General features: G+C 40.9%; 3 protein-coding genes and 2 long non-coding RNA genes across 6 annotated transcripts in view; 3 read left to right on the plus strand and 2 right to left on the minus strand.

Moving 5' to 3' along the window:
* Positions 1 to 541: 541 nt before the first annotated feature.
* On the minus strand, positions 542 to 13,070 carry LOC118389234 (protein phosphatase 1 regulatory subunit 12C-like). Its single transcript, XM_052527665.1, has 20 exons — positions 12,677 to 13,070; positions 11,957 to 12,131; positions 11,716 to 11,846; positions 11,311 to 11,429; positions 10,880 to 11,039; positions 10,528 to 10,672; positions 10,083 to 10,157; positions 9,684 to 9,763; positions 8,523 to 8,632; positions 8,352 to 8,416; positions 8,035 to 8,171; positions 4,834 to 4,921; positions 4,589 to 4,706; positions 3,970 to 4,079; positions 3,415 to 3,479; positions 3,288 to 3,327; positions 2,958 to 3,062; positions 2,451 to 2,501; positions 2,212 to 2,262; positions 542 to 1,784 (listed from the first exon to the last, which is right to left on the minus strand). Exons 1-20 carry the CDS (start codon positions 12,898 to 12,900, stop codon positions 1,698 to 1,700), a joined length of 2,136 nt encoding a protein of 711 aa, XP_052383625.1. The 5' UTR covers positions 12,901 to 13,070; the 3' UTR covers positions 542 to 1,697.
* On the minus strand, positions 8,639 to 9,547 carry LOC127932299 (uncharacterized). Its single transcript, XR_008144722.1, has 3 exons — positions 9,449 to 9,547; positions 9,355 to 9,401; positions 8,639 to 9,307 (listed from the first exon to the last, which is right to left on the minus strand). It is a non-coding gene; the product is annotated as an uncharacterized LOC127932299 (long non-coding RNA).
* A 425-nt stretch (positions 13,071 to 13,495) lies between the features above and the next one.
* Positions 13,496 to 29,614, plus strand: LOC118389235 (nicotinate-nucleotide pyrophosphorylase [carboxylating]-like). 2 transcript variants are annotated; one of them, XM_035779093.1, is made up of 5 exons: positions 13,496 to 13,652; positions 27,852 to 28,143; positions 28,409 to 28,719; positions 28,978 to 29,109; positions 29,352 to 29,614. In XM_035779093.1, the coding sequence occupies exons 2-5, from the start codon at positions 27,891 to 27,893 to the stop codon at positions 29,565 to 29,567; spliced, it is 912 nt and encodes a 303-aa protein (XP_035634986.1). In that variant the 5' UTR covers positions 13,496 to 13,652; positions 27,852 to 27,890; the 3' UTR covers positions 29,568 to 29,614. The 2 variants fall into 2 exon arrangements, with proteins under 2 accessions (XP_035634986.1, XP_035634985.1); XM_035779092.1 differs by lacking the exon at positions 13,496 to 13,652 and adding an exon at positions 19,652 to 19,730.
* A 9,971-nt stretch (positions 29,615 to 39,585) lies between these two features.
* LOC118389236 (uncharacterized) lies at positions 39,586 to 43,720 on the plus strand. The gene is made up of 6 exons (XR_008144721.1): positions 39,586 to 39,742; positions 41,383 to 41,823; positions 42,048 to 42,101; positions 42,353 to 42,418; positions 42,551 to 42,613; positions 42,922 to 43,720. It is a non-coding gene; the product is annotated as an uncharacterized LOC118389236 (long non-coding RNA).
* A 13,519-nt stretch (positions 43,721 to 57,239) lies between these two features.
* LOC118389237 (integrin alpha-L-like) overlaps positions 57,240 to 71,877 on the plus strand; it is a 24,875-nt gene continuing 10,237 nt past the window's right edge. Inside the window, exons 1-15 of the mRNA XM_035779095.2 lie at positions 57,240 to 57,395; positions 59,667 to 59,781; positions 63,906 to 64,003; positions 64,240 to 64,307; positions 64,685 to 64,799; positions 65,017 to 65,147; positions 66,092 to 66,234; positions 66,336 to 66,489; positions 69,668 to 69,803; positions 70,147 to 70,223; positions 70,466 to 70,589; positions 70,733 to 70,875; positions 71,105 to 71,245; positions 71,439 to 71,636; positions 71,757 to 71,877. The exon at positions 71,757 to 71,877 is cut by the window's right edge and continues 10 nt beyond it. Of these exons, the coding sequence (XP_035634988.2) occupies positions 57,320 to 57,395; positions 59,667 to 59,781; positions 63,906 to 64,003; positions 64,240 to 64,307; positions 64,685 to 64,799; positions 65,017 to 65,147; positions 66,092 to 66,234; positions 66,336 to 66,489; positions 69,668 to 69,803; positions 70,147 to 70,223; positions 70,466 to 70,589; positions 70,733 to 70,875; positions 71,105 to 71,245; positions 71,439 to 71,636; positions 71,757 to 71,877 (1,840 nt within the window). The 5' untranslated portion in view covers positions 57,240 to 57,319. The remainder of the gene's footprint in view (positions 57,396 to 59,666; positions 59,782 to 63,905; positions 64,004 to 64,239; positions 64,308 to 64,684; positions 64,800 to 65,016; positions 65,148 to 66,091; positions 66,235 to 66,335; positions 66,490 to 69,667; positions 69,804 to 70,146; positions 70,224 to 70,465; positions 70,590 to 70,732; positions 70,876 to 71,104; positions 71,246 to 71,438; positions 71,637 to 71,756) is intronic.

The following is a 71,877-nucleotide window of genomic DNA, read 5'->3' on the forward strand; positions in this document are numbered from 1 at the left end:
CTAGTGAATATTTTGTCTGTTGTAAAATGGTACACTTGTGTTGCAGAAAAAGAGGAAACTCAGAACTCTGCTGTGGAGTCATTACTGATTGTGATGTAATTATTCATGCATCTTGGTCTTGACTTTGTATTTTTACCTAAGATTCCTCTTGAAAAGCCCAGTGCAGTCAAAAACATGATTTTCCTGTGTTATATCTCCACACTGAGGTTGGAATAATACAGTGAAATTGCAAATATGATAATGCCCTTTTAGTGTAAGAGCTGTTTGAAAAGACCGCCTAAAATTGCAACCTGTTTTGGTGGGATGGAGTTTTGGTCTGCCTGGTGGCATCACCAGGTGGTTCAATTAGTTAATATACCAACAAGAAAGAGTTCTAAACATTTAGTTTTCAGTTGCCCTCTCCACACTCCCAGACAGTCCTAGCAAAATTATTGCTTGATTATTGCTCTTTGCTAAGATGTTTCTTTACCATTTTAATTGAAAACAATCACAGTAAGGTACTTAAATTGTTACCCAAAAATAATTTGATATTGAGATAAAAACAGCTGCATTGGACCTTTAATGAAAAGCACAATATAAATAGAATGAGCATCAACTTCCACATGCAGTGCTTCCCTAATGTCTCCATTAGGTAAGGTGTTGATCATGAGTTTGATTCTCTTTGCCACACAGGAACTGTGGCGGGAGATGGCGAGCTTAATTTACCATACTGTATTTTATTTGACGTTGTGTAAATATTAATTACAAATATATATAGAAAGGCACATTGTCAAAATACAATTTGCCATGCATTTAAAATGGAGTAAACATTCAAAAGAATTGACCCATCTTGCCTGTCTACTAACTAATAGGTCTCCGTCACAGTATGAGCACCCAGCATCTCCGTCCTTTCCTAAATCAAAGAGACCATTACTACTACATCACTGGAAGAGGAGAGGGCCCCTGTACATAAATATACACATAAATATACATTCAAAAAAAAAAAACTTAACATGCACATACAGTTTGGTCCAACTTTAACAGTAGTCAGCTCAAGTACAGTATTGACCCAGCCTCGCCCTGAGAGAGACCAATCACTTCACCTTTCCCCAAACAACATGCCAAACAAGCTGGGGGGGGGTGTTTTTGGCACATTTTTGTGGAATATGCATGTCAAAACCTAATAACCTTCTCCGCCTCCTCAGAACTGAAGCACCTTCCGTTTGCATCGCTCTCCCAGTCCTGTTTAGGTGTCTAGTGGTATGTACTCTGAAGTAAGATCATGTCGTTATCGTAAGCGCTCACTTTGCATGGTTATTAAAATATCTTAAAAACACATGTATCCTTAAACATGGTAATTCAGAAGCAAAGCACAAAATATTTAGGTCAGGAAAAAAAAAAAAAAAATGTTTAAAGAATTTGAACAGGAACACCGTACAGTACCCTGTGAATCCATAGGAGGTGCAGTTCAGCTTGTTATACAGTAGATCGAGTCATGAGTGAAGACAAACCAAAGGCGCATGATAACCCTGCAAAAACTATTCTTTCCAGTTATAAATCCAAAAATGTCATTGAACAAATGCATCGTTGGTCTTCTATCAGAGCAGAACACAGTCTTTCTTGATGCTGGGTTTTGTTCCCGGTATGTGCCTTGTGAGTTGGGCAAGAGACAGGAACTTTGAACACTTTTCTCCGTCTAGAGGTTTGGGAGATGAGGATCATTTGGAAAGTTTGCTGATGACACGGATGAGAGCGGCATTCTCATCCTTTAGCCTCTGGTTGTCTGCTCGGAGATCCACCAGCACCTGGAAATACACGATAACCAGGGAGGACAGACAACATCAGGGACAAATAGATGTTTTTTTAATCATCGTGATCAGTTGATGGAAATCAATTGGTTATTGTATGTTAGAGATAATGCAATGTAGAGCAGTACAGAATAAAACCATATTCTCAGAACACCGTTTTTGGGTTGTTTTACATAGTGTTTGGGGTAGATTGTCATTAATGTTTGTGTAATTTGGAGTTGGTTTGAGTACTTTTGTGGTTAATGTTTTCAGTAGTTTAGTTATTTTCTTTTTTTTTTTTTGGGGGGTCAGTATGTTGGGTTGTTTTGGGTAGTCAGTAGGATCCCAAAGCACATAATCAATGCTAACAATTATGCAGGTTAATTCAAGTCTGAACAGACAAGTTGAATAGGCTAGCCCCGGTGACTGAACAATTCCCTTATACCTTCAGCTCATCCTCCAGTTCCACTGCTTTTCTCTGGAGTGCTCTTTTCTCCTACGAGTAAAACAGACACTGATTTTTTAACTCACTCCCACATAGGTATGCAGCCTTTACAGCTAATGACATTAGGTTATTCCATTTGACCTCAATTGATCCAATAAATAAATAATTTCCTGAATTGGGAAGCTAACAGTGAAATGGACCCTAAAACATGAACACAGACAGTTTAAGAGGGGACTCACAAATCTCTCCAGTTCCAGCAGGGCCGGCCTCTCGGTGTTGCTCTCTTGACTCTGCAATGGAGACACAGAGACAGTTACAACAGGGCCAGTGATTGACATGCACAGCTCAACACAGAAGCCGAGCAGGATAAATTCCAACACATTCTGTGTGCTATCTGGAATCCATCTTTGTGTTCCTAACAATACTGTGTACTGTTTGTCTTACACAACGTAACTTCTCTCCACATTGTCAGAGGCGGACACAGAACACTGTCAGGTCCCGCCACATGACCAGCGACAGCACTTCTAGGATCTGCCTCCCTGACAGTATCCCAATACTCTTAGTCTCCCTCCTTTCCACTGCTATGTGGATCTAATATATTGAAATGGAATACCTGATCATCATATCCAGACTTATCTGTAGTTCCCTATCTGTAGTTATGAGCGAGAGAAGACAAGGAAAAGAGTCATGGCACATGGCTTTGTTATACCATGGTCATCGAAATCCAGACCGGATCATATCCTCACCTGTCGGAGTCTCTCCAGCTCCACTTTGCTCTGGCTGAGCAGCAGCGCCGTCTCCTGCAGCTTGTCTCTGAGCAGGCTGTTCTCCTGCAGCACCGACATGTACAGCTAGGGGGCGACACACATACAGGGATTCGGTCATAGCCTCTGCAGTTCTAAATACATTCCGTTTAAGCGGTTTAAACTCCTATTTCCCAGCTAGTCAGCTGAATCCATTCATTCATTCCCAACAGAGCATGTTATTCTCTCACTTATTAAAACCTTATAGCTTCCATCTTTCAAGTGCCTGAAGAATGTGTGTATTTAAAAATCACTGGGAGTTGTCAACAATACCATTTTGTACTCTGGTGAAGAATCTCCCAACTGAGGCTCACTGCAAAGATAGAGTACATGATTTATGCAATACAAAAGAGGTTTAGTAATTCAGTATACTGTAGTATAGAAATTAAAAAACAGTTACCAGGGTGAACTATGATGATGGTTTTCATCCTGTTGGGCTTCATCCATTGCATCCAAATGTTCATTCTTGTAAGAAAAATAGATACAGTGTATGATAAACATTGTAAAAAAGACCACGTTGACAATGGCACGTTTGACATTGACCACTAAGATTTGACCAGGCATTGTAATACAAGACCACTTTTGTGACAAACCATCAGATTCCAACATTTTGGGAGGGAGGGGGAGTCCTATATTTCAGGTCTACACTATAAAGCAGTCAGAATACAGAAATGTAGCAATTACACAACTGAAAAAGGGGGGGGGGGTATGGAGTTCCTGTTCTGAGTACAAGGTTACAACATACTGTTGCATTTCCTCTTTGTCTTTGTAGGACATAACATTTACGTTGTACTTGTGGCATGTTGGAAGTGGACAAGAAAGAGTGATATTGGTTGATAGTCAAATTAAAGTTCAATCAGTTTATACAAAGAGGAAATGGTCAAACGATTAGAACAGACATCAATAGCTCCAGCACGAATACTATGAATATGTATGAAGGGGTTCCTCTGCTTACCCCTAGTTGAACCACCCCGGTGGAGCGTCTCTCTCTCCTTCCCTTCCGTCGGTCTCTCACTCCTAACCGCGTCTCTCCCTCGGACCCGACCTCCTTCACTGGGTCGGTGTCTACAATACAATTGGAACAGAACGACATTGTTAGATCAAAAGGCATTCAACAGCACGGCTCTAAACTGACTTTTTCCACCGGTGGTACTGTACAATGTAGGCTACATGTGATGGCACAGTTTGATAAACAAATGCCTTGCAATTGTTACAAATCATCAAGATATCATTCAGCCAGGTATTTAATTGGCAAGTTTTTTTGGGAAAGCCTTTAGGAATGTTCATTCAAACAGCCCATGACTGAATTTTGCTTTGCAAAGATTAAACCAAGACTTCGGGACAAACTTTATGAATACCTGGTCTGCATACCCATTGTTGCATACCTTTATAATACATTTTTAAAAAGCTAAAAATTGTGAACCAAAAAGTAACGTGAAAAAAAAAATGCCAACTTGATGTTTTCCTGACACGAAAATACTTTTAAAACTAGGATTCATAATCCTGTCTTCCTGAATGGCATTACTATTAATACATGAAAACAGCACATTTTTACCCACCACAGTCCCACTCACCTCTCTCAGCAGGTGTTATGGTGACTATAGGGCTGACATGCAGGATGTTGCTAGGTGGTGGATCAGCTGGTTTGGCTACGCTCTTCTCTGCCTCCTTCAAGTCAGTGAGCGTCACACCCTGTCACAGGAAACAAGCAAAGAAATCATGTTTATTATTTATGCTGAAAGGTGGTCCGTTAAGGTGACAAGATCCATTTTAAGTCCTCTGTAAGAGACGTAAAGAGATGGTTTATTGTGATGAGTACCTGTGTGGAGCGGCGAGACTGGCGCATGAGGCGTGATCGTGCCTTCCTCTGAGACTCAGACTCCTCGTCTCTTACAGGGGCCTGGAACCTGAGGAGCAAACATCCACACAGCTCCATTAGAACCCTTAGATTCACAATGCTCCCAAAAATAACCCATCCACACAGCTCCATTAGAACCCTTAGATTCACAATGCTCTAAAAGAACACATCCATGCAGCTATATTAGAACTCTTAGATTCAGAGCCGTAACCAGGGTTGGGGCTTTTAGTGAGGATTTTTTCTCTCGCATTTATATACAATTAAATAAACTTTAAAATGCTATTTGGAGAACAGCAAAAACGACCCCAGCCATTATCACCTTGGCTGCTCTAGGTTCATTCACCTCAGTCAATCTACAAACACAAAGCCTATTGGCTATACACAATTGTAATGTTATACCCCTGAAAGGGGGAATTACCAGAAATTATCCACACTAACGAGTAGCATCAGAAAATGTTCAGTCAGTTGTAATGATGAATTGCATAAGATAATCAACTCTATACATAGATATCAATTTTCTCAAATGATGTTGTGTTCACATTTATTTTCCAAGGCATTACTAATCAAGGTCTGCACAAACAGAAATCAATGGAGCACACAGATGATCGTTTTATCATATTCACATGAATTATTAGCATATTAACTTACGATTCTGTATTAACATCAGTGATGTAGTGGTAAAAAAGGTGGCAAATGGGTAAACTATAAACTCCAGTGGGCGATTAAGACTAATAAGACAGTTGGGTCAACACATCCACACAGCTGCACTAGAAGATGTATATTCAGAACGCTCCAACACATCCACACAACTCCGCTAGAAGATGTATATTCAGAACGCTCCAACACATCCACACAGCTCCACTAGAAGATGTATATTCAGAACGCTCCAACACATCCACACAACTCCGCTAGAAGATGTATATTCAGAACGCTCCAACACATCCACACAGCTGCACTAGAAGATGTATATTCAGAATGCTCCAACACATCCACACAACTCCGCTAGAAGATGTATATTCAGAACGCTCCAACACATCCACACAGCTCCACTAGAAGATGTATATTCAGAACGCTCCAACACATCCACACAACTCCGCTAGAAGATGTATATTCAGAACGCTCCAACACATCCACACAGCTCCGCTAGAAGATGTATATTCAGAACGCTCCAACACATCCACACAACTCCGCTAGAAGATGTATATTCAGAACGCTCCAACACATCCACACAGCTCCGCTAGAAGATGTATATTCAGAACGCTCCAACACATCCACACAACTCCGCTAGAAGATGTATATTCAGAACGCTCCAACACATCCACACAGCTGCACTAGAAGATGTATATTCAGAACGCTCCAACACATCCACACAACTCCACTAGAAGATGTATATTCAGAACGCTCCAACACATCCACACAGCTCCACTAGAAGATGTATATTCAGAACGCTCCAACACATCCACACAGCTCCACTAGAAGATGTATATTCAGAACGCTCCAACACATCCACACAGCTCCACTAGAAGATGTATATTCAGAACGCTCCAACACATCCACACAGCTCCACTAGAAGATGTATATTCAGAACGCTCCAACACATCCACACAGCTGCACTAGAAGATGTATATTCAGAATGCTCCAACACATCCACACAGCTCCACTAGAAGATGTATATTCAGAACGCTCCAACACATCCACACAGCTCCACTAGAAGATGTATATTCAGAACGCTCCAACACATCCACACAGCTGCACTAGAAGATGTATATTCAGAATGCTCCAACACATCCACACAGCTCCACTAGAAGATGTATATTCAGAATGCTCCAACACATCCACACAGCTGCACTAGAAGATGTATATTCAGAACGCTCCCACACATCCACACAGCTGCACTAGAAGATGTATATTCAGAACGCTCCCACACATCCACACAGCTGCACTAGAAGATGTATATTCAGAACGCTCCAACACATCCACACAGCTCCACTAGAAGATGTATATTCAGAATGCTCCAACACATCCACACAGCTCCACTAGAAGATGTATATTCAGAATGCTCCAACACATCCACACAGCTCCACTAGAAGATGTATATTCAGAATGCTCCAACACATCCACACAGCTGCACTAGAAGATGTATATTCAGAACGCTCCAACACATCCACACAGCTCCACTAGAAGATGTATATTCAGAACGCTCCAACACATCCACACAGCTCCACTAGAAGATGTATATTCAGAACGCTCCAACACATCCACACAGCTCCACTAGAAGATGTATATTCAGAATGCTCCAACACATCCACACAGCTCCACTAGAAGATGTATATTCAGAACGCTCCAACACATCCACACAGCTCCACTAGAAGATGTATATTCAGAACGCTCCAACACATCCACACAGCTGCACTAGAAGATGTATATTCAGAATGCTCCAACACATCCACACAGCTCCACTAGAAGATGTATATTCAGAATGCTCCAACACATCCACACAGCTGCACTAGAAGATGTATATTCAGAACGCTCCCACACATCCACACAGCTGCACTAGAAGATGTATATTCAGAACGCTCCCACACATCCACACAGCTGCACTAGAAGATGTATATTCAGAACGCTCCAACACATCCACACAGCTCCACTAGAAGATGTATATTCAGAATGCTCCAACACATCCACACAGCTCCACTAGAAGATGTATATTCAGAATGCTCCAACACATCCACACAGCTCCACTAGAAGATGTATATTCAGAATGCTCCAACACATCCACACAGCTCCACTAGAAGATGTATATTCAGAACGCTCCCACACATCCACACAGCTCCACTAGAAGATGTATATTCAGAACACTCCAACACATCCACACAGCTCCACTAGAAGATGTATATTCAGAATGCTCCATAAGAACACCTCCATAAAAGCACATCCCCTTAATTTACAGCAGAAGACACTCACTCCTCTACTAAAACACATTGATAGTGCTTGAACAACTGCCTGTGTGTTGAGTCTTTCTTTCATTAGCTCTCATCATCACTTCCTTCTTATGTGCCACACCCTGCCTCCTGCTACACCAACTATTCACGTATCTTTCCGGTAGTTGTGCCAGGCCACTATGCTTTAATGTGTGTTTACTGTGTGTCATGTCGCTCTTACTTCCGTCTGTCTGGGTTGGTGTTGTTGGGACTATCAGCCAGGGGGTCTTTCCTCTGGGGGGTGGGCTGGACCCGGGCTGTACGACTGGCTCTGTCCTGGTCCCGCTCCTCCACATCCTTCTCCTCTGCTGAAGGATGCTGAACCACAGGCAAGACAGGACCACGTTGATACAGAGAAATAATAACATTTCTCTTGACAGTAATCGAGTCACTGTTGCTAGGCTGATGATTCACATTTTTGTGTGTAAAGCACAACAGGCCCAGGTAGACTACACAACATCTACAGTATAGCTTAAGATGCATTGAGACATGTCTTACCTTTTCAGCGGGGCTGACGGTGGAGGTGGCACTCTCTGTGTCTGGACTGGATAGAGTGGAGCCTTCTAAGAAAGATAGACAGGAGGTGTACTCTGGTCAGTGGGTAATCCTGAATGGGTATTCAAAATGTCTGTGTGTGTGTGTGAGAGAGAGATCAGCCATATGTTATACCAGGGATGCTCTCTTTCTCCTCGCTGAGCTCCAGGCCTTCAGACCTCCTCTCTTTAGACTGGTCCTGCACGTTCATCTTCTCCCTACTGCTCATCCTGCACACGGAGGTCCTGAAACACACGGAGATGATTACTATCAGCATTTCACAGAAATAGGCTGCATTCATAAAGTGTGCTCTCGTTCACTCCCCTCCGTGCATTGAAAAGCTTTGGATTGGTGCATACATGGGAGGAGATAATGATCGGAATGTAGCCATGAAAGTCATTGCAGGAACGCATCCAGTTCTGACACTGTCCAACACAATCCTCCCTTCTATTATTTAGGCTGCCCTGGGGCGGCAGGGTAGCCTAGTGGTTAAAGCATTGGACTAGTAACCGGAAGGTTGCAAGTTCAAATCCCTGAGATGACAAGGTACAAATCTGTCGTTCTGCCCCTGAACAGGCAGTTAACCCACTGTTCCTAGGCCGTCATTGAAAATAAGAATTTGTTCTTAACTGACTTGCCTAGTTAAAAGGTAAAAAAAAAAAGACGGCTTTTTCATAGTCAGCCATCTTTGTAAAATAACAGTCAAGTGAAGAACTATCCAATTGTATCTCATCTACATTTCTAAGGAAGACAAAACCATCTTTCTGCATGAGGCCAAACCCACCACATTTACTCCAACTACAACCTAACTGCAAATTTATTCCAACTACAACCTAACTGCAAAATAACTACTACAGATCAGAAGAGGAAAACCTCTGTTGTTTGTTATCAGATGCAGTAATAATAAGGCATATACTGACCTCCGTCGTTTGTTATCAGATACAGTAATAATAAGGCATATACTGACCTCCGTCGTTTGTTATCAGATGCAGTAATAATAAGGCATATACTGACCTCCGTCGTTTGTTATCAGATACAGTAATAATAAGGCATATACTGACCTCCGTCGTTTGTTATCAGATGCAGTAATAATAAGGCATATACTGACCTCCGTCGTTTGTTATCAGATACAGTAATAATAAGGCATATACTGACCTCCGTCGTTTGTTATCAGATGCAGTAATAATAAGGCATATACTGACCTCCGTCGTTTGTTATCAGATGCAGTAATAATAAGGCATATACTGACCTCCGTCGTTTGTTATCAGATGCAGTAATAATAAGGCATATACTGACCTCCGTCGTTTGTTATCAGCTTTCGCAGCAGTAGAGCCTGCAGGGTTCTGTCTGTCCATTATGGACTGCTCATTACGCCACTGTGAAGGGACACTCGGTCATCAGTGACACAAATATGACCACTGTCATTAGATAACGCACATAATAATAATAATATTGCAAGGCAAATATAGTAGCAAGAGTCATGACAGCATCCCTCATCAGTAAGAGAAACATAGGAAGACTGCCTTTTGCAGAACAGCCTAATATTACATGGCAAATATGGCAACTAGTCAAATTATACTATTCTGAAAAGATGTGAAATCTACAATTAATATTTCTCAAATCAGGCAGTTTTGTATTGGCCATCTAGATAAATATTTTGCACACATGAACAGTGACAAAAAAGGGAAGTCTCACGTTGGCTTGTTTCTGTGACAGCTCCTCCAGCAGTGACACAACACTCTCATCAGCGACATCAAACGGAGTCTGACCCTGCAGGGTTGACGTTACAAAAATGAAAATAGAGCACAAAGACATTATGTGGTATCACACTTCCTAACACATGGCGAAGCTATATTAACCTAGCATTTCATAAAGTAGTTACAAATACTACAGAGACCTGGTATACAAGCAGTCGACAATATTTCCCAGTACATTGAGTGTCTTGAGGAGGATGGGCTCACTGTAATTAGCTGGAATAGAATAAATGGAACAGTAATCAAACACATCAAACATATTGAAATCACGTTGGTCTCCGTTCCATTAATTCCATTCATTACAATGAGCTCGTCCTCCTATAGCTCCTCCCACCAGCCTCCACTGGTATACATGTGTATGGCTCTAGTCGGTCTGTCGGTCTCACCCCATTGCTGCAGGCCTCCATGTCGCAGAGCTGTTCAGCCAGTATCCTGCAGGCATCTCCCTGCCCCCAGTGTGACGCTGCGTGGAGAGGCGTCCAGCCATCACAGTCCATCTCTGACACGTCCAGACCACACTGGCATAGCAGTCTGAACCATAACAACACAGAGTTGCTTAGCACAGAGAGCAAAGCAGAAAGCCTATGCAATTTAGTTAATTCATTTTGTCTCTTCGTTTTTTAACAATGCCCTGCTTTTCCATAAACTCAAGAGTTATTGAGCTTGTCAGTGGCTGTGAGGGAGACACAAAAAAAATAGGGGTTTTGAGAGAATTGGGACACGGTCATGGACACTCACTTGATCGCCTCCAGGTAGCCCTTGGCTGCAGCCACATGCAGGGGAGTGGCCCCAGTTTTGGGATGCCGTAGTTCTGAGGGAAGCCCCTCTGTCAGCCAGGCTCTGGCATCTTTCATGATCTGCTCCTCCTCCACCCGCTTAGCTGCCTCTACGTCCACACCTGAGACGGGAATTAAATGTATAATCAACAACTGAACAGGTAGTCGTGAAGCTTTTTCCTCTCTCAACTCAATTGAAAAAGGGGGAGCCTTATTCTTGTTTAGCTCGATATAAAAAGTGATAGCATCACAAGCCAAAGATTGGCTAAGAGTGTGCCCTGGCTTCGCTTCCTTCTCTGTACCTAAGTAAGTCTTTATAAATCAGACACCACAACACTTATCACCCTGAATCTCTCCTTTGTTTCCTCCCTGTGTTGGTAGTACAGTACTCACCTTGTCTCACCGTGTATTGGTGCAGGAGCGACTCAGTGGCCTCGTCTTCAGCTATATCTAGGGGGACGTCGCCATCGCAGTTCACAGCAGTGAGAGACGCACCCTGCTGCAAAAGGAAACTGAGATATAGAAAGAGAGTTTGAAACCATCCACAAGAGAGAAACAGGCCACATAACCAAGAGTAAACAAAATGCAGTTGGCCAGAATTACAGGCCCTGCTGTACCAGACAACAATACAGCATTGTTGAATGGAGAAACATTGGCACAGGGAGGCTAAGGCTACCAAATCGGGTTAACTCAATTGCAACGACTGCCCAACATTATAACAGAGGAATGTAGAAAGCTTTCATATGTAGCCCCTATTCTATTGCCTGATGTTGAAGTGATATACTATACTGTACATACTCAGTAATCTCCAGATTCCCACAGGTGGCTGCCACATGCAGCGGAGTCCAGCCCTCACTGTCCACCTGGTTTATGTTGGCACCCTGAGCCAGGAGAAAGACCATCACCTCCATGCTCCCATCTATACAAGCCTACAGTGAATGAGGATAGAGGATGATGATATTCATAGCTCCAGTATGACTATAGGTTGTAGAGTCAATACACAGACACTCGATTCTACTCATTTACCACAAGTCCTTACCTGGTGAAGAGCTGTGATTCCGTCAGCATTGGCACAATTCACAACCTCTCCCTGATAGTCTCCATTTTTGCCTTCCGTCTCTCTTGCATCTTTCAGCATCTCCTGGGCCTCATCTGTGTCACCACTGGCACAAGCAGCCAGGAACTCTGCAGCAGTATCAAACCGCACTCGCCTCCTACAGTCGAGGACATCATTTAGTGACAATACTCAGGATATTACAAAGTTAATATTTTACCAGCACTCCATGGCAGCTACTCAAACCTCATTATTTGCATACATGAAAGGCAGATCATATTCCCCTCCTCCAAATAGTCCATGTTAAAGCCAGAGGTTGTCAACAAGTGGCGGTCTGTAGTTAACTAGATATGTAGTTAGCTAACTTAACTATGTTGCTGGCTGACTAGTTAATAACTGCGTGCTAGCTTTCCAAAATGACTAGCCAGCCAATGTAGGTGTGTTAGCTACATAGTATCCCGTCGAATACTGTAGACAACTGTTCTAAATCGACTAGTAGACAAGCACACACGAATGTGCCATTGTTGTGATTACAGACATAGCTAGTTAGCGAGATAAACATTCAAGTATCAGTAAAGCTAGCTAGCAAGTGCCTAGCCCACGCACAGCATTCCTGAATAGCATCCGGTATAGTACTAGCTAGCTAGCTAGCGAGAACCTAGCTAGTTGGCTATGTAGTAATGCATCAATTTGACAATACAGTACCTTCGTTTGAGTAGAATACTATGAGCTTCCCCGGTGGTCGATCCGCTTCCCTCCACATCCTGAGAATGGTCCTTTGAAACGGCGTTGTTCACGGCCTCCGAGCCGCCTACATCCTCGACATCGCCCCGCCACCTTCGCCTGGGCACAGCCGGTTCTCTTTCGGTGCTTGAACCGGACCAGCGCTTCAATTGTTCCTGCCGTTTATCCTTTGCTGTGTCCCCCATTATTATCCGACAAGGACTTTATTCAATAAAATATATATTCGATAGAAAAGACACACCCTCCATGTGTATAGTTTCACTTCCTTATTCAAAACACTGGGTGTGAAGCCAAAGATGGTGCATAAATGAAGATGTCCCACTCAGGCCGTTAACCATTGAAAAAAATGTGTCACAGTTCCGGTCTGCTTAAGGAGTGGCTCTCCGGTAGATGGGTTAGCTGGCAAGGAAAACGATGCGCACGCTTCAATGGAGGCAGAAGTCTGTGTGTTGTTGTGATTCTGGATGGCCAGATAGCAACAATGACAAGAATCTGCCATGTTGGGGCATCGTAGGTGGCTCATTTCAGCTAGTTTAATCTTGTTATTGATACCATGTATTGTGTTGGGGTGTTTAGACTGATGCAATGTCAATGCTAATGTGACAAAAATGTACGAGCTAATTAACGAACAATGTAACTATGTATTTGAGAGACAAGTGCTCATTGTGCAAATGTATTTATGTTTTCAATAAACATTGGAGACAAAATATAGTTTACATGTTGTCCACAATCAAAGCCAACCATGTCTGTTTTGCCCAATAGTCAGCCACAGTGGGCGGGTCATAACACCTATAAAACCTAGCGGTAAAACATAGAAATAATTCCATACATTTTTCACGTTGGGAATTTTACAAACACTTTAAATTAAGTGTGTGTTTGGTGTAGGCTTGCCTTGCTGTGACGGTTTTGACAAACGTTTAATTCTCTCTCAGACAAGGTGAGTTTAATCAATATATTTGCCTCAATTTACTCTCACATTCGAAACGCTAATTACCAACATAGAAGACCTCAGCAAGCGCAATCAGAGACATGTATCCAATCCAAGATGATTCCATGTGCTGTATTTAAATTAATTTAATAAAGTGTAGACATTCTTCTGTCCCCTTTCTCTGTCTTAGTTAACCACTGACTACACTTTAGCTAGCTAGTTAGCAAAGCAGTAGATTAGAACATATGTTTGTATTACTTTGCCTAGATAATTGTTCAGCTAGCAGAGCAGTAGATCATACAATCATTTTGTATTACTTATCCTAGATAATTGTCTGTACAGTATGTCGACTGTGGTGTCTATTTCAGACCTTTATGGCATTTTTAAAGGATAAGCATAAGAGAATTAAAAAGGGAGAAGACCACTATAAGCCTGGCCATGTGGAGAAGTACAGCCAGAGTGACGGGCAATTTACCGGTTTGGTCAGGGCCATGAGGGATAAAGTTTATCCTGTGTCAGTGAGTTAAAAAAATACCATGTTTTATACTGCTGTCAACATTCTACAGGGAAGAGCTACTTTATCAATTACACAGTGCATTCGGAAAGTATTCAGACCTCTAGACTTTTTCCACATTTTGTAACATTACAGCCTTATTCTAAAATTAATTGAATCTATGTTTTTCCTCATCAATCTACGCACTACCCCATAATGACAAAGTGAAAACAGGTTTAGACATTTTGGGACATTTATAAAACAGAAACTTTATTTACATAAGTATTCAGACCCTTTGCTAAGAGACTAGAAATGTATCGCCGGTGCATCCTGTTCCATTGATCATCTTTGACATGTTTCTTCAACTTCATTGGAGTCCACCTGTGGTAAATTGATTGGACATGATTTGGAAAGGTACACGCCTGTCTATAAGGTCCCACAGTTGCCAGTGCATGTCCTAGAGCTGGCTGCCCCGGCCAAGCTGAGCAATCTGGGGAGAAGGGCCTTGGTCAAGGAGGTGAGCAAGAACCCAATGGTCACTCTGACAGAGCTCCAGAGTTCCTCTGTGGTGATGGGAGAACCTTCCAGAAGGACAACCATCTCTGCAACACTCCACCAATCAGGCCTTTATGGTAGTGGCCAGACGGAAGTCACTCCTCAGTAAAAGGCACATGACAGCCCGCTTGGAGTTTGCCAAAAGGCGCCTAAAGACTGATCACAAGAAACAAGATTCTCTAGTCGGATGAAACCAAGATTGGACTCTTTAGCCTGAATGCCAAGTCTGAAGGAAACCTGGCAGCATCCCTAGGGTGAAGCATGGTGGTGACGGGATCATGCTGTGGGGATGGTTTTCAGCAGCAGGGACTGGGAGACTAGTCAGGATCGAGCGAACGATGAACAGAGTAAAGTACAGAGAGATTCTTGATGAAAACCTGCTCCAAAGCGCTCAGGTTCACCTTCCAACAAAACAACGACCCTGCCAAGATGGCGCAGGAGTGGCTTCCGGACAAGTCTCTGAATGTCCTTGAGTGGCCTAGCCAGAGCCTGGCCTTGAACCCTATCAAACAGCTCTGGAGAGACCTGAAAAAAGCTGTGCAGCGACGCTCCCCATTCAACCTGGCAGAGCTTGAGAGGATCTGCAGAGAAGAATGGGAGAAACTCTCAAAATACAGGTGTGCCAAGATTGTAGCATCAAACTCAAGAACACTTGAGACTGTAATCGCAGCCAAAGGTGCTTCAACAAAGTACTAAAGGGTCTGAATGTGATAGTTTTTCTTTTAATATACATTTGCAGAAAATGTGTTTTTGCTTTGTCATTATGAGGTATAGCTTGATGAGGAAGAAACAATGTAATAAATGTTATAATAAGGCTATAATGTAACAAAATGTGGGGGGAAATCACAGGCTCTGAATACGTTCTGAATGCACTGTATCACTCATCAGATTACCCCGGATGAAAGACTTAGATGAGTGAGTGATTACTCTGTCCTAGAATGTTGTCATGAGACTGAATCTAAAAATCTATTGACATCCAGAATTGAATTGTTTAGACATCCAGTGTAGTGTGTATTGTAGTTTCATAACCAATCTTGAAAGGCTTTATTTATTCGGAGTGGTACATGCATTCACAGTCTTGGTTTATAGGATCCTTCCCACTATTTGATTAGTGTGTCAAGTGTTATCAATTAAATGGTTAATGAAAAACTGCACTTGTCGTCATGTGAAAATTACAGTTAAATATTCTACAGCTGTAATGTCATCAATCAAATCAAACTTTACTCATGAAAATCCATAATGGATAAAATGAATGGTGAAAAAACAGTTGGATCCATTTCCCTGTGTGACCACTAGGTTTTATGGGTATTATGACAACTCCACTGTGCCCCACAGTGGATGTGTCATTATACCCATAAAACCATTGTGGATTTTAGAAACTCTTCAAAAAAGGTCTGTTTCGTGTAGACTTACACTTGCGTGATGTTTTAAACAATTCAAATCTCTCTTGGACAATGTGACTTGTCAAAAATGAAATGCTAATCTGTAATCATACAGAACTACAAATGTCTGTCTCAAGCTTCACATCTCACCAGGGCCATGATGATCTGGAGGAGACTGTATAATTGAGGCAAAGTTAAGAATCTCTGGATTAACTGCTAAATTTAGTAATTCATAAATTGGTTCAAGTTGTTTAAATGGACAATTCTGTGAACTGTCTTGGGCAAGTTTTTAATTAAAAATGCCTGTTATTTAGCTAGGTAGCTCATGGTTGGTCAGTTAGTTAGCAACATTAGATTGCTATTCGCCATTTAGCCAGGCTATTTGCCTAGCCATTTAAATGCATGAGAAATTCATTAAAACAAGTTTCTTTCTTTGGCTTTTATAAACAAACAGTCTAGCATGGTAGCTAACTTGGAAGCTATGGCTAGGTATTCTTGATAATCAAAAACTATTTTATTTGTCACATACACGTGTTTAGCAGATGTTAATGCGAGTGTAGCAAAATGCTTGTGCTTCTAGTTCGACGGTGCAGTAATATCTAACAATTCCGCAACTACCTAATACACACAAATCTACAGGGGAGAATATGTATATGGATGAGTGATGGCCAAGTGGCATAGGCAAGGTGCAATAGATGGTAAAAAATATAGTATATACATGTGATGAGTAATGTAAAATATGTAAACATTATTAAAATTGCATTATTTAGAGTGGATTGTATGAAGTGACTAGTGATCCATTTATTAAAGGGGCCAGTGATTGGGTCTCAATGTAGGCAGCGGCCTCTGAGTTAGTGATTGCTGTTTAGCAGTCTGATGGCCTTGAGATAGAAGCTGTTCTTCAGTCTCTCTGTCCCAGCTTTGATGCACCTGTACTGACCTTGCCTTCTGGATGGTAGCGGTGTGAACAGGCAGTTAATGTCCTTAATTATCTTTTTGGCCTTCCTGTGACATCGGGTGCTGTAGGTGTCATGGAGGGCAGGTAGTTTGCCCCCGGTGATGCGTTGTGCAGACTGCACCACCCTCTGGAGAACCTTGCGGTTGAGGGCGGTGCAGTTGGCGTACCAGGCTGTGATGCAGCCCGACAGAATGCTCTCAATTGTGAATCTGTAAACGTTTGTCAGGGTTTTGGGTGACAAGCCTTATTTCTTCACCCTCCTGAGGTTGAAGAGGCACTGTTGCGCCTTCACCACACTATCTGTGTGGGTGGACCATTTCAGTTGGTTTGTGATGCGTTTAAAAAACATATATATTACCTTTATTTAACCAGGCAAGTCAGTTAAGAACAGATTCTTATTTTCAATGACGGCCTAGGAACAGTGGGTTAACTGCCTGTTCAGGGGCAGAACGACAATTTGTACCTTGTCAGCTCGGGGGTTTGAACTTGCAACCTTCAGGTTACTAGTCCAACGCTCTAACCACTAGGCTACCCTGCTGCTCCCTGTGTACGCTGAGGAACTTAAAACTTTCCATCTTCTCCACTGCTGTCCCTTCGATGTGGATAGGGGTCTGTTTCCTGAAGTCTACGATCATCTCCTTTGTTTTGTTGATGTTGTGTGACGTTGTTTTCCTGACACCACACACAGAGTGCCCTCACCTCCTCCCTGCTGTCTCGTTGTTGTTGGTAATCAAGCACACTACTGTTGTTGTCTGCAAACTTTATGGTTGAGTTGGGGGCGTGAATGGCCACACAGTCGTGGGTGAACAGGGAGTACAGGAGGGGGCTGAGCACCCACCCCTGTGGGGCCCCAGTGTTGAGGGTCAGCGAAGTGGAGATGTTGTTTCCTACCTTCACCACCTGGGCGTGGCCCGTCAAAGTCCAGGACCCAAGCTGGAGACCCAGTGCCTCCAGCTTGATGATGAGCTTGGAGGGTACTATGGTGTTGAAAGCTGAGCTGTAGTCAATGAACAGCATTCTTACATAGGTATTCCTTTTGTCCAGATGGGAAAGGGCAGTGTGCAGGAGATTGCGTCGTCTGTGGACCTGTTGGGATGGTATGCAAACTGAAGTGGGTCTAGGGTGGCCGGTAAGGTGGAGGTGATATGATCCTTGACTCGTAATGTTTGTGTCGGTGGGTAGCTTACTTCAATGACTACTTGACTTGTAGCTACCCTAGCTAGCTGAATTATTTTAGTCTGGCTTTGAGGTTTCAGAGATGGACTGATTCATCCTCTCGCTAAGTGTGTTTACTGCGGGAAAACAGTGTTTGCTGTTACCCTCTGGACTGCAGATCATTCGTATGGGCAATGTTATGTAACTTTATTTATGACTGAATGGTGTAAAAATGATTGCAACCATTTCTGTGTTTTGACCGCTGGGTTTTATGGGTATTATGACTCAAACTATTGTAGCCCAATGCATTATAGTGCGTTCAAGACAACTGGGAACTCTGAAAAATACAGGATGAAATCATGACGTCAGTGATCTTCAGGTCAAAGTTCAAGCTGAAGAAAGAGGCCAGAGATCTTGAGTTGGAATTCGGAGTTGGATTTCTGTTCAAAATGATTTTTCCCAGTCGGAGCTAGTTTATTTTTTCTCAACTTCCCAGCTGTCTTGAACACACTGAAGTTGTAAGTCTGAGATCCCAGTTATTATGGGTATTGTATGGAACTGAGAGTCATGATCAAGGGCTGATGCTATGTATTGGACAAATGAGAGGCTTTGAAAGCACCGGTCAGCAATAATGGCACTCCTCAGAAGAAGCAGTTTTGAATTAAATGGTTCAAGGACAGAATTACATTTATGTAGCTCAGATAATATAATTGAAAAGTGCATTAAGGTGTCTGTAATAGAATAAACTTGGCAAAACAAATGTAGGCATTAATGAATTTCTATTGGTTCCCAAATATTTTTTACAATGGTGGGGGAGTGCCAAGATGGTCTGGTCTGCTCAGCAAGTTAATTGACTATACAGCATATGAAACAGGAAAAAAATGGAGCGAGTGAGATGTTTTGCTTCCTCTTCCATCTCTCGTGAACCTACGGGATGTTTGAAAGCATCCCGTCTGCGCAGTGCTGCACAAGAGGTGTCTGACATCATCATAAACTATCTCTGTTTATATTGTGCAGTGTTATAAGTTGTAGGTTTAAGGCAGCCCTGCATCCCTTTCACTTCTTGTCAGAACGGCATATTGCACTACACTGGTGAATATGTCCGAAACCAAACCACCACTTTGCATTTAGGAAAGTGACATCTGCTGTGCTTTAGAATAACTTATAGTTCCAGAAGTAAGATTGCAACTTTTTAAGGCTTTGGGACCAATAAGTTGGACTTCCAACATAATTTTTTTATATATATATATATATATCAGTAAATTAACATTACGTTTTGTATTATTTTTGTTTGACTTTGACATCCCAAACTTGAAATGTCAGAACTGTTGTGTTGCGCAGATTGTCTGGTTCAAAAAACAAGAAGAATAATAGTTATTTCAAAGCTGTAACTCGATGTGACTGATTTTCACATTCTTCGCTTAGCTTGTAAACATTACATCATGAGCAAAGGAGCAAATTCCACTTTTCTGGTGTTGTCGGCTTTGAATGTCAAACAATCGATGAATCAAATCAATAAAGAAAAGGGGAACATTGTTACTTTGGTGAGTAAACATTCCCCTGTAGCCCATTGTGTATCCATACTAATAATTTCATTTGGATATTTGATTTATTGTATTTGTATTGTTGACTAGTGTTTAAGTACACAAATTGTAGAAATTACTACAACATTTGTTGCGGTAGGTCCTGAGATGCGTAAGAACTTGCACATAAGGGGGTATTTTGGATCGGAGTTACAATAACTCAAAGGTTTGCGAACCACTGTTATACACAACCATTGCTGTGGCCCAAATGGTATTACAATGGATAATCTCTGCAGACCAAATGACTTTTTACTGTACAATACTTTTTATCAAAATCATTTTTGCAAGTCTCTAAAATAGTCTTCAGTTGATAAGCACATCATAGCTGCCATTTGAGGGTGCAATAGGATGCAAACAGCTGTGGTTCAGAATAACCTAGCTCTTGATCATGGGGCGGGGATTTAAGATCCAAGATGCTCGGTCTGAACCTTAACATGCATCGCTTTTGGTACTGTTTTGGAATTATAAGGACCTTATCTTTCATATCAGTGAAATATATATATTTTAAAGGTTAAATTGATACACACCTTGATAGGGTTAATGTTCCCACATGGCCATATCTCAATGATACAGCGCTTGTTTACGAAAACAGACCGAAGACTAGGAACACCCAGTTGTGGAAAAAGTACTCCATTCTTTTACTTGAGTAAAAGTAAAGATACCTTTTTTAATAGAAAATTACTCAAAAGTGAAAGTCACCCAGTAAAATACTACTTCAGTGAAAGTATTTGGTTTTTAAGTATCAAAAGTATAAATGATTGAAAATTCCTTATTAAGCAAACCAGACAGCACCATTTTTTTAAATGGATAGCCAGGGGCACACTCCAACACTCATAATTTACAAACAAAGCATTTGTGTTTAGTGACTCCGTCAGATCAGAGGCAGTCGATGACCAGGGATGTTCTCTTTAAGTGTGGGAATTGGACAGTTTTCCTGTCCTGCTAAGCATTCAAAATGTACTTTTGGGTGTCTGGGGAAAATGTAAGTACATTTTCTAAAAGTTGTCAAAAATATAAATAGTAAAGTACAGATACTTAAACTACTGAAGTAGTACTTTAAAGTATTTTTACTTAAGTACTTTACACAACTGCGAACACCTGTGTAAGCTTAACTCGGGAAGTGTAATTTCGTTGGATGGAGGCACCCTTGGCTGTATTGAACTGTGTAAAATAGGCTGTATTGAACTGTGTAAAATAGCTAAGAGTAACCTAACCTTTAACCTACACGTATTAGTCTACTCTTGGAAACTGACATTTCCGACTTACCCCAACTGGGGGTTGTTATACAGGACTTGGACCAGGAAGTAGGCGGGACAAAACAGCCAGTATGTGCAACCAGTTAGCAAGTCGGACATTTTGGCGTTCCTAGTTCCCACTAGCTTTGTTCTTATTGCCCCTGATGATCCATTATGCAAATGCGTAACACTTCATATTTTGACACTTGCAGGGCTCTACAGTACAACCATTTTACTCGCATATGCAACAAAATGTGTGCGAACTGAAAGGTCATGAGCACATACCCGCCTACTTCCTGGTCTAAGTCCAGTACTGTTTTTGAATGGGCTTTCAGCTTATATAATCAAATATAATCAAATTGATGAAAATTGGGTCATTTTTAAGAAATGTTAAATAATGTGTTCATGGGTTAATTTACCTTTAACCAATTCCTTTTATGAATGTTTTAAAATATGAAGGGGAGAAAACGCTCAGGTAGAAGTAAATAAATGTACATATCTTAAAGGATGTTTAAATTAATTTGATAATCAAAGATTTTTTAACTAAACCAAGATAGACCACAACCTGTCTTTTCAAATGGGAACAATTAAGTATTTTTGGGCAGTAAAGCAATGACGTGTGTCGAGCAAGCACGAGCTAGTGAGTACCTATTGATGCATTCTACCATATTTGCATATTTCCGTTAGGGAACGCCTATTCTGAAGAGCGTTGTGCAATTAAATTCGCCTTTGCACTCCTAAACGACGCACTTTAAATAAAAACCTTTGGCAAAGGGTAAAGTCTACAAAACTTAGTCCACTCTGTTCATGACAGATGTTTAGTTTTGTGAACCGAACTATATTGAGATCAAATTTTGAAGCTCAAGCTTTTTCAAGCAGAAATTTGCTTCCTGCAACACGAACTCAAAGTTCTGGGACACTGTAAAGTCCATGGAGAATAAGAACACCTCCTCCCAGCTGCCCACTGCACTGAAGATAGGAAACACTGTCACCACTGATAAATCCACCATAATTGAGAATTTCAATAAGCATTTTTCTACGGCTGGCCATGCTTTCCACCTGGCTACTCCTACCCCGGTCAACAGCACTGCACCCCCAACAGCAACTCACCCAAGCCTTCCCCATTTCTCCTTCTCCCAAATCCGTTCAGCTGATGTTCTGAAAGAGCTGCAAAATCTGGACCCCTACAAATCAGCCGGGCTAGATAATCTGGACCCTTTCTTTCTAAAATTATCTGCCGAAATTGTTGCCACCCCTATTTACTAGCCTGTTCAACCTCTCTTTCGTGTCGTCTGAGATTGCCAAAGATTGGAAAGCAGCTGCGGTCATCCCCCTCTTCAAAGGGGGGGGACACTCTTGACCCAAACTGCTACAGACCTATATCTATCCTACCCTGCCTTTCTAAGGTCTTCGAAACCCAAGTCAACAAACAGATTACCGACCATTTCGAATCTCACCATACCTTCTCTGCTATGCAATCTGGTTTCAGAGCTGGTCATGGGTGCACCTCAGCCACGCTCAAGGTCCTAAACGATATCTTAACCGCCATCGATAAGAAACATTACTGTGCAGCCGTATTCATTGATCTGGCCAAGGCTTTCAACTCTGTCAATCACCACATCCTCATCGGCAGACTCGACAGCCTTGGTTTCTCAAATGATTGCCTCGCCTGGTTCACCAACTACTTCTCTGATAAAGTTCAGTGTGTCAAATCGGAGGGTCTGCTGTCCGGACCTCTGGCAAGTCTCTATGGGGGTGCCACAGGGTTCAATTCTTGGACCGACTCTCTTCTCTGTATACATCAATGAGGTCGCTCTTGCTGCTGGTGAGTCTCTGATCCACCTCTATGCAGACGACACCATTCTGTATACTTCTGGCCCTTCTTTGGACGCTGTGTTAACAACCCTCCAGGCAAGCTTCAATGCCATACAACTCTCCTTCCGTGTCCTCCAATTGCTCTTAAATACAAGTAAAACTAAATGCATGCTCTTCAACCGATCGCTGCCTGCACCTACCCGCCTGTCCAACATCACTACTCTGGACGGCTCTGACTTAGAATACGTGGACAACTACAAATACTTAGGTGTCTGGTTAGACTGTAAACTCTCCTTCCAGACCCATATCAACCATCTCCAATCCAAAGTTAAATCTAGAATTGGCTTCCTATTTCGCAATAAAGCATCCTTCACTCATGCTGCCAAACATACACTTGTAAAACTGACCATCCTACCAATCCTCGACTTTGGCGATGTCATTTACAAAATAGCCTCCAATACCCTACTCAACAAATTGGATGCAGTCTATCACAGTGCAATCCGTTTTGTCACCAAAGCCCCATATACTACCCACCATTGCGACCTGTACGCTCTCGTTGGCTGGCCCTCGCTTCATACTCGTCGCCAAACCCACTGGCTCCATGTCATCTACAAGACCCTGCTAGGTAAAGTCCCCCCTTATCTCAGCTCGCTGGTCACCATAGCATCTCCCACCTGTAGCACACGCTCCAGCAGGTATATCTCTCTAGTCACCCCCAAAACCAATTCTTTCTTTGGCCGCCTCTCCTTCCAGTTCTCTGCTGCCAATGACTGGAACGAACTACAAAAATCTCTGAAACTGGAAACACTTATCTCCCTCACTAGCTTTAAGCACCAACTGTCAGAGCAACTCAGATTACTGCACCTGTACATAGCCCACCTATAATTTAGCCCAAACAACTACCTCTTTCCCAACTGTATTTTATTTATTTATTTATTTTGCTCCTTTGCACCCCATTATTTTTATTTCTACTTTGCACAGTCTTCCATTGCAAAACTACCATTCCAGTGTTTTACTTGCTATATTGTATTTACTTTGCCACCATGGCCTTTTTTGCCTTTACCTCCCTTCTCACCTCATTTGCTCACATCGTATATAGACTTGTTTATACTGTATTATTGACTTTATGTTTGTTTTACTCCATGTGTAACTCTGTCTTTGTATCTGTCGAACTGCTTTGCTTTATCTTGGCCAGGTCGCAATTGTAAATGAGAACTTGTTCTCAACTTGCCTACCTGGTTAAATAAAGGTGAAATAAATAAATAAAAGAAAAAATGTTTAATCGATGAAAGTTTGCAGAATTTCGGTTTAAAAAAAATCCATCTCGTTCCATCTTCTGCCACTGGGCTTCCTCTGAATGGAAACGCAAAGCGGATGCTTCATATTGATACATCCGGTAAGATATGTCATTGTTCTGTGATATAAGCTTGAAGACCATTTAATAAACAGTACGGACCTTGGACAAGTAAGCAGGACAACGCGCAGCTCAACAAGCCAATAGTAGACGAGTTAAATGTTGCGTATCTGAACGCGCCAATCACAGCCTCGGTGCGCCCGTTTTGGCTCGTGACTGTAAAGGAGAATGAAGAGCATCCAATTACATTTTTAGGCGACAAGGTCAACAAGGGTTCGGAGGAGGCCAGTGATTTTGTCTATTGATTTTGCCGAGCCACCAGCAACACAAGATGAAGATTCGGCTAGCAGTAGCCTTAACACTGCCACCGGCTTTGCCCCCGTTTCGCCAACCACTGCCGGTGGGAAACAATACAAATACAAAGCTTTCCCGTGGTTGCATTTTGAAGGAAATGTTATGTTTTGCAAGTCCGAACCACAACTTGCAGGCAAGCTTTCTTCGTTTGTGGTGGGGAATCCTCACCTGAAGGACACTGTTAAACACAACGCGTCCAAAAAGCACATTGAGTGCAGAGAACCACATCATCAAGAGTACCACCCCCCATCTAGGGGTTGTGGTAATGAAATTCAAATGGCAAATCTCACTCCAAACTTTGTTCAAATGTTGGCAGCCCTGTAATGAGTAGGATTCTGGGTTTTCACGTGCAAAAGTGATTGCTTTTGATAAATGCTTTATCTGCCTTTTATGTAAAAGAGATGTATATTTCTGAACGATAAACCATGCTGTCTTGTTGACAACATGACCAGAACAGCGCAGATTACGGTTCGATTTGAGAAGAGCGCTCCTCCCTCACCACTTTTGCCCGTTCACCACGCAGGCCATAGACTGACTGGTGCACCTCGCTTCAATTTAATCCTTAATCGAACACTGCCATTGCCAAGAGTCCTCTGTAAACCACGCCCCAGTGGGCAGAGCTAGGCATGTTGAAATTACACTGGGACACATTTTATTACTGAGATAGGTCTGCGGTGGTTCTGTTTAGTTAATCTAATATTTCAGAAAATATGTATTGCAGTTAATTTTGTCTTTTGAGTAGCAAACGGAAACAAGTCCCAAACACTTCTCAATAGAAAATGTTCTGCCTCAGGGGGGCGCTGTTTAACAATTCTTTGGATTATCTAATGACCACCAGTGCTCTGAATAAATTGCTTGTTCACAAGACAGACCTGGTTGACATGAAATTCACATTATTGTAATTGACCCTTGTTATAGACACACTGTACTTTTTCACAACAAAAGAGCCATTGTGATTTCATTGTATGTATGGTACAGTCTGATTTGGACATTTTGTTCTCTGTTGTAGAGCAAGTAAAATAAAGACTATGTAAACTGGACGTGTGACTAAAGGTTGAGATCTCTTGATATCAGAGATGTGCCTTAAGGCGTCCACATGCTTCCCAGCCGAAAAAGTTCGGAAGAGTTTGTGCGTATATTATGATGGCATTTTGTGACGTTTGTTTTGGACATCGGTTTTGTGTGCCCGAACAGCTGAAAACCCTCACCGACGTCTACGCCCCTTTATCGGTGATCGGTCAACAATAAGGATTATTCAGTCTGTCATTCAACAAGAGACTACTAGTTTTCATGCATTTTTCATTGAGAAATACTGCACCAAGCATATTAGTTACATGCAAAACTGTGACTTTTTTTTGACTGAATCTGACCATCTGACCGATTTTTGAGTTATTTTAGATTAATTCTGAGGAAGTGTATACTGGCTACGGCATCTCAAAATGGACAAACAGTAGTCTTGCAGGTTTTTTTTCAAGCTTTTAAGGGAGTATGCAATCACACTCGTTCTGTACAGCTAGGAGCAAGTCGAACCGAAGCATGCTGACCCCTTTACCCAGTCTGTTGGGGGGAGCTATGGGAACGACGTAGTGAGTGCATACCTTTTCATACTGGTCCACCCATGACAATCAGATCCACAACGCTGCAAGTGAGCCACACGGGACTGCACAGATGCTAGACCGTGGAATCACAGTTGACTTAAAGTATCAGAATTCATAAATACTACAAGTATCTATTTTTTTGACACTTTGTGTTGAACACAGTGTACATGTGTGTCCAGAGTCTCTCACTCATTGCCTCATCACCTGGGAGCTAACACATCTTCAGCTACCACCACCTAAGGAATTACAGTCCCCTTGATTAACCCCAACAAAGACTAAATACTAGGCCTACATGGCAACAAAAACACTTCCAATTGTTACAGGACTGTTCAGAATCTGTAGAATATAAAGATCCACTGGGCTGAATTGTCATTCAATTATTAGCAATTTATTATAAACATTGACACAAGCGCACAAAGGTACACACACCAACAGAATAAAGGATGTTTATTCCGCTATTGCAACATATGGAAAAATATAACCATTCAAATTCATGAAACAGATTTCTAGATGGTCTAATACAGCTTTAGCTCTTGGGTTATGATGGGCAAGGTTCAAATGATTCTGCATTGCTTTTCCATGGACTTGACCTCAACCCTAGTAGTAGTAATTTATTATTCCCAACTTGGATGATTGTGTATGTAATGTACAGAGACAAGACAAGGTTCACAATAAGGTCTTATTGACAACAATGAAGACTTCCATACTGTTATTTATTTATCATGCTCCTTTGCACCCCAGTATCTCTACTTGCACATTCATCTTCTGCACATCTACCATTCCAGTGTTAAATTGCTATATTGTACTTACTTTGCCACCATGGCCTATTTATTGCCTTTACCAACCTTACCTCATTTGCACTCACTGTATATAGACTTTTTCTACTGTATTATTGACTGTTTATTCCATGTGCAACTCTGTTGTATGTGTCAAACTGCTTTGCTTTATCTTGGCCAGGTCGCAGTTGTAAATGAGAACTTGTTCTCAACTAGCCTACCTGGTTAGTTAAATAAATAAAGGTGAAATAAATAAATTACAGTTGACACAGTGACTTGAGGGGGAGACTGAAACAGTGGAGGCAGCAACAGGCAGATGGGGGGGGCAGGCAGGCACGTCCATGTGTCGGCCAGAGTGCCCTCAGCCGTTGTCCTGGGAGATACAGAGAAATAGAAAAGAGGGTTCAGTGAGCGCTTCCCTAAGATCTTACTTTAGGTCATAGATAAAATTGACTGCAATGTACTTGACTAATATATATATATATATATATATATATTAGTCGCATAACTACACACAACCACCATAGACCCATTGTAAAATTAGATTCTATCTCCGTATGATATATCCTTACTACAATGTGTCCAAGTGCACGAACAACATGCCTTGCTCCGCCCACTAGGGTGTGGCTTACAGAGCGCTCTTTGCAATCTGCACTCGTTATATTACCAAACCGGCAGGAGCAGACTGGGATCAGAAATCGTCTCTGCCATTTCTAACACATTGGCCCCCTTGAGGTCACCACACCAGCGTTCTTTGTTTGTGGTGAATCTTAACCTGAAGACTGACACTGTTACAAAGCTTGAGGTCGAAAAAGCACATTGAGAGCAGGGATTCATTCATACCAGAACTCAGGACATTTTGTAGGGTACAATTTAAACTACAAACTTAACTATCAGTGGATAGCCAGATTTAAAGCACTGGAACTAACCCCTCTCTCCATTCTGAACAGAACAACTTTCCGGCATCACGTTTTACCTCCCCTCTCAAGATGACGACTCCTCAGTATGACCTGTCAAACACGCTCCCTCCCCACACACTGACCCAGCTGGCACGGGAGTGGCTGGCAGAGGACACACCAAACTTTGACCCTGCAGGGCTGTGTGTGGGATCACATGAGGTCGAGGCCAGGTTGTTGTGTAAAACGCCGTGCAGCATGCTGGCAGGCAGGCCTTTCTTCACTGCTGTCTTCACTGAGCTCAGCTGCACTGTGGAATGGGCACACAAAGAGGGAGCACAGCTCGGTAAGAGACCAACTATGAACCTGGTCAAAAGCATGCTGTGGAGGTTTAAGATAATACACAGATGCCTCACAAATGTGATGACAATACACCAACTCTGATCACACTGCCAAATTCATTTGGAGAAGGTATTGTGGAAACAAGCTTTGAGTTTGGCATTCACAAAATTCCATTGGAATAGATTCCAACTGATGACCATCTAACCATTTTAGATACAGATCACTCACATGTGTTTAGGTAAACTCTTCTTTGACCTCACCTCCACCAGGTCCAAATGCAGTGACGCAGACTGCTGTGGTCAGAGGCCCAGCAAGGTGTATCCTCCTCGGGGAGAGACCGGCCCTCAACTGCCTGGCCCGGGCCTCGGGGATAGCCACCCGCTGCTCCCAGCTACAGAGCATCGCCAGGGAGGCAGGCTGGCATGGCCATGTGGCTGGCACGCGTAAAACCACCCCTGGGTTCCGGCTGGTGGAGAAGTATGCCATGCTGGTGGGCGGCGTGTCCATACACAGACAGGACCTGAGTGGGATGGTGATGCTGAAAGACAATCATATATGGGCATCAGGGAGTATCACACAGGTAGGCAAGGGTGGATGTCTCAAACTGTACATTTGACATCAACCTATACTATGTTGTGGTTGTCGATTCCTCTGAAATGCATGAAAATCAGAGTGCAAGAATACATGTACGTCTTTCATATTCCAAGATGTACCATTAGATCTGTCCTTTTTCTAATATGAGAGCTGAAGTTTTCCCTCTGTGCATTTTGAATATAAATTAATGTTGCATTCTGATAGAGAACTGATTTGATGTAATTCCTACCTATGGGTCTTCCAGGCGGTGAAGGACGCCCGCTCGGTGTGTGGCTTCAGCAGTAAGATTGAGGTGGAGTGCGGCAGCCGGGAGGAGGGCAGTGAGGCGGCCACGGCAGGCGCCGACATCGTCATGCTGGACAACTTTAAGCCACAGGTGAGACTGATGGACTTCCCAAAGGCATCAGGGAAGTAATGTAGAAGAGGTAGAGATGTACTGGAGGGCTTGTGATAAAGCGGAAGACATGATTCCGTTGGACATTCATGTACATTGGACTATCAATGTAATATTCTTCTTCCTCCAGTGCTGTGCATTTCGTTCAATGTCTTTCCTTCACGGTCTCTTCCCGCACTCGTTTCTTCCGGCCTCGATTCCTCCTCTGTCCCTTCCTCTCTCAGGAACTCCATGCGGCAGCCAAGCTTCTGAAGGAGGAGTTCCCTTCTGTGCTAATCGAGGCCAGTGGAGGGGTGACCCCAGACTCCCTGCCCCAGTATCTCTCCCCCCATGTGGACATAATCTCTCTGGGCTGCATAACCCAGGGCTGCCCAGTGGTAGACTTCTCCCTCAAGGTTCAAAAGCCTGTTCCCTTTCCAATTATTTTCCGATCAAAGTAACTGTGGCAATTCAGGATTTTTGTTAATAAAGTGAAAATAAAAAGCAACGGTCAATTTCCTCACTTTTCATCCAGGAGATGATCAAGAGAAAAACAAAATCCATTATGACATTCAGAGGTGACTGTATGTCTATGCTGTGTACAACTAATTTAGAAATCCTTATTAAAACTGTGAAGACAGTTCCCTCAGTTTCTTTTGTCCCATAGTGATCATCTATTATATGGGATATTCTTTCAAATCCTTAATCTTTGTGATCCACCAGGAGAAAAGATGACAAATGAGTAACTAAGTCACTACACTGTTAAAGCTTCATATGGATTAAAACACACTGCACTTCCACCACTAAAAGTCCATCACCTGTTAAATGAATAAATCAGATATCCGTATTCAAAACACTGAAGTTAAACATGCATAAAATCACCATCTTTGAGTTGACATTATTTAGGCCTAATAATATCATGCCCAAACCGCATCCTCAAATAGATTTTGTCCCCCCACACCAAACGCAATCACGACATGCAGGTTGAAGTATAAAAACAAACTCTGAACAAATTATTTTAATTTTAAGCGACAGGTCAAAAAGCATTAAACATTTATGGCAATTTAGGTAGATAGCTTTCTGTTTCTAGCTAATTTGTCCTGGGTTGTTATTTTACCTGAAATGCACAAGGTCCTCTACTCCGACAATTAATCCACAGATAAAACGGTCAACTGACTCATTTCTGGTCATCTCCCCTCCTTCTAGGCTTCTTTTTCTTTGGACTTTATATGGCAATTGGCATCTAACTTTCATAAGGTGTATTACCACAGCTGACTGACCAACTGACCTCGGGTCATCTTTCAATCACCCACGTGGGTATAACCAATGAGGTGGCACGTGGATTTCTGCTTCTATAAACCAATGAGGAGATGGGAGAGGTAGGACTTGCACCGTGTTCAGCGTCACTAATAGAACGGATTTCTATTTTAGCGTTTGGCAACACAGATGCTCGTTGGCGCAATGATTGAGTAACATGCATGTCAATTTATTTTGCAACGCGGGGTGGTCAGCATGTAACTGTAAAACAAGTTTCAGTTTTGATTATGGTTAATATGTACCATTTCCCTGATATGACGTGGGTGGCTACCATTTTGTTAGCTATTTGTTGCTTTTTCTCACATTTGTAATTATTAAAGTAACAAACTATGAAGTAACCATACATCTTGGTATATAGAACTGTACATTTGTGGAGTTCATGAGGGCAAGAAAATCTGTAAATTTTAAACATTGCTTCAATCTGCTTTTGACTTTAGAAACTCAAAGTTGATTTTGGCTCCATAAATGTCAAACGTGGTTTGTATTTATCTATGGTGAGGTGCTAAATAGGTGGATACATTTTGCAAACAGGAAGATATTTTGGGCTCAGTCTACCTAAAGGTGGTGCTTTTCTGGTTCCTAACTACCAGGATTGGCATGACATGCAGGACCATAAAGGAGAGCTGCATTTATTCCTTAAACTGATAGAAGAAAAGTCCAAGTAGATTATTTTTCTCTTCTATTGCAGCCAGCTTCATTACAGAAACACCAAGAAGCTCCAATTGACTAGACCTAGAGGAAAGCGTGCTATGGTAATCTGAGACGGCTAGCAGATGTAAAATTACCGGTTCAAAACGAATATACAGGAAGTGTTATGTGAATAATACTCAAGGTTCTATTCAATCTGTATCGCTGAAGTGTTACAAATAGAGTAATTTTCTATTGTGATGGCATCTGCAGCATTTACCATAAATGCAGTCTACGCCAACACGGGTACAATGCTTTTAAATTTGATGTAACACTGAATTTACGCGATACGGATTGAAATGACACTATCGGCTGAAAAGCCACGGATGACCGGCTGAAATGACACATAAGACCTGCTCGAGTGCCACTGTCAGATAAGTCATCTGTCAAGTATACTTTCATTAATTTTCACGCAAAGAAGATGGTGCTTTTATGTCAGACAGTCATAATCAGTCATTTAATGTTAATGACAGGAAAACTTCATGCATCAAAACATTTGGGCCAAAAGTCTACAACCAATTAATTTGAGAAACCATGTCCCCAGGATTATGAGAAGAGACAACTCCATTGTCCCTGGGAAAGTGAAGAGGAACAGGGTAAATTACAGACTAGGTCATGATACACCTCTTCACCGTATCAACTGACCCTAGCCTATTCAACAACTACATTAAAATCACCCAGACTAGTCATTCAAAATAGCATGGTCCCTGGTTGTTACCCTAGCATTCAATACAACATGAAAGAGACAGTACAGACATATTTGTAAATCAGCTAGTATAAAGGCTGGTCTTGGCCATCTTTTTCATGCATGACCTTATTGATCTCATCGCAAAATTCCAACATCTACACCTGTGGTGAGGGAGAGGAGATGGACTGGGTATGGGAAGTCACCAGAAGTGTGTATACACACACACAGGGTGGAATGGACAGGACATGAAATGGCTTTTTCTGTTAAAACAGATTGATCAAGAACTTCCTGCTGCCAGGAAGAGGAACACAATGAGGAAATGGACTGGGTATGACGATGACACATTTGTCTGCATCATTTATATACTGACACAAATATATAAACGCAACAATTTAAAAGATTTTAATGAGTTAAAGTTAATGGAAGGAAATCAGTAACTTGAAATGCATTCATTAGGCCATAATCTATGGATTTCACGACTGGGCAGGGGCGCAGCCATATTTTTGTTCAGTATATATTTTTTGTAAATATATACAGCACCAGTCAAACTTTTGGAAACACCTACTCATTCCAGGGTTTTTCTTTATTTTTACTATTTTCTACATTGTAGAATAATATTGAAGACATCAAAACTATGAAATAACACATGGAATCATGTAGTAACCAAAAAAGTGTTAAACCAAAATATATTTTATATTTGAGATTCTTCAAAGTAGCCAACCTTTGCCTTGATGACAGCTTTGCCCACTGTTGGCATTCACTAAACCAGCTTCATGAAGAATGCTTTTCCAACAGTCTTGAATGAGTTCTCACATATGCTGAGCAATTGACGGCTGCTTTTCGTTCACTCTACGGTCCAACTCATCCCAAACCATCTCAATTGGGTTGAGGTCGGGTGATTGTGGAGGCCAGGTCATCTGATGCAGCACTCCATCACTCTCCTTCTTGGTCAAATAGTCCTTACACAGCCTGGAGGTGTGTTTTGGGTCATTGTCCTGTTGAAAAACAAATGCGCAAACCAGATGTGATGGCGTATTGCTGCAGAATGCTGTGGTAGCCATGTTGGTTAAGTGTACTTTGAATTCTAAATAAATCACTGACAGTGTCACCAGTAAAGCATCCCCACCTCCTCCTTGCTTCACGGAGGGAACCACACATGAGGAGATCATCCGTTCACCTACTCTGTGTCTCACAAAGACGCGGCAGTTGTAACCAAAAATCTCAATTTTGGACTCATCATAACAAAGGACAGATTTTCACCGGTCTAATGTCCATTGCTTGTATTTCCTGGCCCAAGCAAGTCTCTTATTCTTATTGGTGTCGTTTTAGTAGTGGTTTCTTTGCAGCAATTCGACCACGAAGGCCTGATTCACGCAGTCTACTCTGAACAGTTGATGTTGAGATGTGTCTGTTACTTGAACTCTGAGGTGCAGTTAATTGCTGATTTCTGAGGCTGGGCTTATGAACTTATCCTGAGATTGCAGAGGTAACTCTGGGTCTTCCTTTCCTGTGGCGGTCCTCAAGGCGTGGCTACTTTGTAAAATGTATTTGGATTTGTTTAACATGATTCCATGTGTGTTATTTCATAGTTTTGATGTTTTCACTATTATTCTACAGTGTAAAAAATTAAGAAAAACCCTGGAATGAGTAGGTGTGTCAACTTTTGACTGGTACTACAGTTGAAGTCAGAGGTTTACATACACTTAGGTTGGAGTCATTAACTCGTTTTTGCAAGGTGAAGAACACCATCCCAACCGTGAAGCACGGGGGTGGCAGCATCATGTTGTGGGGGTGCTTTGCTGCAGGAGGGACAGGTGCACTTCCCAAAATAGATGGCATCATGAAAAGGAAAATTATGTGGATATATTGAAGCAAAATCTCAAGACATCAGTCAGGAAGTTAAAGCTTGGTCACAAATGGGTCTTCCAAATGGACAATGACCCCAATCATACTTCCAAAGTTGTGGCAAAATGGCTTAAGAATAACAAAGTAAAGGTAATGGAGTGGCCATCACAAAGCCCTGACCTCAATCCTATAGGAAATTTGTTGGCAGAACTGAAAAAGCGCGTGCGAGCAAGGAGGCCTACACACCAGACACCAGCTCTGTCTGGAGGAATGGGACAACTTATAGTGGGAAGCTTGTGGAAGGCTACCCAAAATGTTTGACCCAAGTTAAAGAATTTAAAGACAATGCTACCAAAGACTAATTGAGTGTATGTAAACTTATGACCCACTGGCAATGTGTTGAAAGACATAAAAGCTGAAAAATCATTGTCTCTACTATTATTCTGACATTTCACATTCTTAAAATAAAGTGGGGGTCCTAACTGATCTAAGACAGGGCATTTTTTACTAGGATTAAATGTTCAGAAATTGTGAAAAACTGAGTTTAAATGTATTTGGCAAAGGTGTATGTAAACTTACGACTTCAACTGTATATATCTTAATAAAAAATATGTTTTCCTTTATTATTTGCCCTTATCTGTACCACCCCTTCCCTAATTGGAGTAAACTAATGGACAACAATACTTAGGCATCTGCTTCCAGCTTATCCATACTATACTAAACAAACACAAACGCAACATGCAACAATTTCTAAGATTTTACTGAGTTACAGTTCATAAAAGAAAATCTGTCAATTGACATAAATTCATTAGGCCCTAATTTATGGATTTCACATGACCGAGAATACAGATAAGCATCTGTTGGTCACAGATACCTTAAAAAAAAAAAGGTTGGCCGTGGATCAGAAAACCAGTCAGTATCTGGTGTGACCACCATTTGCCACATGTAGCGCAACACTTTTCCGTTTCATAGAATTGATCAGGCTGTTGCTTGTGGAATGTTGTTCCACACCTCTTCAATGGCTGTGCGAAGTTGCTGGATATTGGCAGGAACTGGAACACGCGGTCGTACACGTCGATCCAGAGCTTTCCAAACATGTTCAATTGGTGACATGTCTGGTGAGTGTGCAGCTTAGAGGAATTGTGTACAGATCCTTGTGACATGGGGTCATACATTATCATGCTGAAACATGAGGTGATGGCGGCGAATGAATGGCACGACATTAGGCTTCAGGATCTCGTCACAGTATCTCTGTGCATTCAAATTCCCGTCAATTAAATACAATTATCTTATGCCTGCCCATACCATAACCAAACTGCCACCATGTGTCACTCTGTTCACAACAATGACGACAGTAAACCGCTCGCCAACATGACGCCATACACGTGGTCTGAGCTTGTGAGGCCGGTTAGAAGTACTGCCAAATTCTCTAAAACAACAGAGGTGGCTTATGGTAGAGAGATGAACATTGAATTATCTAGAAACCACTTTGTTGGACATTCTTTCAGTCAGCATGCCAATTGCACACTCCCTCAACTTGAGTTGTGGAACAAAACTCTGCATTTTAGAGTGGCTTTTTATTGTCCCCAGCACAAGATGCACCTATGTAATGATCATGCTGTTTCAACAGCTTCTTGTTATGCCACACCTGTCAGGTGGATGGATTATCTTGGCAAAGGGGAAATGTCCACAAACAGGGAGGAAACACATTTGTGTGCAAAATGTGAGTAAAATAAGCTTTTTGTGTGTACTGAAAATTTCTGGGATATTTTATTTCAGCCCATTAAAACACAGGACTAACACTTTACATGCTGTGTTTATATTTCTGTTTAGTGTATACACTTTTTATTGACACAGTATATTTTACATGACATATTTTACTTTTTATTTTGTTTTTAGTCCCACCCTTCAGCTACACTCAATCCCTCCCATCTATCTCTGAAGTCTATCTAGTTTTGATATCTAATTGTCATATATTTTTCAACTTAGCTGTGAAGTTTCACAAAATTTCTGAACCTTTCTATTCTCATAGTTTCAACAGATTGTTAAAACAAACAAAAAAAATCTAAGAATATTATTATATTATTTATCGATTGACTATGACTTTTCAAATCACCCAGCAGTCATTATTGCAGAGTTAGCTCCAGATAAATGTTGCAATTCTTCAGCCATTCCTGAAACTGTGACCAAAATCAAGCTACACATGGACAGTACCAAAACAAGTGATCTAATGATTCTGTCTCTTTGCAGCAAAATCTGCAGAGCTGGGATGGTTGAATCCTCCATATTTCTAACATTGTGTTGGTTGCAAGAATTTTGCAAGAAAGAGTTTTGAATCTGGCGTTGTTTTGTGTATCAGTTCACAAACAATGTGCCATGGAATCGGTACATCGATAGTTTTGTCCCAACTATTTTGTTGGGTGTGACAACTCCACCGGTCCTATTTGTGATATTTTACAAGGTTATGCTGTTTTCTTATTTTTTAAATAATTTTGTTTTCTTAAACCATTAGTATATTTGAAATAACCATAATGTTGCAATATTTTTTGTATTTTCTGGTAGATTAAACTGAAATTGTAACCAGCTTTCTGTGGTTTGTTTTAAAAATAGCAATAGCAACCAGTTTATTGGTAAACTACACAGCAATGTAAAGTTGTATTTCTTAGCGATCCAATACGTAATATGGTGCATTTATCATAATTCTGTTGTGATCCAGAGAGGTTAGAAAAATTATCTAGATCCTCTGAGGCCATGTAGCGATCCAAATTGCGAACTTAAAAGAAAACATGAAGGTTCAGCATATAATGACACCTTTGATTTTAAACCCTGGATTTCTAGCCCCTTGATATTATTGTTACATCTGATTTTAATAGCTAACATTTAGATCTCCATAATAAATAGATATGGCGATAGTGGACAACCTTGTTTTACTCCTCTTGACAGTTGAATACTTTCTTAGAAGTAGCCATTATTTACTATTTTACACCTGGGGTTACTATACATAACTGTAACCCATTGTATAAGAGATTCTCCTAAATTAAATAGTCCAGGCATTTATATATAAATTCCAGTAGTACTTTATTAAAGGCCTTTTCGAAGTCTGATATGAATACCAGGCCTGATTTCCCAGATATTTCATAGTGTTCTAGTGTTTCCAGTACTTGTCTTTTATCTCCAATGGGCTAACATGTTGCAGAAAATAGTCAATTTGCGTTTCTTCACAGATCTCATCAAGCAATTCAAACGTTTGCGTCTGGAGAGAAAGAGAAGATGATGAGGCCTAAAAGGTGTCAACTGGATGGATGGTCATCAAAACATCTTAGCATTAAGGCCAGGAAATTGGTGCACAACGCAGCTGCATTTTGCACCTCCACCCAGTACAGCCAGAAGAGGACTGGCCACCCCTCGGAGCCTGGTTCCCCTCTAGGTTTCTTCCTAGGTCCCTGCCTTCTAGGGGATTTTTTCTAGCCATTGTACGTGCTTGTGCATTGCTTGCTCTTTGGGGTTTTAGGCTGGGTATCTGTAAAGTACTTTGTGACAACTCCTAATGTAAAAAGGGCTTTATAAAATGTATTTGATGGATGCACACTGACTTCAAGTCAGGTGTCGATAGCGTATACTATGATTCTTCCAAGGTCTTTGGCGGTCACATTGAAATGTAGAAATATGTTGTTTTGTGTTTTATTTTTCCACTCATCTATGGTTTATTGGCCGAGAGCACAAGTGAACACTGGAGGAACTGGTGCTTTGTTGAAAATGTTGTCTTGTTGCCCATTTGAGCCACCTTTACTGCACTCATTTCTTATGGTGGGAGGAATGTAATTCGTGGCTGTTTAGGGCCGCCGGCGATGAAGATTGGTAGAGAGGGGGAGCAAGGGAATGAGATTAGATAGGGATATGGTGTTAGGAGTACTAGCCCTCTCCCCTAATTTATGTTTGAAGCTCATCTGGAAAATCTGCCAAGTACTCTGTTACTTGATTTCTAACCAAAAGGTGAACTCTGCATTCATTTAAAAGATTGTATAATAGAGTTTGTTTAATTTTTTTTTTTCATACCATGGTTGTGTCTTGACCACTGACGGACCATCGCGATTCATTTAAAGGTGGTGGCAGCTTGCACACTACTTTACTCAGTCCAGTATTTTGGCCCCGCGATCTTGGTTTAGGTTTATTACGGTAGCCTTGGCTCTATCAGTGGACTGGTTAGTTTTCACTTTGTAACCTGAGAAGAAACAAATAAGCATTGAAATAAGTCCTCCTCAGGGTATAGTTTAAGAGAGAACTGGTTTGAGCTAGCTGAAACATGCATTCAAGTGAAACTTTACATAAAGGTGTACAGGGGTGGATTGGCCATCTGGCAATCCTGTCAGATGCCAGATGGGCTGGACCATTTTTTTTTAGTTAGGTGGGCTAGCCAAAATTGACACACTTGAAAATATACATTTTTTTTTTAAAATAAAAAATGTAAAAAGTGACATGGCAATTATAATATGTATTTAGTGTACAAAACATTAGGAACACCTGCTCTTTCCATGACAGACTGACCAGGTGAAAACTATGATCCCTTATTGATGTCACTTGTTAAATCCACTTCAATCAGTGTAGATGAAGGGGAGGAGACATCTTAAAGAAGGATTTTTAAGTCTTGAGACAAATGAGACATGGATTGTGTATGAACGGGGTATGGTAGTAAGTGCCAGGTGCCTCGGTTTGAGTGTGTCAAGAACTGCAATGCTGCTGTATTTTTCAGGCTCAACAGTTTCTCGTGTGTATTAAGAGTGGTCCCCAACCAAATGACATCCAGCTAACTTGACACAGCCGTGGGAAGCATTGGCATCAATATGGGCGAGCATCCCTGTGGAACGCTTTCAACACCTTGTAGAGTCCATGCCCGAAGAATTGAGGCTGTTTTGAGGGCAAAATGGAGTGCAACAACCTGTATGATGTGATAATTGTGTTGTTTGCTCTATAACCTGTTAGTTCAAATGCCTTGCCACCGTGACATATAGACCTAAGGCTGAGCCCGAGACAATAAGAAGACAGTGGCAGAATAAATTCAACCACGCCTTTGTTTCGTCAAGAAATAGGAGAGCAACATCTGTCCGGTGAAGTCCACAAAGCATTCTGCATGTAACATTTACATGACCTACAGCATGGTCAAGCAAGTTAATGTTTCTGACATTTTCAGACTACTAAACAACCATTGATTTAGAACCACGGAGAGTTACTACAAGTCACAAAGAAAACTGGAGCTGCCGCCACTATTCCACAACCATTTCAACATCATCAAATCACTTATGCTTAGCTTAATACAGTGACAACTAAAATATACCAAAATGATTTGTGGTTTTCCATGGTACTGGTGTGTGTAGGGATATCTTCTGTATACCACCCCTACCTTGTCACAACACAACTAATTGTCTGAAATGCATTAAGAAGGAAAGAAATTCCACAAATTAACAGGCACACCTGTTAATTGAAATACCTTCCAGGTATTGAAATACCTTCCTTGTGAAGCTGGTTGAGAGAATGCCAAGAGTGTGCAAAGCTGTCATCAAGGCAAAGGGTGGCAACTTTTTTTGCTTACTACATGATTCCATATGTGTTATTTCATAGTGTTGATGTCTTAACTATTATTCTACAATGTAGAAAATAGTAAAAAAGAAAGAAAAACCCTGGAGTGACTTGGTAATCATGAGTACACACCACTGAAAATGCATTACCATCACTATTGCTGTAATGAAAGAGTCTGCCCTGCCTTGTGCCTGTTTCTCTGAGGCCTGCTGATGTTAAGAGCAAGGCACTCTCCTCCCCTCAAGCGCTAGAAAAATGTTTTCTCATTCTATAACATTTCAAAATGCAATTGCGGAAAAACACGGCTTTGGAAGCTTTTGTCGTCTCGTCCCCGTCGAAGAGAGGAGTGTGCATTTAATATGATTATTTGTACATAACCATGGGAATTAAGTTTCACTTTCAATTCTTGTAAGTAGGCAGTATTTTCCTCATATGACGTGGCTGGCTTATGTACAGTCTGTGCTGGCTGGAGCATAAATACCTGTGCACTACAAGTTTGAGCAGGCGATCTCCTTATTGTCACTGGTAAGTAACATTTTTTACTGGCTTAGCTTGTTTCTTGTATTATGTCAAATTATGCAAATGTGATCTGTAAAGTCATGTTGCTTACATTGCTTATAGATTCTAGACAATTAAATGGATATGGCTCAATAAAATAGTTAATATCAAAGAGTGTCTGGATAAGAGAGTCTGCTAAATGACTAACATTTGACATGTAAAATGTTATATGCTCTACAGAGTGGTGCTAGAGAGGAGGATATACACAAACAAAATATGTATTTGGTTAGACAACTGACACAGACAACATTACTGTGTAACCAGAAAGGGAAGAGCAAGGCACTCTCCTCCCCCCAGGCGCTAGAAAACAGAAAGGGAAGAGCAAGGCACTCTCCTCCCCCCAGGCGCTAGAAAACAGAAAGGGAAGAGCAAGGCACTCTCCTCCCCCCAGGCGCTAGAAAACAGAAAGGGAAGAGCAAGGCACTCTCCTCCCCCCAGGCGCTAGAAAACAGAAAGGGAAGAGCAAGGCACTCTCCTCCCCCCAGGCGCTAGAAAACAGAAAGGGAAGAGCAAGGCACTCTCCTCCCCCAGGCGCTAGAAAACAGAAAGGGAAGAGCAAGGCACTCTCCTCCCCCCAGGCGCTAGAAAACAGAAAGGGAAGAGCAAGGCACTCTCCTCCCCCCAGGCGCTAGAAAACAGAAAGGGAAGAGCAAGGCACTCTCCTCCCCCCAGGCGCTAGAAAACAGAAAGGGAAGAGCAAGGCACTCTCCTCCCCCCAGGCGCTAGAAAACAGAAAGGGAAGAGCAAGGCACTCTCCTCCCCCCAGGCGCTAGAAAACAGAAAGGGAAGAGCAAGGCACTCTCCTCCCCCAGGCGCTAGAAAACAGAAAGGGAAGAGCAAGGCACTCTCCTCCCCCAGGCGCTAGAAAACAGAAAGGGAAGAGCAAGGCACTCTCCTCCCCCAGGCGCTAGAAAACAGAAAGGGAAGAGCAAGGCACTCTCCTCCCCCCAGGCGCTAGAAAACAGAAAGGGAAGAGCAAGGCACTCTCCTCCCCCAGGCGCTAGAAAACAGAAAGGGAAGAGCAAGGCACTCTCCTCCCCCCAGGCGCTAGAAAACAGAAAGGGAAGAGCAAGGCACTCTCCTCCCCCCAGGCGCTAGAAAACAGAAAGGGAAGAGCAAGGCACTCTCCTCCCCCCAGGCGCTAGAAAACAGAAAGGGAGTGGCACAGCAGCCATGACCGTTCAGATCTATATTAATTACAATATGAGTGAAACATTCTTTCTTCCAATTTAAAAAAAAAGTAACTATATTGAAAAGCAGTAGACCACTGATTGGCCAGCTCATTCTCCTCAGGAGGATGACATCATCCTCTATGATGAAAGCAATTCTTTTTGCAATGTCTGTTTGAGATGCAAGTTTGAGTTGGGGTTTTTCAAGCGCTTTTTTTTCTCTCCAATTTATGCTTTGGCCACAAATAAGAGTATAGGATGAGTCAACAACATTATTTGGGTATAATTGAAGAGAATATTAACTTTTAAAAGTGAGATTTTCACTGGACAGTTACTATAATGTCTGCTCCGTTGAGTTGTTTGAAAAAAAGGGGGAGAAAAAAATAACAAAATAATATATTAGGTTTCGATGAGAATGGCACTTTCTCTACATTGCAGCTGCAGTGGACAACATCAAGAAGCTCCTACAACACCTTGAAGAAAATAACACCATTTGCAGCTAAATCACTATGGTAATCTGAGGCAGTTCACCGTTGGAGAAAGATCAATTCAATATTCATGAATTTTCAGGGAGTTATTTCGATTTTCTGATTTTGCTTAAACTAATGTAAAAAAACAAAAACTCTTCAAGTGAAAACTATATAGTTGATGATGTATTGAGTTACACTAATGTTTATATGACTCTTCTCCTCTTCTTTTGAGTGTCTCTCACTCACCTCTGGCCGAAAGGGAGCGAACAGGCTGTATGTTGCCTTATAACATACAAACCAAAACTGATGGGTGATGCCATCGATCTAATCCGTGGGTCAGTGACGCGGCCCATGGTCAATGACAATCAACGCTAGTCGTGGGTCAGTGACGCGGCCCATGTCAACAACAGTCAGCTTTCTCTTCTCTTCCGTCTTCTCCTTTAAATTACACATACGTTTTGTGCACTTATTGCAAGAAATTGTATATCTATTGATAAATTAGGCTACTACCTTGTGTTTGTAAAATCAAGTAACATTCTACAATTTAATTTAATTGATAAGACATCAAATGTTTCCTTTATATAAGTTTGAGGGCGAAAGTCAATTACTAACTATTATGAATAATTTCCCCAGAATTATGAAGAGACAGATGGGTTTTCCCCTGCAGCAAAGGACAATGTGGATGGAGTAAGTTGTATACAGTAATATGTCATACACATCTTTTCATCGTGGCTCTGTCCACATCTTTCTCCATCTGAACATTTACAGTTTAAAGCCAACAAGAACTACACTCAACACTAGTTCAAAATGAACAGTAATTTCTTTGCCTTTGAGTAGGCCATGTCGGACCAGATAAATCTGTCATATTAAAAAAGTAATACCACGTTCAAGTGAAGCAGCGAAGATTTCCAGATTTTGTATATTTTCTCGTCATCCAGGATTTTACAGATCTCATCAAAAACTTCTACCATCTGAACATGTCTGGAGATGAGAAGATGGACTGGGTACGTGGTTTGATTATTCTTCACTGGGTGTACACATGACACACACACACACACACACACACACGCGCGCGCCAAAGGGTGTGGTCATGGAAACTATATGACGAGCCGTTGTTGTCTTGTCTGTCTAAACAGGCTGATCAGGAAGTGGGAGTGACCTGCTGCCAGGAAGAGGAGCACAATGAGGAAATGGAATGGGTATGACGATGTACAATTTCTGTTATCAACATCATGAATTCATTTTCTTTGTGTGTCAGTAATGGAAAAGCCCTTTGTGAAAAAGGGAAAACATGCTAAACTACCTTTTAAACCATTGACGACTAAGATCGAGAAGAATGTCACTGATCCTCCTATGTCAAGAATGTCAGAGCTAAAGGGGTTTATACTGTACGTCACGTGTCTGTACATTTGTAGAACTTGCACTAACAGCTTTGGGGACAATCACTCACTTCTTAAAATATTTGCGCAAACATATGGTGCAAACACTCATCTGGGTGTCTTTACAGATCACCTCAAGAAATCCCAGCTTCTGCATCTGGAGAGAAAGAAAAGATGAGGAAGACAGCCTTTAAATGAAGACAGCCTTTTAAAAATCTTCATTAACTACCCATCTGTTGGGTGGCTTGGTCATCAAAACATTGGCCTAGTTCACACTCCTGTTGTACAACGCATCTCACACATCAGCTGTGATACAATTTAAGGATCCTTTCAATGGGTTTGTCTGCATGCAAACAAATTGGCAATAGTTGTGTAAAGATCCGTTGTATCACCACAGCGTGAACTAGGCCACTGTAGCCTAAATATGGCATTGGTACACTCGAAGGGGTTTTGTAAATACTGTACAGTAGGATATATGGTTATACAATCTAGATTGATATGTAAATATGTTGAGTATCTATTTTCTCACTCATCTGTCATTGTTCTGTGTTCTGAGGGCAAAAAGGGGAGGGGGGATGACTAAAATATTTGGAATGTGTCCCTAATGTTTTGTACACAGTGTATATATATTACCCCACAACATTCACTCTTCCCATTAGTCCTTGGATTTATTTTTGTGTAGCTAATTCTCCTCAAAAAAGTACATCTGCTGTCTATTTGTTTGTCAATATTCATGTGTTTAGTGTCTTGTCTCCTTGTCAAATGAGTGTCTGTCAATTTAGTTGTATATCTGTATCACATGAAGTTATCCTTCTAACAGGGAAAGGGTGGTGCCTAGTGGGGGCGGAGGGGTCAAAGAAATCAACACAAACTATGAAGTACTGTTATTCAATGATGTGCATAAAACGACTCAGACTGTAAATTACATTCTTATTGGCATTGATTTTTTGTTGATTTTATTTGGCAATTTTCAACAATGCAACCACTGTGGTGCTCTTGGAAATACACTAAAACAAAATAGACACAAGATTATAGCGTATATAAAATACACCTTATCAGTAAGGAGGAAACAGTCAAATAAAAAATAGATGATCAAGTAGCATTCATTACTACAATTATACTTTCTTTTAGCATGTGCAGTTTTAAAGCATATTGCCCATAAACTATTAAGGTTTATCTTAAAACTAGCATAGGACGGATTTTATATACACTACCGTTCAAAAGTTTGGGGCCTCTTAGAAATGTCCTTGTTTTCGTTGTACGAGATCTTCAGTTTCTTGGCAACTTCTCGCATTGAATAGCCTCCATTTCTCAGAACATGTATAGACTGACGAGTTTCAGAAGAAAGTTATTTGTTTCTGGCCATTTTGAGGTTGTAATCGAACTCACAAATGCTGATGCTCCAGATACTCAACTAGTCTAAAGAAGGACAGTTTTATTGCTTCTTTAATTAGAACAACAGTTTTCAGCTGACATAATTGCAAAAGGGTTTTCTAATGATCAATTAGCCTTTTAAAATGATAAACTTGGATTCGCTAACACACCGTGCCATTGGAACACAGGAGTGACGGTTGCTGATAATGGAATGGCCTCAGTACGCCTATGTAGATATTCCATTAAAAAATGACCCGTTTCCAGCTACAATAGTCATTTACAATTTTAACAACGTCGACACTGTATTTCTGATCAATTTGATGTTATTTTAATGGACAAAAAATTGCTTTTCTTTCAAAAACAAGGACATTTCTAAGTGACCCCAAACTGTTGAATGGTAGTGTAGTTTGGTACACCATTCAGTTCCTCTGCACAAGTGTTAAGGAAATAACTTTGGGGGGGGGGGGCAAAAATGGCTCTGGTGTGATGACAGAGTCTCCAATGAAATTAAGATAACCATACAGGTAACTGGGGCAAGGTCATGCATAATTTAAAAAAACAAACAGTTTGATCTGCACCTCCCGGAAATCAACTGGAAGCCCGTTCAGTTCCCTGAAATTATTAGGACCAATGTTCATCCTAGGGCTGAGTTTAAGTATAATTAATCTGCAGGTTTGGGTAGGTTACTTTCTAAATGTAATCAGTTACAGATACGAATTACCTGTCCTAAATTGTAATCAGCAACGTAATTTTTGGTTTACCCAAACTCAGTGTAACGTAATCTCATTACTTTCCCCTTAAGAGCCATTAGAATAATACAAAAATGGACACTATCGGTCAAAAGTTTTAGAACACCTACTCATTCAAGGGTTTTTTATTATGTCTTACTATTTTCTACATTGTAGAATAATAGGGAAGACATCAAAATTATGAAATAACATATATGGAATCATGTAGTAAACAAAAAAGTGTTAAACAAATCAAAATTTATTTTATATTTGCGATTCTTCATATAGCCACCCTTTGCCTTGATGACAGCTTTTCACATTCTTGGCATTCTCTCAACCAGATTCACCTGGAATGCTTTTCCAACACTCTTGAACTATTTCCAACATATGCTGAGAACTTGTTGGCTGATTTTCCTTCATTCTGCAGTTCGACTCATCCCAAACCATCTCAATTTGGTTGAGGTCGGGGGATTGTGGAGGACAGGTCATCTGATGCAGCACTCCATCACTCTCCTTCTTGGTCAAATAACCTTTACACAGCCTGGAGGTGTGTTTTGGGTCATTGTCAAATCAAACTGTATTTGTCACATGCGCTGCAGATTGGTCACATGCACACGCAGATTGGTTGAGCTAATTTGTTCATGTAGGTAGGGGTGAAGCGACTATGCATTGACAAACAGCGAGTATCAGCAGTGTACAAAACCAATGGGGGGAGGGGGAGGGGGGTCAATGTAAATAGTCCAGTGGCCATTTGATTAATTGTTCAGCAGTCTTATGGCTTGGGGGTAGCTGTTAAGGAGCATTTTGGTCCTAGACTTGGCGCTCCGGTACCGCTTGCCATGCGGTAGCAGAGAAAACAGTCTATGACTTGGGCGACAGGAGTCTCTGATAATATTATGGTCTTTCCTCTGACACCGCCTATTATATAGGTTCTGGATGGCAGGAAACTTGGTCCCAGTGATGGACTGGGCTGTTCGCACTACCCTCTGTAGTGCCTTACGGTCAGATGCCGAGCAGTTGCCATACCAGCTGGTGATGCAACCGGTCAGGATGCTCTCGATGGTGCAGCTGTATAACTTTTTGGGGATCTGGGGACCCATGCCAAATCTTTTCAGTCTCTTGAGGGGGAAAATGTTTTGTTGTGCCATCTTCACGACTGTCTTGGTGTGTTTGAACTATGATAGTTCGTTGGTGATGTGGACACCAAGGAACTTGAAACTCTCAACCCATTCCACTACAGCCTCGTCGATGTTAATGAGAGCCTGTTTGGCCCACCTTTTCCTGATGTCCACAATCAGCTCCTTCGTCTTGCTCACATTGAGGGAGGGAGAGGTTGTTGTCCATGGTTGTTGTCCACCACACTGCCAGTTTTCTGATCTCCTCCCTATAGACTGTCTCATTGTTGTTGTTGATCAGGCCTACCTACTGTGTCGTCAGCAAACTTAATGATGGTGTTGGAGTTGTGTTTGGCCACGCAGTCATGGGTGAACAGGGAGTACAGGAGGGGATGGAGTACACACCCCTGAGGGGCCCCCGTGTTGAGGATCAGCGTGGCAGATGTGTTGTTGCCTACCTTTACCACCTGGGGGTGGCCCGTCAGGAAGTCCAGGATCCAGTTGCAGAAGGAGGTGTTTAGTCCCAGGGTCCTTAGCTTAATGATGAGCTTTGTGGGCACTATGGTGTTGAACGCTGAGCTGTAGTCAATGAACAGCATTCTCACATAGGTGCTCCTATTGTCCAGGTGGGAAAGGGCAGCATGGAGTGGAATTGAGATTGCGTCATTTGTGGATCTGTTGGGGCGGTATGCGAATTGGAGTGGGTCTAGGGTATCAGGGAGGATGCTGTTGATGTGAGCCATGACCAGCCTTTCAAAGCACTTCACAGCTACCGATGTGGGTGCTACGGAGCGGTAATCATTTAGGCCTGTTGAAAACAAATGATAGTCCCACTAAGCGCAAACCAGATGGGATGGCATATCGCTGCAGAATGCATGATATGCATGGCAGATGTGAAGGCACAACCATGCTGGTTAAGCTTGCCTTGAATTCTAAATAAATCACAGACAGTGTCACCAGCAAGCACCCCCACAAATCCCACCTCCTCCTCCATGTTTCACAGTGGGAAGCACAGATGGGGAGATCATCTGTTCTGACCAAAGGACAGATTTCCACCGGTCTAATGTTCATTGCTCATGTTTCTTGGCCCAAGCAAGCAAACTGGATGCAGTTTATCACAGTGCCATCCGTTTTGTTACTAAAGCACCTTATACTACCCACCACTGCGACCTGTATGCTCTAGTCGGCTGGTCCTCGCTACATATTCGTCGCCAGACCCACTGGCTCCAGGTCATCTACAAGTCCATGCTAGGTAAAGCTCCGCCTTATCTCAGTTCACTGGTCACGATGGCAACACCCACCCGTAGCACGCGCTCCAGCAGGTGTATCTCACTGATCATCCCTAAAGCCAACACCTAATTTGGCCGCCTTTCGTTCCAGTTCTCTGCTGCCTGTGACTGGAACGAATTGCAAAAATCGCTGAAGTTGGAGACTTTTATCTCCCTCACCAACTTCAAACATCTGCTATCTGAGCAGCTAACCAATCGCTGCAGCTGTACATAGTCTATCGGTAAATAGCCCACCCAATTTTACCTACCTCATCCCCATACTGTTTATATTTATTTACTTTTCTGCTCTTTTGCACACCAGTATCTCTACCTGTACATGACCATCTGATCATTTATCTCTCCAGTGTTAATCTGCAAAATTGTAATTATTCGCCTACCTCCTCATGCCTTTTGCACACAATGTATATAGACTGTCTTTTTTTTCTACTGTGTTATTGACTTGTTAATTGTTTACTCCATGTGTAACTCTGTGTTGTATGTTCACACTGCTATGCTTTATCTTGGCCAGGTCGCAGTTGTAAATGAGAACTTCTTCTCAACTAGGTGAAATAAAATTAAAATAAAAAATAAAATAAAGTCTCTTCTTCTTATCGGTGTCCTTTAGTAGTGGTTTCTTTGCAGCAATTCCACCATAAAGCCCTGATTCACACAGTCTCATCTGAAAAGTTGATGTTGAAATGTGTCTGTTACTTGAACTTATTTGGGCTGCAATTTCTGAGGCTGGTAACTCTAATGAACTTAACCTCTGCAGCAGAGGTAACTCTGGGTCTTCCTTTCCTATGGCAGTCCTGAGAGCCAGTTGAGAGCCAATTTCATCATAGCGCTTGATGGTTTTGCGACTGCACTTGAAGAAACTTTCACAGTGCTTGAAATGTTCCAGATTGACTGACCTTCATGTCTTAAAGTAATGATGGACTGTCATTTCTCTTTGCTTGTTTGATCTGTTCTTGCCATAATATGGATTTGGTCTTTTACCAAATAGGGCTATCTTCTATATACCACCCCTACCTTGTCACAACCCAACTGATTGGCTCAAACACATTAAGAAGGAAAGAAATTCCACAAATCAACTTTTAACAAGGCACACCTCTTACAGTTTTTGACAATTGCTTCCACATGATTTCTGAAACTAGGGCTCCTTTTCTCTAGACTCTACAAACAAAACCCCAAAACACACAACATGCAAAACGTCACACATCTCTTGCAAAACCAAACACTTCATTCAAAACTATTTGAACTCTTCTCAAAATTGTGTTTTTGTATAAAAACTCTACACACAAACCATCAAATGATTAGCTCTTAGACACGTCAACTACACACAGATGTGACAAATGTAAAACACTTCTATCTTGTGTCTTTTGCATGTTCAGTGGAGTCCACGGCAGTTTGTCACAGCACTCACACGTACATGTATGTGCACAAATATGTATGCAAATTAAGTATATATTTACACTATCAACAGAAATGCAAGGGGGGGGGATAAAATGTATTTATTTCTCAAAAAATTGTATTTTCATCCAGATTTTGGGATAAACAGTAACAGACAAAACAAATACAGTAGAAGATAAACAAATAGGCTTGTCTTTCTCGTCCTTCTCGTCCTCCTCCTTGTCCCCCTCTTATGCTCACTCTTCTTCCTCTAACTCTCTCTCCAAAATTGGCCTCCATTGATGTCCAAACCAAGAAAGCCAACCTGAAGCCTATTTATTGTGCTCAAGCTCTGATTTCTAAGCGAAGAAATGAACTATAAGTGTTTTCACACGTGAGCACTGGGTGTAGGTAATTGGTAAATGAGTGTGGCATTTGGAATGGCAGTGTTTTCCAAACGAAACACAAGACCTGTTAGTTTTGAATGATGTGTCTACTGTAGAGAACTGTGTTTAGTAGTTTGCAAAAAGTGTGTTTTATAATTGCAAACTGAGTGTAAAGCAAATAATGTGCTTGTAGTTTTGCAGACTTGGTCTGAAGATTAGACACATGAGTTAATTGTTTCACTGAGTGTGCCTCAAGTACCACTTTTAGTGTATAAGCGATTGTAAAAAACTGTAATTGAAATGCATTCCAGGTGACTAGGTCATGAAGCTGGTTGAGAGAATGCCAAGAGTTTCCAAAGCTGTCATCAAAGGCAAAGGGTGGCTACTTTGAACAATCTCAAATATAAAATATACTTTGATTTGTTTAACACTTTTTTGGTTACTACATGATTCCATATGGGTTATTTCATAGTTTTGATATCTTCGCTATTATTCTACAATGTAGAAAATATAAAAAGTTAAGGAAAACCCTTGGAGGAGTAGTTCACATTTTTGACTGGTACTGTATATCCCTGGCATATTACATAATTTATGCAGGAGCATTCAAGACATTTTTGGACTCACCTTGTTGTACTGTGTTCACTTGTACAGGAAGGTGGAGTGGCGGTCCTTTGTGGGCAAATTTTGTCATCAAACTTTGTCATCAAAATCTGGCATTCTCTGGATTTATGGTGCTTTCAAGACAACTGGGAACTCTGGAAAAAACAAGGTAGAATCATGATGAAGTCAGTGATCTTCAGGTCGTAGCTCTAGAGTTCCTCACTTACAATTCCGAGTTGGATGACCGTTCAAAATGTATTTTCCCAGTCGGAGCTCGTTTTTCCTGAGTTACCAGTTGTCTCGAACTCACTAAAGTCAGATTTCCCAATTCTGAGGGAACAGTTGTTTTGAGAGCTTCAGAAATCATGCTGGATTGACAGCATGGCCAATGTTGAATGTTAATCATTTTAAGCTTGGAAAAGAGACCCTTAAACAGAGAATTGGGTCCACACTCACTCCACTGAATAGCAGGCTAGTGATTGCTTTGCAATGCTTGCAGATAGCCACTGATTCCTTCCAAACCACTCATTGTTGAATTTGCGATTTCCAACTTGTGTAATGTTTATATCCAATGGCCGAGGAGCACCAATACGTTTTATCTATAATTTCTCTTCATTATTCCTCTTCACATGACAACAAATAAAAAGGATTTGCCAGTAGATTGTCAACTTGATTCATGATGATGACTGCTAGTTAAGATTTTGAAAGTGTCATGTTGACATGATCAGTCTAATCAAAGCTACTGTACATATAACGTGATTTGGCATCATTTTATCTGTGGCAAATGACCTTGAGCCTTCTTGGATGGGCACTTATGGCAGCACCCAAGGGGCTTGAATTGTCAAGCTCTACCGTTAGATTTGGCCGTGATGTAGTGTCCCCATGAGTGACAGAACACGGAGCCAATATCAGGCAACTAGAGAACATTACCAACCCCTACGCTCCATATTTGTAAAAAACAATGTGGGCTAAAAATGTGGGGCTCTGGCCTACCTGCACTGAATGACGGGTCGCCACTGTCACACATAGCTAATTGAGAGAGCATTAGTGTGATTCACATCAATGCGCTATATAGATATCAATAATAAGTTATATCCGTGTCGCCCGTAGGCTACATCATTGCTGTCGTCCTTACCTCCAAGCGTTTATTCAAGTTGGATCATCTTTGGATGCTGACACCATTGGAAAACATAGCTTGGACTGTAGCCTACAAAAGTCTGTAAGCCAATTTATGCTTGATCTGAAAATGTGGTCTTAGACGGAACACAAACCGGCTGCGCGTGCGCCATCGTGCATACATTTATTTAGTCCCCAACACCAAACGTGATCACGACATGCAGGTTAAAATATCAAAACAAACTCTGAACAAATGACATTTTTTGGGGACAGGTCGAAAAGCATTAAACATGTATGGCAATTTAGCTAGCTAGCTTGCACTTACTAGCTAATTTGTCCTACTTAGCTAGCTTGCTGTTGCTACCTAATTTATCCTGGGACATAAACATTGAGTTGTTGTTTTACCTGAAATGCACAAGGTCCTCTACTCTGACAATTAATACACACACAAAACGGCCAACCAAATAATTCCTAGTCATCTCTCCTCCTTCCCGGCTTTATCATCTTTGAACTTATATGGTGATTGGCATCTACACTTTCATAGTATTACCACGATAACCAGCAAAACATTTCGTCTTTCAATCACCCTTGTGGGTATAACCAATGAGGAGATGGCACGTGGGTACCTGCCTGTTTGCCACAGTGTCTCCTGACCCCTCCTGTCTCAGCCTCCAATATTTATGCTGCATGTGTCGGGGGGCTAGGGTCAGTCTGTTATCTGGTGTCCTGTGTACATTTAAGTATGCTCTCTTTCTTTCTCTCTCTCGGAGGACCATACCTCAGGAGTACCTGGCATGATGACTCCTTGCTGTCCCCAGTCCACCTGACCATGCTGCTGCTCCAGTTTCAACTGTTCTGCCTATGGCTATGGAACCCTGACCTGTTCACCGGACGTGCTACCTGTCCCAGATCTGCTGTATTCAACTCTCTAGAGACAGCAAGAGCGGTAGAGATACTCTTAATGATCGGCTATGAAAAGCCAACTGACATTTACTCCTGAGGTGCTGGCTTGTTGCACCCTCAACAACTACTGTGATTATTATTATTATTTGACCATGCTGGTCATTTATGAACATTTGAACATCTTGGCCATGTTCTGTTATAATCTCCACCCGGCACAGCCAGAAGAGGACTGGCCACCCCTCATAGCCTGGTTCCTCTCTAGGTTTCTTCCTAGGTTTTGGCCTTTCTAGGGAGTTTTTCCTAGCCACCGTGCTTCTACACCTGCATTTATTTTAGCTCTTGGCAATGCAGGCGCTCGTTGGTACGTGCGAGCAGTGTGGGTGGAATAATTTAAGAACATAGAGTTCTAAATATATTTTGTAAAGCTTGCGCATGCAACGCGAGCGGTGTGGTCAGCCTATTAGGGTCTGTATTGAGGGTGTAACCCAATTGCGGAGCCTACTGAAGCATGTATAAACACAAACTCACTTCCTTGACAACTTCCTTCTGCTCAGCTGTGCAAGAAGCATGAATGCCTTGACTTCTGCTGAGCCTGAATCTATCAAGTCAAGTATCAAGTCATCAAATTTGTGACTAGTCAGACTCGAGTCCAAGTCAAGTCATGTACCTGGTGTCTACAGCTTCTGCTGACTTGTGGTCAGACTTTAGGCAGAACAAACTTAAATGTGTGCCTTTTTCAATGATGATTTGAATGTCATTGAGACAGCAGAAAGGTGTCAAATATAATTTGTTTTTGCAAACATCATTTCTGAATTTAAAAGTAATCCTAGAAGTAATCATCTAGTTTTTCAAAAGCATCTCTAATCTGATTTCAATATTTTAGCTGGTAACATAACAGATTACAGTTCATTTTTTAATAATCCATTACGTATAACAGATTGCATTAAAATGATTATGTAACATTGAAGCAAGGAGAATCCGTTACTCCCCAACTCTCTATAATTCTATAAGAAGAGAGACTGTAGATTCCTCTTACAGGAACTTTATTATAAGATTTGCAAAAAGGAATCAATCAACCATTACCAGGAATGTTTCAGAGTTGAATGCTTAACAAACATAGGTCGGGTCTCTGCTTTTATATACAACCCCTTTCTGTATACGTGGCAGCCAGCAGATAGTGTGTAAAAGGCAATTAGTTGTCTGTGCAGATTTAAGAAAGCATGAGGTTGACAGCCAGAGGGCTCAACCGTCTAACTGCATTCACAACAGCAAACACTATAATGTGCTATTTTCTGCAAATATACATACATGTGACCTCTTGTAGAGCACCCAAACGGCTCTTAGCTGTAAGCTCAGTCACAGAAAGACAAGTTTGTATCCGTTTAGAAAAAACCCTAGCATATAACATGAGACCGTTATTTTGGTCGTAAAAACGGGATAGCATGACTAATTATGTCATTTTCCACATCAAGTGGCACTGGATCAGAAATGTTGTCAGGGTCCTCATAGTCTCTGTATCCAGGAACTTGGTGACTCTTGCCAGGAACTTTGTCCTGTAGTGAACCTTCAGAACAATGACCTTCAGAACCATGATTTCACCTGTCATGTGTTGGTCCAGATTACATCCCAAGTATGTAATGCAGCATATCTCCTTCACCGCTAGACGATTACACTTGACCGAGAAGTTGGAAGTTTCTAACTTTGTGTTTGGAACCAAACAGGGATACATTCTGTCTTGCCTAAAAGCAGAGGCAGTTTGTTGTCGGATAACCAAATCAAATCAAATTTATTTGTCACATACACATGGTTAGCAGATGTTAATGCGAGTGTAGCGAAATGCTTGTGCTTCTAGTTCCGACAATGCAGTAATAACCAACAAGTAATCTAACTAACAATTCCTAAACTACTGTCTTATACACAGTGTAAGGGGATAAAGAATATGTACATAAGGATATATGAATGAGTGATGGTACAGAGCAGCATAGGCAAGATACAGTAGATGGTATCGAGTACAGTATATACATATAAGATGAGTATGTAAACAAAGTGGCATAGTTAAAGTGGCTAGTGATACATGTATTACATAAGGATGCAGTCGATGATATAGAGTACAGTATATAGGTATGCATATGAGATGAATAATGTAGGATAAGTAACATTATATAAGGTAGCATATATAATAGTCAGTTCACTGCTTAGAGTCTTTTCAATGGTCTCCTTATTCTTATGTGAAACCAGTCATCCGCATTCTGGAACAGAGGACATGAACAGGCAGAATCCATGTAATTTATGTAGAGCAAAAAAAGCGAAGGTAGTACAGAAGTACTCCACTTGTCAGAATTCTGGTGGATCCTGGTGGATCCCGTTACAAAAAGAAGAATCTCGCCCAGTCATAACGCGTGATATGCAGTATAGCATAAAAGCACCACAGGGAACAAAACACAATTTTAAGCAAAACAAAAACACAGAAATAAAAAAAATAAAGTGGAAAGTGTCGAGACTTCTACCGAAGTCGGTCCCTCTCCTTGCTCGGGCGGCGTTCGGCGGTCGACGTCACCGGCCTTCTAGCCATCGCCGATCCACTTTTCATTGTCCATTTGTTTTGTCCTTGTCTTACACACCTGGTTTCATTCCCCCAATTACTTGTTCATTATTTAACCCTCTGTTCCCCCATGTTTGTTGTGTGAGTGATTGTTTGTATGTGATACAGTCCGTTATTGTGGCCTAGATTATTGCGTTGTATTATTGATTGTTTGAGTAAATTACGTTTATAACTCATATCTGCTGTCTTGCACCTGACTCCTCTACACCAGCTACACACAGGCTTATAACAGAAAGAGAGGATTAAAGTTGCCACTAGTATCAATTCAACTGGAAGAGAAAGTTATGCAATGTTGGGTAGCATGGTGGTTTCATTCGGTGGCCACATCAACGTTGATTAAATTATATTGTCTACATGCTTCTTAACCTATAAGAGAAAACATATTGGGATAAGGATACCAAAGAACTAGGAATAGAATAGACTGACAGGTGTCTGGATCACACAGAAAATGCAGAAGTTCCATAAATAGAATAGCACTTCTTAGTTTTCTTGTTTCTGTCACGACTCCTACCGAAGGTAGCTCCCCTTCCTGTTCGGGTGGTGCTCGGCGCTCGTCGTCACCGGCCTACTAGCTGCCACTGATCCCTTTTTCCCCTTTTCTGTTTATTGGTTTCACCTGTGTTCGGTTTAGGCTGATTGGTCAGGCCCGCCTGCTGGTTGTGCGGGATTGTTTGGTGTACACGTCTGTGTGTCACGGTTTTCCCATTTTCTTGGGTTTTGCTGGACTGTTTAAGTCCCCCGTGTTTGGGGTATTTGTTTTGGTGTGCGCCCTGTGTTTTGTGGGGATGGCGTATGTTCACCGTTTTTGGGCAGTAAAATGTTTAGCACAACCCTGAACTCTGCTTCCTGCACCTGACTTCTCACCCACTACACCCCGGACGTTACAGTTTCTAACCAGATCAGTAGAGCTGTTAATAATACTTTAGAGTCTTTTAAGCCGAATAACACATTCATGAATGGCAATTAAAACAGTAAAAAAATTAATAAGGTTTTAAAATGTCTGTCCTAGATCTAGGAGATACTGTATGAGAAAGCTCTAGTTGTTGTTGTGTTTTTTTACACATATTGAACCTCTTTTTTTTGGATATGCACTAAACTACCTCCATACCTCTATTCATCTTTTAAACGGGTACTGGTTCTTTCAGATGAGTCTCCTGACACTTGTGGGGCTCATAGAGTAAAACGGAGAACACTATCTTTCCATAAAGTGGTCATACAAGCCAAACCGTCTGAATGCTACAGTCGCTTTTGTGACAAGACCAACTTTCAGGATGTTTCATGGTCTTACAAGAGCCGTTGTAGCTCGGCCACCTTCCACCACAGATGCAGAAGGCCGCCAGAAGCAATTGCGGTGGATTTATACACAGCCCATGCAAAAAAAAAGATATCTCTAGCTTAAACTGACTGATTTTAATGGAGATTTGTGTATTATGTTACACTGATTTACTCTTCGGGGTGTCAATAGACTCTAGAGGGTTTTAAGCCAGGATCTAGGCAGATCTGCAATTAATAATTTGCAGAAATCAGGCTTTTCGTTTAATCCATATGATTTTATATCGCTTTTCTAAAACCCAAAGATGCTACAATAAGCAACTATAAGGAAAACCAACACACAAAAAAGCAACAAGTTACCTGGGATAGGGTGGAAGAGGAATTGGGAAGAAAGAGACAACCCAAACAAAAACTTCTAGATGGTGTGTAGATAGTTCAAAACGGAAGTGAAATGTTGCAATCCCCAGAGGACATCCTCTGAACTTTGCACTCTACAACACACTGCAATAAGTCATACACTGACAGTCCAAACACTGCTCTTTGTTCTTGGCCATGGTGGAGAGTTTGGAATCTGATTGATTGCTTCTGTGGACAGGTGTCTTTTATACAGGTAACAAACTGAGATTAGGAGCACACCCTTTAAGAGTGTGCTCCTAATCTCAGCTCATTACCTGTATAAAAGACACCTGGGAGCCAGACATCTTTCTGATTGAGAGGGGGTCAAATACGCATTTCCCTCATTAAAATGCAAATCAATTTATAACTTTTTTGACATGCGTTTTCTGGATTTTTTTGTTGTCATTCTGTCTCTCACTGTTCAAATAAACCTACCATTAAAATTATAGACTGATCATTTCTTTGTCAGTGGACAAACGTACAAAATCAAATACTTTTTCCCCTCATTGTAGGGGGTTCCTAACACTAATGTAAGATTTCTTGTATCATATTTCTTATATTTAACCTTATTTTGACAGGGAGTCATATTGTGACCAATGTCTCTTTTGCAAATGAGGCCTGTGATTACAAAGATACACACATCAAATATACAATGACATGCAAAACAGCACAAACAGCAAACATGAGGGAGTTGAAACATTTCACACTGTAAGTGCAAGTGTCAAACTGACGTCACTGCAAAGCCGAAGAGCACTGTGGTTAGAACAATTACCAACACCCTTCCTCTGACAGACTTATAGAAACTAACTAACTATTTATTGTATTAGAGCAAATGTACATGTGGCAATTGGGACAACATTTGATTCTAATTATTATGTGACATTGAAGCAAGGAGAATCTCAATCAAACTGGTATCCAAGAGTGTCTGAGGTTTGACAAAGTAACCTTTCTGGTTCTGTTACTATGTGATTTCAAACACAATCAATAAAACTCAAACTAGAATCATATGTGAAATAAAATTAAACTCAGCTGAATTGCCAAATAAGCTTTCTCCTGTGTTTGTTGTTGCCTCTGTAGTATGTACTCGATACCGGTTTCCTTGACAGGGTTCTCACATTTTGATACTTAGAAGTTATTCTCACTGGGGAAGTATAAAAGAAGGGGACAGGGCAAAGTACTAATACCAACCATCCAAAATAGCAAATTGCAAAAAAAAAATGTACATCCACTTTCTCAACCAAATGATAGTGATCCACCGCAGCTCCTTTTGGAGGGTGGAGACGCCTCTTATAAGAAGAGGCACACAGGAAACAAAGTGCAGGAAGACAAGTCAGTTTCATTTGCAAAGGTTGAGTGTTGCAATATTTTCCTCACTGCATGCTAGTGAACAAAGTGAAGGAGAAGATGTCCAGGCAGGGACCCCTCTCCCTGCTCACCTGGATGGGAGCCATGGGTAAGCACTGACTAACAGAATTTCACTCAGCTTAATATTATCATCAGCTCAACTAGTAAAAACAAGTCAATTACTTTCAATACTACACGTTTTAAATTGTAGTTTAGTTTTAGATTTGCTATTCCTGACTCAATCTTAGTCTGACCAGGTTGAACTGTTCACGCCATTGTAATCAATAGACACACTTGAAGTATTGTAGAGGAGGATATGTTTTCAAAGTGGATGCTTAACTTGCACAAGGATCATTTATGTAAAAGAAAAGTGCCTAATGTTGCCATTTCCATCGGCTAATGCGGATCCCAATCAAATCTAATTCTCTAAATGTTATTTACTTGTTAGATGCTCCATTGTCATTATTTTGGGGGCTTTTTAGAAAGCAGAACTAGTCATAAAGTATCTGTATTTGTGGTTTCACGTCAATAACGGTAACCGACTTCCCCATTTTTCAATTCGAGGCAGTAGTTGGTTGGAACTGTAGGTCACTTAATCTTTTAAACCTAGATACAACTTTATTGTCGATTCATGTTTTTGAGACAGTCAATGATAAGCATGAACTATTGGCCATTTATCACACATTTTTCATGGTGAAAAAGTCAAAGAAGTTATTTACAAACATTCACGTTTGATGGCAGTTCTGGCTGAACAACAGTAGCCTATAACCTATGTTCAGTCAAGAATGTTGAAATTAGGATTCCTCAAAATACGTTTATGCACCTTCTCAGCCATGTGCACATATTACAGACTGAACCTTGTTTACACCAACTCCTGCGCCAGACTATGATCAGCTGGGGGCACTGTTTTTGATGCTATATTTCTAGTTAGGATATATATAATATATGCAACAAATCATCCACCAACATGGTTCTGTGGCAATGTACCACATAACCAATAAGCAAAGCATTAACAATGAAGGTTTCAACACACACTGGACCAGCGCCATTTATTTGGGCTGGATTACACAATGATGGGCAAGAACGTCTTTAACCAACTGTTAACCTAAATGTAATTCAGAACACAGCGGAGCCACATGTAGTGGTATGTTGTAACAATTGGGAGAAGCCCAGGTAAAATGGAGACAGGTTAATGCTCACCTGTGTCATCCAGACTATGTGCCAGCCCAGCGATTAGCTGTTTTGTGCGTCTCCGCGGTGGGAGCGACAACAACAGGACCATGGCCAGAGGCCAAACGCTTGGCCAAATTGATAACTACAGTCTCGTCACAATGTGCAACAACAGAAATGTATGAATTTACGTTAGGAAAAGTTATGAATGGACACAGAGAGAATAAGCAAACTCACAAACATACCCGTCAAAAGGACCCAGCATTTAAAGCCACCAGCGCATTTCAAACACACGAGCAAATCACACTTCTACTTTCCTAACAACGTTGGCTATTAAAAACCTAGGCCTTAGATAATGCTATGCTAAAACAATGTAGCCTACCAAATTAATTGACAAGGAAAGTTTGAAGGGGGAGAGAGACAGCTATGTGATAGTAGACCTTTATTGTGAAGGCATATATGATATTTAAATCTGTCTCTGGTGGATATTCTATGACCCGGTATTGCATAGCACAGGTCAGGGGGTATGACAACATAGGCCTGCAAATTATTGATTAATATATGAATTACCCAAATTTGTAACACATCTCTGTCTTCACTTTTCCCATCTTTCACAATTCACACTTCTCTGCTGGCATCAGCTCCACTGGCCTCTCTCTCTTCCCCTCTCCTCTGTCTATTGATAAAAGCTCTTGTACGAGTTGCCTGGCTCAATGCAAGTCCCAGGAATAGCAATATATAGTTTGGTCACTTATTGTTGAGCAATTTTTGAGCTAATATGGAGAAGCAACTTGCTGTTGCTTCCTGAGGATAAAATAAGCTACAGGGTTGGCAATGAACTGGCGGGAAGTTTGACTGGCTAAGCATATTACTGGTGCAGTAATATTTATATAAATAAATAACTCTATCCAAATCTGTGTCCAAATCTGTATCCAAATCTTGCCCACATAGCGCCAGCACTGGTTTTCACTGACCACAATCTAAAATATGAAATATGAAATAATGCCAATTTCCTGTGTTGTAGGGAAGATCGGATATCTACGATTTGTGTGAAATGCTGTTTTAAATTATGTATTTTATTGTACACCGTGGATTAGGCCTACTAAACAGTTAATATTTATCATTTTTATCATTTTTATCATTTTTATGCATCTAACCCAAATAGTTGTGTCTGTCATCCGATTGTACCCTTCTTTCTTTTCTTTGCCAGCTGTCTCTTCAATGGCTTTCAACATTGATGAAGCAAACCCCAAAATCTACAAGGGGGAGGAAAAGGATTTCTTTGGTTACAAAGTCCTGCAATTCATATCTGGCCAAGACAAAGGGCAAGTGTTATTGTTATCATCATAGTGAAAAATGCGAAGTATTATGTTACAAACTTCATCTGCAAAACAGTATCACACACCTGAGGAAACAAAAATGACCAGAAAAATGCACCTGTGTCTGCAAAGATGCACTATATACAGTTGAAGTCAGAAGTTTACATACACTCAATGAGTATTTGGTAGCATTGCCTTTAAATTGTTTAACTTGGGTCAAATATTTCGGGTAACCTTCCACAAGCTTCCCACAATTGAGATGTTGCTTCAATATATCCACATCATTTTCCTTCTCATGATGCCATCTATTTTGTGAAGTGCAGCGGTCCCTCCTGCAGCAAAGCACCCCCACAACATGATGCTGCCACCCCCGTGCTTCACGGTTGGGATGGTGTTCTTCGGCTGCAAGTCTCCCCTTTTTCCTCCAAACATAACAATGTTCATTATGGCCAAACAGTTCTATTTTTGTTTCATCAGACCAGAGGACATTTCCCCCAAAAGTACGATCTTAGTCCCTATGTGCAGTTGCAAACCGTAGTCTGGCTTTTTTATGGCGGTTTTGGAGCAGTGGCTTCTTCCTTGCTGAGTGGCCTTTCAGGTTATGCCGATCTAGTACTTGTTTTACTGTGGATATAGATAATTTTGTACCCGTTTCCTCCAGCATCTTCACAGGGTCCTTTGTTGTTGTTCTGGGATTGATTTGCACCTTTCTTACCAAAGTACGTTCATCTCTAGGAGACAGAACGCATCTCCTTCCTGAGCGGTATGACGGCTGCATGGTCCCATGGTGTTTATATTTGCATACTATTGTTTGTACAGATGAACGTGGTACCTTCAGGCATTTGCAAATTGCTCCCAAGGATGAACCAGACTTGTGGAGGTCTAAAAAATAAAATCTGAGGTCTTGGCTGATTTCTATTGATTTTCCCATGATGTCAAGCAAAGAGGCACTGAGTTTGAAGGTAGGCCTTGAAATACATCCACAGGTACACCTCCAGTTGACTCAAATGATGTCAATTAGCCCATCAGAAGTTTCCAAAGCCATGACATCATTTTCTGTCATTTTCCAAGCTGTTTAAACGGCACAGTCAACTTAGTGTATGTAAACTTCTAACCCACTGGAATTGTGATAGAATTAATTATAAGTGAAATAATCTGTCTATAAACAATTGTTGGTCAAATTACTTGTGTCATGCACAAAGTAGATGTCCTAACCGACTTGCCAAAACTATAGTTAATTAACAAGAAATTTGTGGAGTGGTTGAAAAACGAGTTTTAATGACTCCAACCTAAGTTTTTGTAAACTTCAGACTTCAACTGTATATCCATAGCAATGTATTTAGAAATATAAATGTCTCTGTAAGCTCCAAAAGTTTTGGGACAGTCACACATTTTTTGTTGTTTTAGCTCTGTCATTATACAATGACTATGGGGTTAGTGTACAGACCTGCAACTTTAATTTGAATGTATCTTCGTCCATGTCCGGGGAAGCATTTAGAAACTACAGCACTTTTTGTACATAATCCCGCCTTTTACGGGACAAATGAACTTATTCAATGCATTTGCAATGCATTTTTACACATTTTGCTACGTTACAGCTTTATTCTAAAATTGATTTTAAAAAATACTCTTCATCAATCTGCACACAATACCCCATAATGACAAAGAGAAACAGGTTTTTAGACATTTTTGCACATTTATTAAAAATAAAAAACACCAATACCTTATTTACATAAGTATTCAGACCCTTTGCTATGACACACTCAAAATTTAGCTCAGGTGCATCGTGTTTCCATTGATCATCCTTCAGATGTTTCGAGAACTTGTTTGGAGTCCACCTGTGGTAAATTCAATCGATTGGACATGGGTTAGCACACACCTGTCTTTATAAAGGTACTACAGTTGACAGTGCATTTCAGAGCAAAAACCAAGCCATGAGGTTGGAGGAATTGTCCGTATAGCTCTGAGACAGGAAATGTGTCGAGGCACAGATCTGGGGAAGGTTACCAAAAAATTCTGCAGCATTAAAGGTCCCCAAGAACACAGTGGCCTTCATCATTCTTAAATGGAAGAAGTTTGGAACCACCAATACTCTTCCTAGACCTGGCTGCCAGGCCAAACTGACCAATCGGGGGAGAAGGGCCTTTGTCAGGGAGGTGACCAAGAACCCAATGGTCACTCTGACAAAGCTTTAGAGTTTCATCTCTGCAGCACTCCACCAATCAGGCCTTTATATTAGAGTGGCTAGACTGAAGCCACTCCTCAGTAAAAGGCACATGACAGCACATGGAGTTTGCCAAAAGGCAGCTAAAGACTCTCAAGACCATGAGAAACAAGATTCTCTGGTCTGATGAAACGAAGATTGAACTCTTTGGCCTGAATGCCAAGCGTCACGTCTGGAGGAAATCTGGCACCATCCCTACGGCAAAGCTTGGTGGCAGCAGCAGCATCATGCAATGGGGATGTTTTTCAGCTGCAGGGACCGAGAGACTCAGATTCGAGGGGAAGATGAACGGAGAAAAGTACAGAGAGATCCTTGAAGAAAACCTGCTCCAGAGTGCTCAGGACCTCAGACTGTGGTGAAGGTTCACCATCCAACAGGACAACAACCCTAAGAACACAGCCAAGACAACACAGGAGTAGCTTTGGGACAAGTCTCTGAATGTCCTTGAGTGGCGCAGCCAGAGCCCGGACTTGAATTTGATTTAATATCTCTGGAGAGACCTGAAAATAGCTGCGCAGCGACACTCCCCAACCCATCTCCCCCGATTGGCTCTTCAGAGAAGAATGGGAAAAACTTGAATATGGGTGTGCCAAGCTTGCAGCATCATACCCAAGAAGACTCAAGGCTGTAATTGCTGCCAAAGGTGCTTCAACACAGTAATGAGTAAAGGGTCTGAATACATATGTAAAATGTGATCTTTACATTTTATATTTTTAATAAATTGGCAAACTTTTCTAAAAACCTGTTTTTGCATTGTCATTATGGGAATTGTGAGTAGATTGATGAGGGGAAAAATGGATTTCATCCATTTTAGAATAAGGCTTTAAAAATATATGTATTTAACTAGGCAAGTCAGTTAAGAACAAATTCTTATTTACAATGACGGCCTACACCAGCCAAACATGGACGACACTCTGCCAATTGTGCGCCGCCCTATGGAACTCCCAATCACGGCCGGTTGTGATACAGTCTGGATTTGAGCCAGGGTGACTGTAGTGACGCCTCTAGCACTAAGATGCAGTGGCCTAGACTGCTGCGCCACTCGGGAGCTGTAACGTAACAAAATGTGGAAAAAGTCAAGGGGTCTGAATACTTTCCGAATGCACCGTATGTGTATTAAAGTAGTAAAAATGTTAGTACTTGGTCCCATATTCCTAAAACACAATGATTTCATCAAGCTGTGACTCTACAAACTTGTTGGATGCATTTGCTGTTCGTTTTGGTTGTGTTTCAAATTATTTTGCGCCCAATAGAAATGAATGGTCAATAATGTATTGTGTCATTTTGGAGTCACTTTTATTGTAAATGAGAATAGAATATGTTTCTAAACACGTCTACATTAATGTGTATGCTACCATGATAACAGATAATCCTCAATGAATCGTGACTAATGAGAAAGTTATACGTAGAAATATCATACCCCAAGACATGCTTAACTCTCACCAGGTTAGCATTGTTTTTAGGGGTTATGATATTTATGCCTCTGTAACTTTCTCACTCATTATTATTCAAGATTCATTGAGGATTATCCGTTATCATGGTAGCATCCACATTAATGTGGAAGTGTTTAGAAACATATTCTATTCTTATTTAGTTTCTTAAATGATGTGAGCTGCATCCAATGCCCACGACTAAAGTGCATCAGTGAATTAGTTATGCATACGCTGATGGAATGGAAATTCTGACTTGTGTTTCATCATATCACACCTCTGACAACATCCCGCTTTCCTCCTTCAACATGCAGCTGCTACTCTGACCTTAGTAACCAAAAGAAAGCAGATATACAAAAGTCATTTACCACATTGTCAGAAACGTTATGCAACCATTCTTGATCTAAAGTTTGTCATATATACAAGAAGTGGATACAGTCTCATCTAAATCGACCAAACTAACCTTTCACCCACAGGGTAATGGTCAGTGCTCCATATCAGAAGAACAGATCTGGTGGAATCTGTAGATGTGCTCTAGACAGAACAGACTGTACAGACTGTTACACTCCTCAAGGTAGAGATGGAAGTTGATGATACACTATACTGTACTTACTGGACTGCAATTTAGAAAGGTGGTTACCTTAACAAAATGAATAATTATACGAATTATTAGAACATGTAACACCTACCACGGTAACCATGGCTAATCGATATTTGTCAGAGTATTAAAATATTGCTGAAATGTCAACAAGGTCTTGAAAATGAGAAACACTAGTTGATTCTGCATGTCTGCCTTTTGCCTTCCAACAGAAACTGACACAATCAAGTACATTGGACTGTCTATGGCTGGACAATCTACTTCTCCTCCAACATTCACTGTAAGATAACCACCAAACAGTTGTTTTGATCATGTTCTTGTTTTCAAATACTCCATGTGAGTGTACTGTATATATGTAATATATACTGTATGTTTGGCAGCATTTACATAGGCAGTCTATTTATGATTTTTTTCTTTAGTAATTGGTCTGTTGACCAATCAGATCAGCTCCACCAATTAGTGTAAAAAGAAACATATCAGAATTGGGCTGCCTGGATAAACCTGAATGACTTGCTTCACTTGAGTCATAAAACAATACCTCAGCTATCTAAAAATGATCATGGCAAATTCCTGTAACTCTGTCTTTGGAGACATCTGCGGTCCATTAGACAACCCATTATTTTATCACATTTACAATGATTTATTCTCCTCATTCAGGCCTGCAGCCCTGGTCTGGCACACGAGTGTGATGGGAACTCCTATCTGAACAGTATCTGTTATCAGTTCAACAGCCAGCTCCAGATCACCTCGAACTTCACACCTGCCTTCCAAGGTATAACGGTGAAACTAGAAGACAATTGTTGATAATAATAACATAACCCAAGGGTTTTAGGTATACATTGACTGTTTATTCATGTCATGTTAAATTACATTATGATTGGGTCACAAAATATTCATTGTGAATGATAAGATTTAGATTCCTGAATATGTGAAGAATGTTGTGAGTGTTATCCATCATATACATTTATGTATTTAACTTTCTCTTACAGAATGTACTAAGAAAATAGTGGACCTCGTTTTCCTCTTTGACGGATCAGGAAGCATGACAATGGAGGAATTTGATAAGAACAAAGGTTTCATAGACAATATAATGACAACCCTAAAAAACTCCTCAATCAAGGTACACTTCCCTTTAAATGTAATAACTTGAATCATGCTTGTGAGGTTGCTGAACATACATCTGTTTATCTACACTCTTAGAAGTAAAGGTGCCTAGAAGAAGCTTTTGGGTTGCCACCCCGGCAGAACCTTTCCAGTTCAAACAGGTTCCTTGAGGAACCCCTTCTGAAAAGGGTCTTGGAGGAACCCTTGTGTAAAGGTCCAAACCGGAACCTTTTTGTGATGGGAGGAGTTACATTTTTAACCTTTTAATATATATTGTAGTGGTGGCAGCCTATCAGATTGGAGGAATGGCTTATTAGAGGTGTGACTTTCAGACTTTTTGACCACCCGTCAGCATAAATGTCATTCCTGTTCATCATGTTAAGTTTCACAATGCAAACCTAAATTCTTGAATAATTATACATATTATATATTTGAATATAATGTAAATAATATTATCTATTCTGTTTACATATAGTAATGAAGTGGCAACTATTCCCACTTTGGAAGAGCATAGGCTCTTGAGGAACACCTCTGTAAGCATCATTGATGCTACAAAGATATTTGGGTTTCACCACCACAAGTGATGATAATACAGCAGAACAGATAAACAGGAGTGAAATTTACTCTAATAATGGGTGGCCTAAAAAATATATACATTATCTTAATGCCACACCCATACTAAGCCGCGCCTCCACTCCAGGGTTCCTCCACGAACCCGATGCTACATTGAACCATTAAAGGTTCCTCCAAGAACCCCTCAACTAACCAAAGGTGTAAATATGAACCATTGACTAGCAATGGTTCCTTGTAGAACCTCAGGGGTTCCTTGACGATCTTCAGGGTTCCTCGAGTCACCACTAATTCTAAGAGTGTATGTGCAATACCCATGAATGTCGCTGCATGGAAAGTATGGAATGAAATCAGTAATGGTAATCTTTTCCTATTTTTTTTAAACCACAGTTTGCAGCAGTTCAGTTCTCATCAACAGCCAGGACAGTTTTCAACTTCAATGACTACAAAGAGGGGAGAGCCTTGACTAATCTTTGGAAAGAAAAGCACATGTCTAGTCTAACCAACACACATCAGGCGATAGACTTTCTTTTGTAGGTCACAGTTGATCATTATTAATCAGTTTTACTTGATGAACGGGGATTGTGGTGTAAGAAAGATAGCTTGATCTGTTGTTTGTATACATCTAATTCAGGAAAAACATTTTTGAAAACCAAGCCGCCGGCGCCACCGCAGATGCAACTAAAGTACTGGTCATAATAACAGATGGAGATCCCAGTGATACTGATAAAAGGTTTAACTCTATCAACAGAAGTGATGACAAAAACATCATCCGTTTCGTTATTGGGGTAAGTCCTTAAAAGGGGAGAGTGTATCCTCCCAACACAACACCACACAATTGTATGACTAAATTCATTTGAAACTGGTTTTATTACCATAACTACAGCTGGTTGATCACTAGCCAATACATTTTGACGAGGAGGCATGCGCTCCTAGTTGAAACGACCAAAGGCCAATATATTTGCATCTCTGTGAACTTCAAGTGAAATGGTTTGAAAACGTACCTCAATCCAGGGATGGAAGATGTCGCTGTAGTGCTACAGTACTTATCTTATCCCACAACAATCTACGGTGAATGAAGAAGATTGAAATACAGCAAGTTTTTTATTAAACTGCCTCGTTCATCCTCATGCTAGTTAGCTAATGCTAAAGCAGCAGTGTTTTTATCTGATCAATTTACCGTCAATTCTCAATTTACCTTCCATCCCTAGATTGAGGTACATTTTCAAATCATTTCACTTAAAGTTCACAGAGGTGCAAATATATTGGCAAATGGTCGTTTCGACTAGTTGATCACCAGTGTTAGTGCTTTTAATGTATGATTTCAATGTATGCTGCTTACATTCATGTGTTTTCCCCAAATAATACACAAGCTGGGGAGTTTTTTAAAGCTGCAATGTATGTACCTTTTTGGGCGACCCAATCAATTTCACATAGAAATGTGTGTTTATCTGTCATTCTCATTGAAAGCAAGACTAAGAAGCGGTAGATCTAGTTGATCTGTTCTATGTGCGCTACTTTTATGCTTTCCGTTTTTATGTTTCGATTTAGTGTCTTTTACTTTCAGTTTTGTACACCAGCTTCAAACAGCTGAAAATACAATATATTTGTTAATGGAAAATATATTTCACAGCGGTTTGGATGGTACAATGATTCTCTACACTTTACTTCCGCGTTTTGTCACAAACTGAAATGAAGCGAACTATTAGAAATGGCAGAGCGATTTCTGCATAGTGCATATTTCACCTGTTAGAATCCTTTAACTTTGTGCTACATGCCACAGGGCCAACACACAACCAAGGCCATACTCTTGATCTCCTGCTGTCCTATGGTCTGAATATTGATAACTTGGAAACTATTGATGTGTGTCTCTGACCATCTCAGTATTGGTTTTAAAATGCTTTCTCCCCTATCTAAAAATGTGTCTGTTCCCAATGTGTCTGTTCTCCTCTACAACTGCTAGTAAATTTACCAATGCTTTTTAATCCTCTGCTAATGATCCTGTTGTGTGACATCACACTGATGATTTGCTGAACAGGTTCAATTACATACGGTATGTCAGGCTACGTTAGGCTCAGCGACACCAGTTAAAACCAAGGATAAACTGTCTGCCAGAGTCTCACCTTGGTTAGATGACCACTCGTTACCCTTAAAAGGTTATTCAAAAAGTTTTATATCTTAAATGTAAAACGCTTTTTAAAATAAATGCTGAACGTAAAAGGAAAGCCTGCTAACGTCAAGTATTCTATGAGATAATGAAGGATCTGATGAGAAATTACAATGTTGTGGTTAAAGATGCAAGATCAAATTACTTCTCTACCCTGATTTAGCAGACAAGATATGTTTATGTCCCTTGCCATTATTTTATATTATTTGATTTTATAGAAAGTAGAATATAATTCAATTTAGCAAATTAAATAGAAAGGATATTTTTCCCATTCACTATAATTGTAGGCTAACTCCGATGTTTATTATAGACCAATTATGTACCAAGATATCTTAAATCAGTATTAAAAAAAAGCTTTTCTGCCATGTGTAATATGCATTAGAAACAGTCATTATTTTCATTACGTTTTCTTTTTTTTTTGGGGGGTATGCATAAGCTCTAGTGTTTTGAATCAATCATCACCTTAGAAAGTGCTGTCCATTTCGTTGTGTTAGACTTGGAAACAACATCCACAACAACTTATGTTTTCCACTCAGTTTCAACCTGTTGTTGAACTTCTTTCTTCAAATTGATCTATCACAATGAGGTGAGTTTTAAAACAACATACTGTTTTGATGACAAATGTTCATTAGCGAGTTGGGTACTACTAACTCATGTCCAGAGTGCATAAGAGATTACTGTGACTCACAGTTATGTAGATTTTTTCAGTGAGCATGGGTGGTTCAGTATCATCCCCAACACCTATTCACTATGGTGTCCCTCAGGGATCCACTCTAGGCCCCATTTTTCACCCCTTGTACATGCTTCCCCTTGGTGACATCATCCGCAATCCTAACATTCAGTTTCACTGCTATGCAGATGACACGCAGCTTTGTTTTCCAATCAGACCCAGTGACCAACCTAGTGTAGCTACCATTCACAAGTGTCTTGTTGACATCAAATGCTTGACAATTTATCCGGCTCAACAATAAGAAATCTGAGGTTATTTTATTTGGCCCCCACCTGACCTCGAGCTGCATGTGAAGGTTGTCCAGACCCGCCTTTACGATATCATTTAAGAAATACATTGCCTTCCGTAATTATTGGGATAGTGAAGCATTTTTTAAATTTTAGCTCTATACTCCAAAAGTTTGGATTTGTAATGAAACAGTTACTATGAGGTTAAAGTATAGATTATCAACTTCAATTTGAGGGTTTTTGTGTAAATATTGGCTGTGTCATTTAGAAATTACAACACTTTCTATTCATACTGTAGTTCCTATATTTCAGGGTAACAAAAGTATTGGGATTGGATTGACAGGTGTTTCTGGTTAGTCAGGTGTGTTCCGTGACATCATTTGTGCAGGCACAAGAGAGCTGTCATTGTCTAGTCTTGAGTCTAGGCTTTGCGTTTGCCTTTGGTGGAAGGAGAACTAAGGATTCCATCTTTAAGGCTTGGTTAAGCCCCATTCCATTTCTTAGATATTTTACCTCCCTATGAGCCAGGATGCAGCTTGAGATCCTCTGACAGGGCACTGTTGGCCATTCCAAGGTCCAGGTTGAATTTGTATTTTTATTCTCCTTCCTCCTGTTTATTACTTTTCTTTTCTTTTTTAATGATGTGAAGCACTTAGTTACTTGTATTAAAAAGCACTATACAAATACTGTTTATTATTATTATTATTATTATTGTTATTAGTAGTTTCAAGAGTCCAGTCCAACTTCCCAGTTACGATGTGAATGTTTAAATATCATGCATATTGAAAAGGAAATTAGACTTCACTATAATTCCTGTCCTCAAGTGATATATTTCTTGGCAGGTCAAGAATGTCGATTTGACGAAACTAAAGTCACTAGCATCAGAGCCAAAAGAGAACAACACTTTCCTCATCCAGGACTACAACGGACTAAAAGGAATCCTAGACAACTTACAAAAAAAGATCTTCAACATTGAAGGTACAACTCCAGATTCAGTTGAAATCGCGTAGTACTGACTTATTTTACAGCAAAGTGGGGCGGCAGGGTAGTCTAGTGGTTAGAGCGTTGGACTAGTAACTGGAAGGTTGCAAGTTCAAATCCCCGAGCTGACCCAACTTTACAGGTCTGGTCAAAGGTCAAATAAAAAGTAGCTGTCAATGGAGATTTGCTATTTGTAAAAAAATATATATAAAAAAAACTGAAGTGGAAATACTGGTCACCTCCTGATGGTATTTATTTCTGGTTATAACACCTTACTCAATACATTTCACAGTAGAAGTATTAATGTATCGCTAGTTATATCAGTGTTCCTATATTCTAGGTTCCAAGACTGCTCTGGCTGGAAACTTGACGAAAGAGATGTCTCAGAGTGGGTTCAGTGCTGTCTACGTTAATAAGGTGAGATACACGATAGTATGTCCAGTATGTTTTATCATCTTAAATGTTAATTTGTAATATGTATAAATTGTTTTAAAATGTTTACGACAACGTTTTACTACAAATCCTTGTAAATGCTTAAATACTAATTTATAAATGTAATGACCACCATTGCAACTAGTTTGAAGACACAATATATAGTTCATGAATGCTTATTAAAAAAATGTCATACAATATGACCCAATGTTTTATTTCCTCTACAGGATACCTTGGTTCTGGGCTCAGTGGGGTCAAACAACTGGCGTGGATCTCTCTTTGAGACTGAGGGTCTGAGATCCGAGGAAAGGGAAATTCAGGACCCCACTTTGGACAAAGACTCCTATATGGGTAATGGAACATTAAGCTCAAAAAAATATATTGCTCAAAAGTGAATTTGAACAAACAACCTTTTTCAAGGCTCCATTAGTTCAGATGTTTCAGAGAAGGGAGTAGAGTTACAATGCACCTACAGTTCTTTATTGTTCTTATAGGATACTCTGTAGCTGTTGGGAAGATGAACGAGAACCTTCTATATTTTACCGGAGCACCAAGATCTGAACACATGGGACAGATCCTACTTTTCAACAAGGTTAACAACAACTGGACTGTGGCACAAAGATTGTCTGGAGAACAGGTTGGTGAACATTAGCTATTTCTGTAAGCAACGTGGTATATCAATCGAGTTCTACAAGAAAGCATGAGAACAGCTTTTGGGGATACTTCAAAGGTTGAATCGCAAGTCCCATAGTAAAGAGGAACACAGTCACTTTTTATGTTTACTTATGAGTTCCATTTAACACCAGAGTGCTTCTTAAAACATTTCAAAACTATTTTTGTATGAATGTAAGTTTGGATTTTCTCAGATGGGCTCCTACTTTGGGGCAGAGCTGTGTTCTGTGGACATAGACTCAGACGGCAACACAGACTTCCTCCTGGTCGGTGCACCAATGTTTCACCAACCACCGAGAGAGGGCAGGATCTACGTCTACATTCTAACTGATAAGGTGGGCTGAACTGTGAATCTCTGAACAACAGGTTCAAATGCTGCAATTTGTGGTTGAAAATGTTCATCAGGGACAACGTGATCTGGAGGCCGATATTGATTCATTTGGACATAAATATCCATCCTCTTCAATAACACTGCACAAAAAGACAATGTAATATGGATTTATCTTCATGTGATCTCTCCTTTATTAGCTGGAACTGAGGATGGAGATGAATGTTTCAGTGCTGGTTCAGGGTAGATTCGGCTCCTCCATCTCCTCTCTCACAGACCTGAATGGAGATGAGCTGAAGGATGTAGCTGTGGGCGCTCCACTTGAGGACGATCACAGGGGGGCCGTGTACATCTACCTGGGTGAAAAGCTAAAGGGGATCCGCCCTGAATTCAGCCAGGTGAGATAGACGAAGATGGAAATTGTTGAAAAAGGCACTTCATGATCAAAGAAAACAGACATCCCTCCTGGGATATCAATATCAAGGCCTTTTCATGAAATGTTTGTCTTCTTACTGCAGCACATCTCAGCTGCGAGGATGAGATCTAAGCTCCAGTTCTTTGGCCAGACGATTGATGGGAAGATGGACCTGGGTGAGGATGGACTGACTGATATCGTAGTAGGAACGCGTGGCGCAGTTG

This window comes from Oncorhynchus keta, chromosome 10 (assembly GCF_023373465.1).
Source record: "Oncorhynchus keta strain PuntledgeMale-10-30-2019 chromosome 10, Oket_V2, whole genome shotgun sequence".
NCBI lineage: Eukaryota > Metazoa > Chordata > Actinopteri > Salmoniformes > Salmonidae > Oncorhynchus > Oncorhynchus keta.

Bases quoted from the DNA above. Each gene is read 5' to 3' on its own strand.
- LOC118389234 (XM_052527665.1), bottom strand. From the start codon at position 12,900: ATGGGGGACACAGCAAAGGATAAACGGCAGGAACAATTGAAGCGCTGG. The intron at 11,430-11,715 runs GTATGTACAGTA...TCTATATCTCAG, and splicing joins GGGAATCTGGAGATTACTGA to TTTCCTTTTGCAGCAGGGTG. The intron at 9,764-10,082 runs GTGAGACTTCCC...GTCCCTTCACAG, and splicing joins TGTCACAGAAACAAGCCAAC to TGGCGTAATGAGCAGTCCAT.
- LOC118389235 (XM_035779092.1), top strand. From the start codon at position 19,689: ATGAATCAAATCAATAAAGAAAAGGGGAACATTGTTACTTTG. The intron at 19,731-27,851 runs GTGAGTAAACAT...CATTCTGAACAG, and splicing joins AGGGGAACATTGTTACTTTG to AACAACTTTCCGGCATCACG. The intron at 29,110-29,351 runs GTGAGACTGATG...TTCCTCTCTCAG, and splicing joins TGGACAACTTTAAGCCACAG to GAACTCCATGCGGCAGCCAA.